Source organism: Pleurodeles waltl, chromosome 3_2 (assembly GCF_031143425.1).
Source record: "Pleurodeles waltl isolate 20211129_DDA chromosome 3_2, aPleWal1.hap1.20221129, whole genome shotgun sequence".
NCBI lineage: Eukaryota > Metazoa > Chordata > Amphibia > Caudata > Salamandridae > Pleurodeles > Pleurodeles waltl.
Genome location: NC_090441.1, coordinates 209,456,281 through 209,528,369, shown reverse-complemented (window position 1 = coordinate 209,528,369; position 72,089 = coordinate 209,456,281).

Sequence of the window (72,089 nt, the reverse complement as noted above, 5' to 3'; positions counted from 1 at the left end):
TTTTCATTCGGCTCACAAAAAAGCTTCTGTTGTTTGCCCCAAGGCTACAAAAACAGCCCAGGGCTGTTCTCAGCCAGTGTAACATCAATATTGCATAATATTGACCCGAGGCTTTGTCCTATGTGGATGACATCTATCTCACAGATAACGATCTCAACTTTCATCTTGCCAGGGTCGATCAGATCGTTCTACGATTAGCAGCCCTTGGCTACAAATTCAATTTCAAGAAAACTAAAATAGCCTTTCTCAGTATATTGTTCCTGGGTTAGGAGCTATCAAATGAGGGCAAGGGCCTGGCCCGCACTTTCTAGAAAAATGTGATCAACTCCAGCTACCAAATACTATCAAGAAACTGCTGTCTTAACTCGGTTTCTTTAACTTTGGCAGAACTTACATTCCTGACTGTGCACAACGCATCAAGCCACTCTATGATTTAATATGTCCAGATTTCTCAAGCAGACTCTGGACAGTAGACACACACGCATCCTTAGGGGATTGCAACAGGACATGCTAGAAGCAAAACACACACCTGTGACAACAAAACAGATTTGGTCATCAGAATAGTTTCTGGTGCCATTGGGTTTCACTTATTTCACCTTTAATGAGGACGGCACAGTGCTCACAGCATATAAATCACATTTATATTCCAATGCAGAACAATGCTTTGCACCCACAGAAAAAATTCTAACTGCAGTACAGAGGGCTGTCATCAAGAAGAGAGTACTTGCCCAAGGGAAACGCATTATTGTCGTTACCTCGGTGCCAGCCTTAGAGGCTGTCACCAAAGCAAGCGTTCCTAACGCTAAAGCATTACATCCATGCTGGATCCACTGGGCAACCTCCCTGACTGCCGACGATGTTGATTACATCTTTGACCCAAAACTTCAAACACAAGAATTCCTCCAATACAAACAGGTTTAGCACAACCAGCAGTAGGTACAAAACATCAATATTCAGCCGCTTGCGCAGCAGTGAGCGGCGTGATGAAGGATGGTGTATTCCACTCTCACAATACCTACACGCAGAACCTAGGGGACTGCACAGCACAACTGTCTGAAATCAAAGCCCTCAACCTGGCACAGGAACATACGAATCCAAGACACCTTACATTGATAGTGTGTGATTCGTACTACTGTGTCCAGTCCTACAATGATTATCTCAATCATTAGCAGTTGAATGGGTTCAGAGACTCCAAGGGGAGCACCATAAAACACAGAACTGATGCTCATGTAGTCCATACATTGGGGCACCAACGTGTAGGAGTACACGTTATTGGCAACAACTTGGCTAATGAAGCAGTCAAATCTGTAGTAGCTACGGCTTCTGTTGCTGCAGTGACTCGTTCCCAGACGAGATAGGATAATGACATTTTGGCTGCCGTGAAAGCTTTGGCTAAAGGCAACCCTCTCCCAAAAGCATACCCTACAAAATATTCATAACATATCAGTGCACAGAATGTTGCCTTTGCAACAATTCCTGGGGTTGCAGATTGAGTGATCCCCAACAAAGACCAGAGATTAGATCTCATCAAAGCAGCACATGAGGATGTTGCATCTGCTCATGCCGGTGTTGCAGCCACAATATCACTCTTACAGAAACACTTTTGGTGGCCAGTTCTATACAAACAGACCAAGCAATATGTCCTTTGTTGTGACATTTGCCAGCAAATTAAGGGCTCAAACATCAAACGCCCTCAGCGGACATTCCTCTTAGTGTCCAATAGGCCACTTCAATGTGTGTACCTGGACCATTGAGGTCCCCTTCAACCTGATGGTGCATACAAATACATTTTAGTCGCTGTAAATTCTTGTTATAGATTCCTGTGGGTATGGCCACAGTGGTCGGCTGATACTCAAACGGTTATAAAAGACTTGCTGATCTTTATCGGTACATATGAGGTTGCAACATTACATTTGGACCAGAGCCCTACTTTTGCCTCTAAGGCAATCAGGGACATGATGAGGATGATGGGTGTTGAGCTCCATTTCTCCTCATCCTACCATCCCGAGGGTAATTCAGTTGTGGAGAGGAGGAATCGAGATGTAAAGTAGTCCTTAACAGTTAGATTCTTAGGTTAAGGCTGCAGTTGGCTTCATCACTGAATAATCTGCCAAGAGTGTCCTTGGGAGGACGCACTCTTTATGAGGTCCTCCTTGGGATACCTATGTGTGTCCCAGATCTAGATGGCTCTGGTTTGGTGGCAGCAAACACACCTTTTGACATGAATGAACGTCTCACTGTCTTACAGGAGCTTAGCAATTTTGTGATAATTCATCTGCCAGTGCTGCCACCTTAGTAATAAGGGATTTGCCAACAATTTCTACGGGCTGGATTCCTAAAGTAGGGGATCTGGTTTGGGACAAGATTGATGTGAAGAAGGAATTAAGCCCATCCTACAGACCACCTGTCCCAGTCCTGGGAATACAAGGCACCAGAACAGTCATTCTACCACAGCTGCCAGGCTCTAAAGCAAACAGATTTGTCTCTATCGACAACATCAACTTCACCATGTGACCGATCCTGTACAGTAGACCCAGAAGTCCCTTGGGTAGTCCCCAGTTCCCTCTCACTACCCAACAGGATATTCCTCCCAAGGAAGAAGCAACAACTCTTCTGAATACATCAGCACACACAAAGCTGCTACATATGCCTCCTCAAAGATGGGGAGGGCAGAAAATAAACTTCTGCTAATTCCTATCACCACCTCACTGACCAGAACAGTCCAAGATGTGGCTGTCCTCTACTCCAATTCAACTCCAACAGGCAACAACACCGTCTACTATGAGCCTCCACGTGAAATGGATCCATCCACCAGTAATGCACCGGCTCCTGTGTTTGCAGAGACTGCTTCTGGTTACTTCATCAACCTTGATGAGTTTTCTTCATCTTCATCTACACCTACAACTGAAACAGTTTTAAAGACAAGTAAGCTGTACATACGGTTTAAAAATAACTATTTCATTTATCCATGGAATTATCTCAGGATATCTCTGACATTGCTAGTTTTTCTATTATGAATTGGTTTTCTGACTGTTTTCTTTCTCCTTATAAATGGTCATTCTCTTCCTGAACGCTCTTCTGTTGAGCGAGTGGATGAAGTTCTAACTCCCTATCTTTCTTCACATAAGGTCCAAAGAGACTTGTTCCTTGTGTGCATTTCACCGTTACCAATTCCAGATGGGATTGTTTGGGATAAAGTTCCATTTGATATATATGGGCCTACGGAGATCATTCAAATTCCATATGTGTTTAGAATTTCAGTGACTGATGTAATTACACCTGGTGTTGTTTCTGATAACTGGGATGTTCAAACAGTTGATTCAATGCTTGCTGAGTTGCAAGACTATTCTGTATTTGAAAGCGATGATGTGTATATTAACACAGTGAACTGTGGGGAAAAGGTTCTGCTATCATCATTGGGGACATTGCTACCTGCACTGAGCAACTAGATGTATATCACTATTTAATTACACACAGTGGGAACACTGTTCTACACCTCGAGTGGGGAGTCCCAAAACATACACAGACAAATTTGCATATTTTTCTGAGCATGACACTACAAATGCATTCCTATTATTTCAAATTACCCCCTTCAAAAACAAGAAAGATTTTGCTAACTGACACTAAACTGATCTATTCAGATTTACCGACTTGCAGTTGAAGGATACGAATACTGGAAGAACACTATTGATGTAAAAAGTTTATGGGGAACTCAAGATTGGCAAATTAAAGGTAGGGAAGCTTTGTTCGGAGCATGCCTTATTCCTGTCCAAATTATATTTTTAAATGATACAATTCAACAAACATCCTGTCTAGGCTTAGCAAAAATAAAAGAAATCAATGACGCCAGTATCCCCACACCAGCCAAATTCAGTGATTGGCAATACTTACTTAATATCACCAAGGAGGAATTAGATGGTATGGTTCAGGAGGGCACCTATAATTCTTCACTTTCCAGTCCCGGCGAGTGGTTATTGTGGCCAATAGACACAAATGGGTGTCAAGTCCATTTTGTTAATTCCTCGGGTGGGATCATGTCTGTAGGAAGCTGGCTCTGTATGTACTATATCAAAATGAGATATAGGCCCATATTTATACTTTTTAGCCCTGCATTTGACTCATTTTTTGACGCAAAATCGGCGCAAACTTACAAAATACAATTGTATTTTGTAAGTTTGCGCTGTTTTGCGTAAAAAAACTACGCAAATGCGGCGCAAAAAAAAAAGTATACATATGGGCCATAGTGTGCACAGAGTCCTAACAGAGGCTTAACAGAGGCTAAAGTAGATAATACTAATGCTTTCATTTGTGGTAGTGTGGTCGAGCAGTTAGGCTTATCAGAGGGTAATGCAAAGCATTGGTTGCACACACAGAGGCAGTAAATGAAGCACACATTCTGTGACTAACTCCAGGCCAATGGTTTTTATATAGCAAAAGTATATTTTCTTACTTTATTTCTAGAACCACAAGATTCAAGTTGCAGGTAAGTACATTTGCAAGTAAGTATCCAACATATGTATCAATACCACTTTGTTTCAAATTGGCAAGTTATATATTTTTTGAATAAATAGCAATAGTCTGTTTCAAAAGTTGACAGTGCAATTTTCAGGAAACAGTTCTAGGGGGGAAGAAAAGTTAGCACAGTTACAAGGTAAGTACAAGACTGACAGCTCTAGTCTCCAGGGGTTAAGATGTCCACAGGTTGGGGTTCAAGTTAACCCCAAACACCCACCACCAGCAACACGGTGCCGGCCAGGTGCAGAGGTCAAAGTTGAGGGTGATTTAACATAGGCTCCTATGGAGACTGGGGGCATTTGGAATCAGGCCTGCTCGCAAGTAAGCACCTGCGTCTACGGAGAGCATACCTGGGGGGTTTAGAGGAGCACTGGGGCACAGGTCAGCACCAAATACACATCCTCAGCGGCGAGGGGCGGCTGGGTGCAGGGTGCAAACACAGCATTGGGCTGCCACTGTTTTCCTAAAGAGGGACCCCGGGGTCACAAAGATGTTGCAGGTGAAGTCCAGGGGGTCAGTTCCCGGAAACCAAGATCTGGACAAGGAGGGGGGCCATCTGCTAGCCGTTGCTGCACTGAAGGTCGGATTTCCTTAGGCCAGGGGGCTACGGTTGTACCTTTTGGCATCGAGAATCTTCGTCTGGTTCTGTCGTGGGCAGGTGGGTCCTCCGGATTCAGGTTCCATGTGTCGTTGTATTGGACAGGAGGGGTCAACCCAGGGTGGGCACTTGCTTAGAATCACCTGGGGACCAGCTCTAGTCGGTTGGGCCACCTGGACGCAGGCCGTGGGAGTTGGGTGCAGAGAGGGCAGGATTCGCAGATCCAGGAAGGTTCTGGAGACCTTGGATGGAGTTTCTTCTTGGACCAGGCCCTTGTACACAGGAGTTCTTGGTCCTCTGTGATGCAGGCAGTCCTCTGGAGGCTTTACTGAGGTCACTGGTCCTGCACGATGCGTCACCTTCTTTTTGCAGGGCTTTAGGAGATGGAGACAGGCCGGTAGGGCTGGGGCCAAGTTAGTTTGCATCTTCAGTCTTCAGCTTAGCAGTCTTCTTTCTTCTTGTGAGGTTGCAGGGAATCTGGCGAGCTAGGTTCAGGGGAGCCCTTAAATCCTTGTTTAGGGGCATTACAGGGACAGAGGGCAGTAACCAATGTATACTGTCCCTGAGAGTGGCTTCACCCTTCCTCTGTCCACTCCGTTTTGGGAGGAGGACACAGACCTAACCTTATTGGTCCCTGTCCTCCAAACTAAGATGGAGGATTTTGCAAGGAGGGGATGTAGGAGGCTGGACTGGCTTGTAGTGAGTACCAAGGGGTACTTGCACCTTGCACCAGGCCCAGTTATCCCTTATTAGTGTATAGGGTGTCTAGCAGCTTAGGCTGATAGATAATGGTAGCTTAGCAGAGCAGCTTAGGCTGAACTAGGAGAAGGGCAGTTTGGCAGTACCAGGGTCTGTGCTACAGACCACTGGGATCATGGAATTGTGCCAACAATGCCAGGATGGCATAGAGGGGGCAATTCCATGATCTTAGACATGTTACATGGCCATATTCGGAGTTACCATTGTGAAGCTACATATAGGTAGTGACCTATATGTAGTGCACGCGTGTAATGGTGTCCCCGCACTCACAAAGTCCGGGGAATTGGCCCTGAACAATGTGGGGGCACCTTGGCTAGTGCCAGGGTGCCCTCACACTAAGTAACTTTGCACCTAACCTTTACCAGGTAAAGGTTAGACATATAGGTGACTTATAAGTTACTTAAGTGCAGTGTAAAATGGCTGTGAAATAACGTGGACGTTATTTCACTCAGGCTGCAGTGGCAGGCCTGTGTAAGAATTGTCAGAGCTCCCTATGGGTGGCAAAAGAAATGCTGCAGCCCATAGGGATCTCCTGGAACCCCAATACCCTGGGTACCTTAGTAACATATACTAGGGAATTATAAGGGTGTTCCAGTAAGCCAATGTAAATTGGTAAAAATGGTCACTAGCCTGTCAGTGACAATTTGGAAAGAAATGAGAGAGCATAACCACTGAGGTTCTGATTAGCAGAGCCTCAGTGAGACAGTTAGGCACCACACAGGGAACATATACATGCACACCTATGAGCACTGGGGCCCTGTGTGACAGGGTCCCAGTGACACATACATATAGGCCACAAACCTATGAGCACTGGGGTCCTGACCAGCAGGATCCCAGTGACACATAACAAACATACTGAAAACATAGTGTTTTCACTATGAGCACTGGGGCCTGGCTATCAGGATCCCCGTGAGACAGTGAAAACAGTGACAAACACCCTGACATACACTCACAAACAGGCCAAAAGTGGGGGTAACAAGGCTAGAAAGAGGCTACCTTCTCACACAACCCCCCCCCCAAACGAAGGACAATAAGGCTAACCTTGGCCAGTTGAGACTTTATTGTCTAAGTGGTGATAAGTAGAGAGTAGCTCTGCAATAGACTGGTTACTCCCTTTATCATCCACTATATGGTTACTTCCCTGTGGGGATGTAAACCACCCTGTTTGAAGTTTTTTAGCTAAGCAACAATGTGAAGATGTATTTTCAGAGTTTCTATCAGTAAGTTTTAGTTTAGAGCAGTGGGAATTGTCCACTGAACCTATTTGTAGTGATGGAAATGCCAGACAGGGATGCTGTCTCAGAAAAGCCATAGCTGGGCAAAAACTTTGTCCATCTGGCTGGAAGAGAGAACAGGGATGCTGTTTCTCTTGAGTTGGAGCAGGGCAGGGATGCTGTCCTATGAGCTCCACACTAGGGCAGGGATGCTGTCCTAAGTGTTGTGAGGTAGTGCAGGGTTTCTGCACTAAAGTTTCTCTGGGAGGGTTGGAGGGATGCTCCATGTTAACTAAAATGGTGCTGTTTTTCTCACCAATGTTAGTTATCCCACAGAGAGGTACTTCCACCTCAGGGAGTCCAGCTTTGCCAGCTGATGATTCCCTTGGAACAGGTGCCACCCCAGGAGAGGTTTCTCCCACCACAGGAATAGTATCCTGAATGGTAGGGTGGTTAGGGGATACTGTGATACCCTTTTTACCTGTTGATGGAGAGGGATCCTGAGTTTTCAGGCCTTCTCTCCTTTGCTTTTTCATTTCACTTGAAATGAGAGGGAACAATTCCTCAGGGATGCCCAGCATGGCTGCATGGGCATAAAACTCTACATCAGCCCAACCTGAGGCCTCTAGGTCATTACCTAAGAGACAGTCTACAGGTAAGCTAGGTGATACCACCACCTGCTTAGGGCCAGTAACTCCACCCCAACTAAACTGAATTATAGCTAAGGGAAGAAACTTAGTGGAGTTATGGACATCAATAATCTTATACTGTTGTCCAATGATGTGTTGTTCAGGAGGCACTAGGTTTTCAGTCACCAAAGTGAAACTGGCACCTGTGTCCCTGTAGGCCAAGGCCTCAACACCATTTATTGAAACTGTCTGCCTGTACTTATCCATTGTAAGGGGACAAGCAGCCAGTGTGGCAAGGCCAGTGCCACTAGGTGTGACAGAAACTGTCTTGGGACTGATTACATCAGTTTCCACTATGGACCCATAAGTGAACCCAACTACACCCTTTGCTTGACTGTTGCCAGCAGTCCCACCACTAGTACCACTACTGCTAGGGGCACTAGAGCTTGATGTATTAGTGGTGGTAGGCTCAGGGGGTTTACCTGGACAGGACTTATCCCCTGGCCTATGGCCTCTATTTTTACACACAAAGCACCAAGGCTTTTTAATGTGTGCAGGTTGGGAAGAAGAGGAAGAATTTGTTTTATCCCCACCCTCTGAAGAGTGTTTAAGATTTGAAGTGGGATCTTTGGTTTTACCCTTATCCCCATGCTTATCTTGAGATTTTTCACCATCTTTCTTCTTATTGCCATCTTTGTCACCCCCTGTATGAACTTTTCTGTTCACCCTTGTTCTGACCCATTTGTCTGCCTTCTTTCCCAATTCTTGGGGAGAGGTCAGATCAGAGTCTACTAGGTACTGGTGCAACAAATCAGACACACAATTATTAAGTATATGCTCTCTCAGGATTGTGTTATACAGGCTTTCATAATCAGTAACTTTACTGCCATGTAACCACCCCTCCAAGGCCTTCACTGAATGGTCAATGAAATCAACCCAGTCTTGTGAAGACTCCTTTTTGGTCTCTCTGAACTTTATCCTGTACTGTTCAGTGGTTAAGCCATAACCATCCAGGAGTGCATTCTTAAGAACTGTAAAATTATTGGCATCATTTTCTTTCACAGTAAGGAGCCTATCCCTACCTTTTCCACTAAATGATAGCCATAGGATAGCAGCCCACTGCCTTTGAGGGACATCCTGTACAACACATGCCCTCTCAAGTGCAGCAAACCACTTGTTAATGTCATCCCCCTCCTTATAAGGGGGAACTATCTTGTGCAGATTCCTGGAATCATGCTCTTTTGCAGGATGACTATGGGGAATACTGCTGCTGCCACCATGGGTATCTAAACCCAACTTCTGTCTTTCCTTCTCTAATTCTAAAGACTGTCTATCCAAATCCAGCTGTTGCTTCTTGAGCTTCAGTCTGGTTTGTTCCACTCTCAATCTATTGAGCTCCCTTTCTAACAATCTGTCATCAGGGTGGGTGGGAGGGACATTTCTAGATACAGAGGTATGATGGGAATGAACAGAAGGAGACCTGTCCCTTACAGAGGGCACCCTAACAGCTTGGCTACCAGCATAATGTGAGAGCACACCATCAGTATGGTGTGATTCAATTTCTGTACCAACTATGCTAGACTGTCTAGTAATGGGCAGGCTGAGAAGTTTCTTTCCTGAACCTTTTCCTGGGGGAGTCCCTGGATCAGATTGAGAACCATTAGCTACTTTTTCACCAGATTGGGCACTTATGGCCTTATCCTGTACTCTAAGCATATTAATTAACAGTTCTAAGGAAGGATTCTTCCCTACACTCAAACCTCTCTCTATGCAGAGACTCCTTGCTCCTTTCCAGCTAAGGTGATCATATGCAATTTTGGACAGTTCAACATTTTGGCCTGTACCAGACATTTTTTAGAGAGAGTTAAAGTGATAGAAAAAGAGAAAAAAGTTTTCAGAACTTTTTGGAAAGACAGAAAAAAACTTTTTAAACTTTTAAGAACTTTTTGAAAGTTTAGGAGTACTTTTCAGCACTTACAAAAGAGTGAAAAGAGGAAATGCAAAACTTTTTGGCTATGTGTATATACACTGACCTTGTTTTGTATATTTTTCTCTTATGAAAAGTACAATGACAAGAGTGGTAAGTAGTCTCAAGCACTTATCCCACCACTGCACAACCAATGTAGGAGGCTGGACTGGCTTGTAGTGAGTACCAAGGGGTACTTGCACCTTGCACCAGGCCCAGTTATCCCTTATTAGTGTATAGGGTGTCTAGCAGCTTAGGCTGATAGATAATGGTAGCTTAGCAGAGCAACTTAGGCTGAACTAGGAGACGTGTGAAGCTACTACAGTACCACTTAGTGTCATATGCACAATATCATAAGAAAACACAATACACAGTTATACTAAAAATAAAGGTACTTTATTTTTATGACAATATGCCAAAGTATCTTAGAGTGTACCCTCAGTGAGAGGATAGGAAATATACACAAGATATATATACACAATAGCAAAAATATGCAGTATAGTCTTAGAAAACAGTGCAAACAATGTATAATTACAATAGGATGCAATGGGGAAACATAGGGATAGGGGCAACACAAACCATATACTCCAAAAGTGGAATGTGAACCACGAATGGACCCCAAACCTATGTGACCTTGTAGAGGGTCGCTGGGACTATTAGAAAATAGTGAGAGTTAGAAAAATAACCCTCCCCAAGACCCTGAAAAGTGAGTGCAAAGTGCACCAAAGTTCCCCTAAGGACAAAATAGTCGTGTTAGAGGGAGAATGCAAGGAAAACACAAATCAGCAATGCAACAACGATGGATTCCTGTCTGAAGGTACCTGTGGAACAAGGGGACCAAGTCCAAAAGTCACAAGCAGCTCGGAGATGGGCAGATGCCCAAGAAATGCCAGCGGTTGGTGCAAAGAAGCTCTTACTAGGCTGAAGAACTGTGAATACTGCAGGAACGACAAGGGCTAGAGACTTCCCCTTTGGAGGATGGATCCCCCACGCCTTGGAGAGTCGTGCAGAAGTATTTTCCCGCCGGATGGACGCCAACAAGCCTTGCTACACGCAAATCGTGCGTTTGGCGTTTTTGGACGCTGCTGGGGCCCAGGAGGGACCAGGAGGTCGCAAATTGGACCTGCAGAGAGAGGGGACGTTGAGCAAGACAAAGAGCTCTCACTGAAGCAGGTAGCACCCGGAGAAGTGCCAGAAACAGGCACTACGAGGATGCGTGAAACGGTGCTCGCCGAAGTTGCACAAAGGAGTCCCACGTCGCCGGAGACCAACTTAGAAAGTCGTGCAATGCAGGTTAGAGTGCCGTGGACCCAGGCTTGGCTGTGCACACAGGATTTCCGCCGGAAGTGCACAGGGGCCGGAGAAGCTTGCAAAGTCGTGGTTCCCAGCAATGCAGCCCAGCGAGGTGAGGCAAGGACTTACCTCCACCAAACTTGGGCTGAAGAGTCACTGGACTGTGCGGGTCACTTGGACGGTGTCGCTGGATTCAAGGGACCTCGCTCGTCGTGCTGAGAGGAGACCCAAGGGACCGGTAATGCAGCTTTTTGGTGCCTGCGGTTGCAGGGGGAAGATTCCGTCGACCCACGGGAGATTTCTTCGGAGCTTCTGGTGCAGAGAGGAGGCAGACTACCCCCACAGCATGCACAAGCAGGAAAACAGTCGAGAAGGCGGCAGGATCAGCGTTACAGAGTTTCAGTAGTCGTCTTTGCTACTATGTTGCAGGTTTGCAGGCTTCCAGCGCGGTCAGCGGTCGATTCCTTATCAGAAGGTGAAGAGGGAGATGCAGAGGAACTCGGCTGAGCTCATGCATTCGTTATCTAAAGTTTCCCCAGAGACAGAGACCCTAAATAGCCAGAAAAGAGGGTTTGGCTACCTAGGAGAGAGGAAAGGCTACTAACACCTGAAGGAGCCTATCACAAGGAGTCTCTGACGTCACCTGGTGGCACTGGCCACTCAGAGCAGTCCAGTGTGCCAGCAGCACCTCTGTTTCCAAGATGGCAGAGGTCTGGAGCACACTGGAGGAGCTCTGGACACCTCCCAGGGGAGGTGCAGGTCAGGGGAGTGGTCACTCCCCTTTCCTTTGTCCAGTTTCGCGCCAGAGCAGGGGCTAAGGGGTCCCTGAACCGGTGTAGACTGGCTTATGCAGAATTGGGCACATCTGTGCCCAACAAAGCATTTCCAGAGGCTGGGGGAGGCTACTCCTCCCCTGCCTTCACACCATTTTCCAAAGGGAGAGGGTGTCACACCCTCTCTCAGAGGAAGTTCTTTGTTCTGCCATCCTGGGCCAGGCCTGGCTGGACCCCAGGAGGGCAGCTGCCTGTCTGAGGGGTTGGCAGCAGCAGCAGCTGCAGAGAAACCCCAGGAAGGGCAGTCTGGCAGTACCAGGGTCTGTGCTACAGACCACTGGGATCATGGAATTGTACCAACAATGCCAGGATGGCATAGAGGGGGCAATTCCATGATCATAGACATGTTACATGGCCATATTCGGAGTTACCATGGTGAAGCTACATATAGGTAGTGACCTATATGTAGTGCACGCGTGTAATGGTGTCCCCGCACTCACAAAGTTCAGTGAATTGGCTCTGAACAATGTGGGGGCACCTTGGCTAGTGCCAGGGTGCCCTCACACTAAGTAACTTTGCACCTAACCTTTACCAGGTAAAGGTTAGACATATAGGTGACTTATAAGTTACTTAAGTGCAGTGTAATATGGCTGTGAAATAACGTGGACGTTATTTCACTCAGGCTGCAGTGGCAGGCCTGTGTAAGAATTGTCAGAGCTCCCTATGGGTGGCAAAAGAAATGCTGCAGCCCATAGGGATCTCCTGGAACCCCAATACCCTGGGTACCTCAGTACCATATACTATGGAATTATAAGGGTGTTCCAGTAAGCCAATGTAAATTGGTAAAAATGGTCACTAGCCTGTCAGTGACAATTTGGAAAGAAATGAGAGAGCATAACCACTGAGGTTCTGATTAGCAGAGCCTCAGTGAGACAGTTAGGCACCACACAGGGAACATATACATGCACACCTATGAGCACTGGGGCCCTGTGTGACAGGGTCCCAGTGACACATACATATAGGCCACAAACCTATGAGCACTGGGGTCCTGACCAGCAGGATCCCAGTGACACATAACAAACATACTGAAAACATAGTGTTTTCACTATGAGCACTGGGGCCTGGCTATCAGGATCCCCGTGAGACAGTGAAAACAGTGACAAACACCCTGACATACACTCACAAACAGGCCAAAAGTGGGGGTAACAAGGCTAGAAAGAGGCTACCTTCTCACACCTGGGTATAGGGTGAGCATCAGTTTTGGTTACCAGGTTGAGACCTCTATAGTCTACACAAAACCGCATTTCCTTCTTTCCATCTTTGGAATGGGGTTTTGGTACAAGTACCACAGGAGAAGCCCATGGACTTTCAGAGTGCTCAACCACTCCTAGTTCTAACATTTTCTGTACCTCTTGCTTTATACAGTCCCTGACATGGTCAGGCTGCCTATAGATCTTACTTTTGACAGGTAAACTGTCTCCAGTATCTATAGTGTGCTCACACCAAGAAGTGGTACCTGGCACAGTAGAGAAGAGTTCAGAGAATTGATCTAGGAGATTTATGCAATGGTCTTTCTGCTCAGCAGTAAGACAATCAGCCAAAACTACACCTTCCACAAGAGCATCTTGTTCTGTGGAAGAGAAGAGATCAGGTAGAGGATCACTGTCTTCTTCCTGTCCCTCATCAGTTGCCATGAGCAGGGTGAGATCAGCCCTGTCATAGTAGGGTTTCAGGTGGTTTACATGGAGTACCCTAAGGGGACTCCTTGCAGTGCCTAAGTCAACTAAATAGGTGACTTCACCCTTTTTCTCAACAATTGTGTGGGGTCCACTCCATTTATCTTGGAGTGCTCTTGGGGCCACAGGCTCCAAGACCCACACTTTCTGCCCTGGTTGGTACTGAACCAAAACAGCCTTCTGATCATGCCATTGCTTCTGGAGCTCTTGGCTGGCCTGAAGGTTTTTACTGGCCTTTTTCATATACTCAGCCATCCTTGATCTGAGGCCAAGTACATAGTCCACAATATCTTGCTTAGGAGCTTTTAAAGGTTGTTCCCAACCCTCCTTTTCAAGTGTGAGTGGACCCCTAACAGGGTGTCCAAAAAGAAGTTCAAAGGGGCTGAAGCCCACTCCTTTCTGGGGTACCTCCCTGTAGGCAAAAAGGAGGCATGGTAACAGGATATCCCATCTCCTGCGGAGTTTTTCAGGGAGACCCATAATCATGCCTTTGAGAGTTTTGTTAAATCTCTCCACCAGTCCATTTGTTTGTGGATGATAGGGTGTTGTGAACTTATAAGTTACACCACACTCCTTCCACATGGCCTTTAAGTATGCAAACATGAAATTGCTTCCCCTGTCTGATACTACTTCCTTTGGGAAGCCCACCCTGGAAAATATTCCCAGGAGGGCCTTTGCCACTGCAGGAGCTGTAGTGGTCCTTAAAGGAATAGCTTCAGGATATTTAGTGGCATGGTCCACTACCACCAAGATAAACCTATTGCCTGAAGCAGTAGGAGGGTCAAGGGGGCCAACTATGTCAACCCCTACCCTTTCAAAGGGAACCCCAACCACAGGCAGTGGAATAAGGGGTGCCTTTGGGGTGCCACCTGTCTTGCCACTGGCTTGACAGGTTTCACAGGACTTACAAAAATCTTTTGTGTCCTCAGACATCCTAGGCCAATGAAACAAGGGAACAAGCCTGTCCCAAGTTTTCATTTGTCCTAGATGCCCAGCTAGGGGAATGTCGTGGGCAAGAGTTAGGAGGAACTTTCTGTACTCCTGAGGAATCACTAATCTCCTGGCAGCTCCAGGTTTAGGATCCCTTGCCTCAGTGTACAAGAGATTGTCCTCCCAGTAAACTCTGTGAGAGTCACTGACATCCCCATTAGCCTGTTTGACAGCTTGCTGTCTTAGACCCTCTAATGTGGGACAGGTTTGCTGTGCCACACTCAGCTCCTCCCTGGCAGGCCCCCCTTCACCCAAAAGCTCAGCAGTATCTCCTTCAAGCTCCTCTGGTGTAGGTTCTGCACATGGAGGGAATTCTTCTTCCTCAGAAGTAGAATCCACTGTAGAGGGAGGGATAATAGGAAGTGGTTTGCTTCTACTAGCCCTAGCTTTAGGGAGCACTTGGTCCATTGTTCCAGGATCCAAGCTTCCCTGTCCTTTTTGCTTTTTGGCCTGAGCCCTGGTTAAAGCAAAAATATGCCCTGGGATGCCCAGCATTGCTGCATGGGCCTCCAACTCCACATCTGACCAAGCTGATGTCTCCAAATCATTTCCTAGTAGACAGTCTACAGGTAAATCTGTGGCTACCACAACTTTCTTTGGACCAGTAACCCCCCCCAGTTGAGATTAACAACAGCCATGGGGTGGCTAAGTGTGTTGTTGTGAGCATTGGTTACTTGGTACTGGTGACCAAGTAGGTGTTGTTCAGGGTGGACCAGTTTCTCTATGACCATAGTCACACTGGCACCAGTGTCCCTGTAGGCCTGAACCTCAACACCATTTATTAGGGGTAGCTGCTTGTACTTATCCATGTTAAGGGGACAAGCAACTAAGGTGGCTAAATCAATAGCCCCCTCAGAGACTAACACAGCCTCTGTGGCCTCCCTAACAAGGCCAACCCCAACTAAGTTACCAATAGTGAGCCCAGCTACTCCCTTGGATTGGCTATTAGTAGGTTTGCTCCCACCACCACTGCTATTAGTAGGGACACTAGGTGTAGCAGTAGGGGTTGTAGTGGTAGGAGGCTTGGTGCTTTTCTTTGGACAACTGGGATCTGTTGTCCAATGGCCTTTTATTTTACATAAATAGCACCATGGTTTCTTTTCCTTGTTTTGATTAAAGGAGGATTTGGACCCACCACCCCCACCAGAGTGTTTTTGTGGGCCTGATGAAGACTCATTTTTAGATTTGTCCCCACCCTTGTCTGAAGACTTACCATCCTTCTTTTTGTTGCCATCTTTGTCACCCCCTGTATGAACTTTTCTGTTCACCCTTGTTCTGACCCATTTGACTGCCTTCTTTCCCAATTCTTGGGGAGAGGTCAGTTCAGAGTCCACCAAGTACTGGTGCAACAAATCAGACACACAATTATTAAGAATATGCTCTCTCAGGATCAAGTTATACAGGCTTTCGAAGTCAGTAACCTTACTGCCATTTAACCACCCCTCCAAGGCCTTCACTGAATGGTCAATGAAATCAACCCAGTCTTGTGAAGACTCCTTTTTGGTTTCTCTGACCTTTATCCTGTATTGTTCAGTGGTTAAGCCATAACCATCCAGGAGTGCATTCTTAAGAACTGTAAAATTATTGGCATCACTTTCTTTCACAGTAAGGAGCCTATCCCTACCTTTTCCACTAAATGATAGCCATAGGATAGCAGCCACTGCCTTTGAGGGACATCCTGTACAACACAGGCCCTCTCAAGTGCAGCAAACCACTTGTTAATGTCATCCCCCTCCTTATAAGGGGGAACTATCTTATGCAGATTCCTGGAATCATGCTCTTTTGCAGGATGACTATGGGGAATACTGCTGCTGCCACCATGGGTTTCTAAACCCAACTTGTGTCTTTCCTTCTCTATTTCGAAAGACTGTCTATCCAAATCCAGCTGTTGCTTTTTAAGCTTCAGTCTGGTTTGTTCCACCCTCAACTTATTGAGTTCCCTTTCTAACAATCTGTCATCAGGGTTGGTGGGAGGGACATTTCTAGATACAGAGGTATGATGGGAATGAACAGAAGGAGACCTGTCCCTTACAGAGGGCACCCTAACAGCTTGGCTGACAGTGTAATGTGAGAGCACATCATCTGTATGATGTGACTCCACCTCAGTAACAACTATGCTAGACTGTCTTGTAATGGGCAGGCTATGAAGTTTCTTTCCTGAACCTTTTCCTGGGGGAGTCCCTGGATCAGATTGAGAACCATTAGCTACTTTTTCAACAGATGGGGCACTTTTAGCCTTATCTTGTTCTCTAAGCATGTTAAGTAACAGTTCCAAGGAAGGATTCTTCCCTACACTCAAACCTCTCTCTATGCATAGACTCCTTGCTCCTTTCCAGCTAAGGTGATCATATGCAATCTTAGACAGGTCAACATTTTGGCCTGTGCCAGACATTTTTAGAGAGAGTTAAAGTGATAGAAAAAGAGAAAAAGTTTGTCAGAGCTTTTAGAAAGACAGAGAAAAAAACTTTTTAAACTTTTAAGAACTTTTTGAAAGTTTAGAAGTACTTTTCAGCACTTTAGAAAAGAGTGAAAAGAGGAAATGCAAAACTTTTTAGCTATGTGTTAACACACTGAACTTGTTTTGTATATTTTTCTCTTATGAAAAGTACAATGACAAGAGTGGTAAGTAATCTCAAAGCACTTATCCCACCGCTGCACAACCAATGTAGGAGGCTGGACTGGCTTGTAGTGAGTACCAAGGGGTACTTGCACCTTGCACCAGGCCCAGTTATCCCTTATTAGTGTATAGGGTGTCTAGCAGCTTAGGCTGATAGATAATGGTAGCTTAGCAGAGCAGCTTAGGCTGAACTAGGAGACGTGTGAAGCTACTACAGTACCACAAGTGTCACTTGCACAATATCATAAGAAAACACAATACACAGTTATACTAAAAATAAAGGTACTTTATTTTTATGACAATATGCCAAAGTATCTTAGAGTGTACCCTCAGTGAGAGGATAGGAAATATACACAAGATATATGTACACAATACCAAAAATATGCAGTATAGTCTTAGAAAACAGTGCAAACAATGTATAGTTACAATAGGATGCGATGGGGACACATAGGGATAGGGGCAACACAAACCATATACTCCAAAAGTGGAATGCAAACCACGAATGGACCCCAAACCTATGTGACCTTGTAGAGGGTCGCTGGGACTATTTAGAAAATAGTGAGAGTTAGAAAATTAGCCCTCCCCAAGACCCTGAAAAGTGAGTGCAAAGTGCACTAAAGTTCCCCTAAGGACAAAGAAGTTGTGTTAGAGGAATAATGCAGGAAAGACACAAACCAATAATGCAACAACGATGGATTTCCAATCTAGGGTACCTGTGGAACAAGGGGACCAAGTCCAAAAGTCACAAGCAAGTCGGAGATGGGCATATGCCCAGGAAATGCCAGCTGTGGATGCAAAGAAGCTTCTACTGGACAGAAGAAGCTGAGGTTTCTGCAAGAACGAAAAGGGCTAGAGACTTCCTCTTTGGTGGACGGATCCCTCTCGCCGTGGAGAGTCGTGCTGACGTGTTTTCCCGCCGAAAGAACGCCAACAAGCCTTGCTAGCTGCAAAACGTGTGGTAAGCGTTTTTCGATGCTGCTAGGGACCAGGAGGGACCAGGAGGTCGCAAATTGGACTAGGAGGTAGAGGGGACGGCGAGCAAGACAAGGAGCCCTCTTAGCAGCAGGTAGCACCCGGAGAAGTGCCAGAAACAGGCACTACGAGGATGCGTGAAACGGTGCTCACCCGAAGTTACACAAAGGAGTCCCACGTCGCCGGAGACCAACTTAGAAAGTCGTGCAATGCAGGTTAGAGTGCCGTGGACCCAGGCTTGGCTGTGCACAAAGGATTTCCGCCGAAAGTGCACAGGGGCCGGAGTAGCTGCAAAAGTCTCGGTTCCCAGCAATGCAGTCTAGCGAGGTGAGGCAAGGACTTACCTCCACCAAACTTGGACTGAAGAGTCATGGGACTGTGGGAGTCACTTGGACAGAGTTGCTGGATTCGAGGGACCTCGCTCGTCATGCTGAGAGGAGACCCAAGGGACCGGTAATGCAGCTTTTTGGTGCCTGCGGTTGCAGGGGGAAGATTCCATCGACCCACGGGAGATTTCTTCGGAGCTTATAGTGCAGAGAGGAGGCAGACTCCCCCCACAGCATGCACCACCAGGAAAACAGTCGAGAAGGCGGCAGGATCAGCGTTACAGAGTTGCAGTAGTCGTCTTTGCTACTTTGTTGCAGTGTTGCAGGCTTCCAGCGCGGTCAGCAGTCGATTCCTTGGCAGAAGGTGAAGAGAGAGATGCAGATTGCATTCGTTATCTAAAGTTTCCCCAGAGACAGAGACCCTAAATAGCCAGAAAAGAGGGTTTGGCTACTTAGGAGAGAGGATAGGCTACTAACACCTGAAGGAGCCTATCAGAAGGAGTCTCTGACGTCACCAGGTGGCACTGGCCACTCAGAGCAGTCCAGTGTGCCAGCAGCACCTCTGTTTCCAAGATGGCAGAGGTCTGGAGCACACTGGAGGAGCTCTGGACACCTCCCAAGGGAGGTGCAGGTCAGGGGAGTGCTCACTCCCCTTTCCTTTGTCCAGTTTCGCGCCAGAGCAGGGCTAAGGGGTCCCTGAACCGGTGTAGACTGGCTTATGCAGAATTGGGCACATCTGTGCCCAAGAAAGCATTTCCAGAGGCTGGGGGAGGCTACTCCTCCCCTGCCTCCACACCATTTTCCAAAGGGAGAGGGTGTAACACCCTCTCTCAGAGGAAGTCCTTTGTTCTGCCATCCTGGGACAAGCCTGGCTTGACCCCAGTGGGGCAGAAACCTGTCTGAGGGGTTGGCAGCAGCAGCAGCAGCTGCAGTGAAACCCCAGGAAAGGCAGTTTGGCAGTACGAGGGTCTGTGCTACAGACCACTGGGATCATGGAATTGTGCCAACAATGCCAGGATGACATAGAGGGGGCAATTCCATGATCTTAGACATGTTACATGGCCATATTCGGAGTTACCATTGTGAAGCTACATATAGGTAGTGACCTATGTGTAGTGCACGCGTGTAATGGTGTCCCCGCACTCACAAAGTCCGGGGAATTGGCCCTGAACAATGTGGGGGCACCTTGGCTAGTGCCAGGGTGCCCTCACACTAAGTAACTTTGCACCTAACCTTTACCAGGTAAAGGTTAGTCATATAGGTGACTTATAAGTTACTTAAGTGCAGTGTAAAATGGCTGTGAAATAACGTGGACGTTATTTCACTCAGGCTGCAGTGGCAGGCCTGTGTAAGAATTGTCAGAGCTCCCTATGGGTGGCAAAAGAAATGCTGCAGCCCATATGGATCTCCTGGAACCCCAATACCCTGGGTACCTCAGTACCATATACTAGGGAATTATAAGGGTGTTCCAGTAAGCCAATGTAAATTGGTAAAATTGGTCACTAGCCTGTTAGTGACAATTTAGAAAGAAATGAGAGAGCATAACCACTGAGGTTCTGATTAGCAGAGCCTCAGTGAGACAGTTAGTCACTACACAGGTAACACATTCAGGCACACTTATGAGCACTGGGGCCCTGGTGAACAGGGTCCCAGTGACACATACAACTAAAACAACATATATACAGTGAAAAATGGGGGTAACATGCCAGGCAAGATGGTACTTTCCTACACAACCCCCCCCCCCAAACGAAGGACAATAAGACTAGCCATGACCTGATGAGTCTTCATTGTCTAAGTGGAAATATCTGGAGAGTCCATCTGCATTGGAGTGGCTACTCCCAGGTCTATGTTCCACTGTATAGTCCATTCCCTGTAGGGATATGGACCACCTCAACAATTTAGGATTTTCACCTTTCATTTGTTTTAGCCAAAGTAGAGGTTTGTGGTCTGTCTGAACAATGAAGTGAGTGCCAAACAAGTATGGCCTCAACTTCTTCAGAGCCCAGACCACAGCAAAGGCCTCCCTCTCAATGGCAGACCAACGCTTTTCTCTAGGGGTCAACCTTCTACTAATAAAAGCAACAGGTTGATCCTGGCCCTCAGAATTAAGTTGTGATAGGACTGCCCCTACTCCTAATTCAGATGCATCAGTTTGGACATAGAATTTTTTAGAGTAACAAGGGCTTTTCAGGACAGGTGCAGAGCACATGGCCTGCTTCAGCTCCTCAAAAGCTTTCTGACAGTTTGCTGTCCATAATACCTTTTTAGGCATTTTTTGGGAAGTGAGGTCATTAAGAGGGGCTGCAATGGAGCCATAGTTCTTAATGAACCTCCTGTAATACCCAGTGAGGCCTAGGAAGGCTCTCACCTGGGTCTGAGTGGTAGGGGGAATCCAATCAATAATTGTTTGGATTTTCCCCTGTAGTGGTGCAATCTGTTCCCCACCAACAAGGTGTCCCAGATAAACCACCTTACCCTGCCCTATCTGGCACTTTGAAGCCTTGATAGTGAGGCCTGCCTTTTGCAGGGCCTTTAAAACTTTCCATACGTGGACCAGGTGATCATCCCAGCTGGAGCTAAAGACAGCTATATCGTCCAAATATGCTGCACTGAAAGCTTCCAGCCCTTGCAGGAATGTGTTCACCAACCTTTGAAAAGTGGCAGGTGCATTTTTCAAACCAAAAGGCATTACAGTAAACTGGTAATGGCCTCCAATGGTAGAAAATGCAGTCTTAGGTTTAGCATCTTCTGACAATTTGATCTGCCAATACCCTGCAGTCAAGTCAAAAGTGCTTAGATACTTGGCAGATGCCAGTGTATCTATGAGCTCATCTGCTCTGGGTATAGGGTGAGCATCAGTTTTGGTTACCAAGTTGAGACCTCTATAATCTACACAAAACCGCATTTCCTTCTTTCCATCTTTGGAATTGGGTTTTGGTACCAGTACCACAGGAGAAGCCCATGGACTGTCAGAGTGCTCAACCACTCCTAGTTCTAACATTTTCTGGACCTCTTGCTTTATGCAGTCCCTGACATGGTCAGGCTGCCAATAGATCTTACTTTTGACAGGTAAACTGTCTCCAGTATCTATAGTGTGCTCACACCAAGAATTGGTACCTGGCACAGTAGAGAAGAGTTCAGAGAATTGATCTAGGAGGTTTATGCAATTGTCTTTCTGCTCAGCAGTAAGACAATCAGCCAAAACTACACCTTCCACAAGAGCATCTTGTTCTGTGGAAGAGAAGAGATCAGGTAGAGGATCACTGTATTCTTCCTGTCCCTCATCTGTTGCCATGAGCAGGGTGAGATCAGCCCTGTCATAGTAGGGTTTCAGGCGGTTTACATGGAGCACCCTAAGGGGACTCCTTGCAGTGCCTAAGTCAACCAAATAGGTGACTTCACCCTTTTTCTCAACAATTGTGTGGGGACCACTCCATTTATCTTGGAGTGCTCTTGGGGCCACAGGCTCCAAGACCCACACTTTCTGCCCTGGTTGGTACTGAACCAAAACAGCCTTCTGATCATGCCATTGCTTCTGGAGCTCCTGGCTGGCCTGAAGGTTTTTGCTGGCCTTTTTCATGTACTCAGCCATCCTTGATCTGAGGCCAAGTACATAATCCACAATATCCTGCTTAGGAGCTTTTAAAGGTTGTTCCCAACCCTCCTTTACAAGTGTGAGTGGACCCCTAACAGGGTGTCCAAAAAGAAGTTCAAAGGGGCTGAAGCCCACTCCTTTCTGGGGTACCTCCCTGTAGGCAAAAAGGAGGCATGGTAGAAGGATATCCCATCTCCTGCGGAGTTTTTCAGGGAGACCCATAATCATGCCTTTGAGAGTTTTATTAAATCTCTCCACCAGTCCATTTGTTTGTGGATGATAGGGTGTAGTGAACTTGTAAGTTACACCACACTCCTTTCACATGGCCTTTAAGTATGCAGACATGAAATTGCTTCCCCTGTCTGATACCACTTCCTTTGGGAAGCCCACCCTGGAAAATATTCCCAGGAGGGCCTTTGCCACTGCAGGTGCTGTAGTGGTCCTTAAAGGAATTGCTTCAGGATATCTTGTGGCATGGTCCACTACCACCAAGATAAACCTATTGCCTGAAGCAGTAGGAGGGTCAAGGGGGCCAACTATGTCAAGCCCTACCCTCTCAAAGGGAACCCCAACCACAGGCAGTGGAATAAGGGGTGCCTTTGGGGTGCCACCTGTCTTGCCACTGGCTTGACAGGTTTCACAGGACTTATAAAACTCTTTTGTGTCCTCAGACATCCTAGGCCAATGAAACAAGGGGACAAGCCTGTCCCAAGTTTTCATTTGTCCTAGATGCCCAGCTAGGGGAATGTCGTGGGCAAGAGTTAGGAGGAACTTTCTGTACTCCTGAGGAATCACTAATCTCCTGGCAGCCCCAGGTTTAGGATCCCTATGCTCAGTGTACAAGAGGTTGTCCTCCCAGTAAACTCTGTGAGAGTCACTGACATCCCCATTAGCCTGTTTGACAGCTTGCTGTCTGAGACCCTCTAATGTGGGACAGGTTTGCTGTGCCACACTCAGCTCCTCTCTGGCAGGCCCCCCTTCACCCAAAAGCTCAGCAGTGTCTGCTTGAAGCTCCTCTGGTGTAGGTTCTGCACAGGGAGGGAATTCTTCTTCCTCAGAAGTAGAATCCACTGTAGAGGGAGGGATAGTAGGAAGTGGTTTGCTTCTACTAGCCCTAGCTTTAGGGAGCACTTGGTCCATTGTTCCAGGATCCAAGCTTCCCTGTCCTTTTTGCTTCTTGGCCTGAGCCCTTGTCAAAGCAAAAATATGCCCTGGAATGCCCAGCATTGCTGCATGGGCCTCCAACTCCACATCTGACCAAGCTGATGTCTCCAAATCGTTCCCTAATAGACAGTCTACAGGTAAATCTGAAGCTACCACAACTTTCTTTGGACCAGTAACCCCCCCCCAGTTGAGATTTACAACAGCCATGGGGTGGCTAAGTGTGTTGTTGTGAGCATCGGTTACTTGGTACTGGTGACCAAGTAGGTGTTGTTCAGGGTGGACCAGTTTCTCTATGACCATAGTCACACTGTCACCAGTGTCCCTGTAGGCCTGAACCTCAACACCATTTATTAGGGGTAGCTGCTTGTACTTATCCATATTAAGGGGACAAGCAGCTAAGGTGGCTAAATCAATAGCCCCCTTAGAGACTAACACAGCCTCTGTGGCCTCCCTAACAAGGCCAACCCCAACTAAGTTACCAATAGTGAGCCCAGCTACTCCCTTGGATTGGCTATTAGTAGGTTTGCTCCCACCACCACTGCTATTAGTAGGTACACTAGGGGTAGCAGTAGGGGTTGTAGTGGTAGGAGCTTTGGTGCCTTTCTTTGGACAACTGGGATCTGTTGTCCAATGGCCTTTTATTTTACATAAATAGCACCATGGTTTCTTTTCCTTGTTCTGATTAAAAGAGGATTTGGGCCCACCACCCCCACCAGAGTGTTTTTGTGGGCCTGATGAAGACTCATTTTTAGATTTGTCCCCACCCTTGTCAGAAGACTTACCATCCTTCTTTTTGTTGCCATCTTTGTCACCCCCTGTATGAACTTTTCTGTTCACTCTTGAATCTGACCCATTTGTCTGCCTTCTTTCCCAATTCTTGGGGAGAGGTCAGATCAGAGTCCACCAAGTACTGGTGCAACAAATCAGACACACAATTATTAAGAATATGCTCTCTCAGGATCAAGTTATACAGGCTGTCATAATCAGTAACTTTACTGCCATGTAACCACCCCTCCAAGGCCTTCACTGAATGGTCAATGAAATCAACCCAGTCTTGTGAAGACTCCTTTTTGGTCTCTCTGAACTTTATCCTGTACTGTTCAGTGGTTAAGCCATAACCATCCAGGAGTGCATTCTTAAGAACTTGGAAATTATTAGCATCATTTTCGTTCACAGTAAGGAGCCTATCCCTACCTTTTCCACGAAATGATAGCCATAGGATAGCAGCCCACTGCCTTTGAGGGACATCCTGTACAACACAGGCCCTCTCAAGTGCAGCAAACCACTTGTTAATGTCATCCCCCTCCTTATAAGGGGGAACTATCTTGTGCAGATTCCTGGAATCATGCTCTTTTGCAGGATGACTATGGGGAATACTGCTGCTGCCACCATGGGTATCTAAACCCAACTTCTGTCTTTCTTTCTCTAGTTCAAAAGACTGTCTATCCAAATCCAGCTGTTGCTTTTTAAGCTTCAGTCTGGTTTGTTCCACTCTCAACTTATTGAGTTCCCTCTCTAACATTCTGTCATCAGGGTTGGTGGGAGGGACATTCTTAGACACAGAAGAATGAGCAGAAGGAGACCTGTCCCTTACAGAAGCCACCCTAACAGCTTGGCTAACAGAAACATCACTACCAGTATGGTGAGAATAAATGCTTTTGCTATGATGTGAGACAACACTATTTCTATGGTGAGGCTCTCCATCATTACCAACTATGCTAGACTGTCTAGTAATGGGCAGGCTAGGAAGTTTCTTTCCTGAATCTTTTCCTGGGGGAGTCCCTGGATCAGATTGGGAACCATTTGCTACTTTTTCAACAGATGTGGCCCCTATGGCCTTATCTTGTTCTCTAAGCATGTTAAGCAATAATTCCAAAGAAGGATTCTTCCCTACACTCAAACCTCTCTCTATGCAGAGACTCCTTGCTCCTTTCCAGCTAAGGTGATCATATGCAAGTTTGGACAGATCAACATTTTGGCCTGTGCCAGACATTTTTAGAGAGAGTTAAAGTGATAGAAAAAGAGAAAAAAGTTTTCAGAATTTTTTAGAAAGACAGAAAAAAACTTTTTAAACTTTTAAGAACTTTTTGAAAGTTTAGAAGTACTTTTCAGCACTTAGAAAAGAGTGAAAAGAGGAAATGCAAAACTTTTTGGCTATGTGTATATACACTGACCTTGTTTTGTATATTTTTCTCTTATGAAAAGTACAATGACAAGAGTGGTAAGTAGTCTCAAAGCACTTATCCCACCACTGCACAACCAATGTAGGAGGCTGGACTGGCTTGTAGTGAGCACCTAGGGGTACTTGCACCTTGCACCAGGCCCAGTTATCCCTTATTAGTGTATAGGGTGTCTAGCAGCTTAGGCTGATAGATAATGGTAGCTTAGCCGAGCAGCTTAGGCTGAACTAGGAGACGTGTGAAGCTACTACAGTACCACAAGTGTCACTTGCACAATATCATAAGAAAACACAATACACAGTTATACTAAAAATAAAGGTACTTTATTTTTATGACAATATGCCAAAGTATCTTAGAGTGTACCCTCAGTGAGAGGATAGGAAATATACACAAGATATATATACACAATAGCAAAAATATGCAGTATAGTCTTAGAAAACAGTGCAAACAATGTATAGTTACAATAGGATGCAATGGGGAAACATAGGGATAGGGGCAACACAAACCATATACTCCAAAAGTGGAATGCGAACCACGAATGGACCCCAAACCTATGTGACCTTGTAGAGGGTCGCTGGGACTATTAGAAAATAGTGAGAGTTAGAAAAATAACCCTCCCCAAGACCCTGAAAAGTGAGTGCAAAGTGCACTAAAGTTCCCCTAAGGACAAAGAAGTCGTGTTAGAGGAATAATGCAGGAAAAACACAAACCAACAATGCAACAACTGTGGATTTCCAATCTAGGGTACCTGTGGAACAAGGGGACCAAGTCCAAAAGTCACAAGCAAGTCGGAGATGGGCATATGCCCAGGAAATGCCAGCTGTGGGTGCAAAGAAGCTTCTACTGGACAGAAGAAGCTGAGGTTTCTGCAGGAACGAAAAGGGCTAGAGACTTCCCCTTTGGTGGACGGATCTCTCTCGCCGTGGAGAGTCGTGCAGAAGTGTTTTCCCGCCAAAAGAACGCCAACAAGCCTTGCTAGCTGCAAATCGTGCGGTTAGCATTTTTGGATGCTGCTGTGGCCCTGGAGGGACCAGGAGGTCGCAAATTGGACCAGGAGAGAGAGGGGACGTCGAGCAAGACAAAGAGCCCTCTCAGCTGCAGGTAGCACCCGGAGAAGTGCCAGAAACAGGCACTACGAGGATGCGTGAAACGGTGCTCACCCGAAGTTACACAAAGGAGTCCCACGTCGCCGGAGACCAACTTAGGAAGTCGTGCAATGCAGGTTAGAGTGCTGTGGACCCAGACTTGGCTGTGCACGAAGGATTTCCGCCGGAAGTGCACAGGGGCCGGAGTACCTGCAAAAGTCGCGGTTCCCAGCAATGCAGCCCAGCGAGGTGAGGCAAGGACTTACCTCCACCAAACTTGGACTGAAGAGTCACTGGACCGTGGGGGCCACTTGGACAGAGTTGCTGGATTCGAGGGACCTCGCTCGTCGTGCTGAGAGGAGACCCAAAGGACCGGTAATGCAGCTTTTTGGTGCCTGCGGTTGCAGGGGGAAGATTCCGTCGACCCACTGGAGATTTCTTCGGAGCTTCTGGTGCAGAGAGGAGGCAGACTACCCCCACAGCATGCACAGACAGGAAAACAGTCGAGAAGGCAGCAGGATCAGCGTTACAGAGTTGCAGTAGTCGTCTTTGCTACTATGTTGCAGGTTTGCAGGCTTCCAGCGCGGTCAGCAGTCGATTCCTTATCAGAAGGTGAAGAGAGAGATGCAGAGGAACTCGGCTGAGCTCTTGCATTCGTTATCTAAAGTTTCCCCAGAGACAGAGATCCTAAATAGCCAGAAAAGAGGGTTTGGCTACTTAGGAGAGAGGATAGGCTAGCAACACCTGAAGGAGCCTATCACAAGGAGTCTCTGACGTCACCTGGTGGCACTGGCCACTCAGAGCAGTCCAGTGTGCCAGCAGCACCTCTGTTTCCAAGATGGCAGAGGTCTGGAGCACACTGGAGGAGCTCTGGACACCTCCCAGGGGAGGTGCAGGTCAGGGGAGTGGTCACTCCCCTTTCCTTTGTCCAGTTTCGCGCCAGAGCAGGGGCTAAGGGGTCCCTGAACCGGTGTAGACTGGCTTATGCAGAATTGGGCACATCTGTGCCCAAGAAAGCATTTCCAGAGGCTGGGGGAGGCTACCCCTCCCCTGCCTTCACACCATTTTCCAAAGGGAGAGGGTGTAACACCCTCTCTCAGAGGAAGTCCTTTGTTCTGCCATCCTGGGACAAGCCTGGCTTGACCCCAGGAGGGCAGATGCCTGTCTGAGGGGCTGGCAGCAGCAGCAGCTGCAGTGAAACCCCAGGAAGGGCAGTTTGGCAGTACCAGGGTCTGTGCTACAGACCACTGGGATCATCGAATTGTGCCAACAATGCCAGGATGGCATAGAGGGGGCAATTCCATGATCTTAGACATGTTACATGGCCATATTCGGAGTTACCATTGTGAAGCTACATATAGGTAGTGACCTATATGTAGTGCACGCGTGTAATGGTGTCCCCGCACTCACAAAGTTCAGGGAATTGGCTCTGAACAATGTGGGCGCACCTTGGCTAGTGCCAGGGTGCCCTCACACTAAGTAACTTTGCACCTAACCTTTACCAGGTAAAGGTTAGACATATAGGTGACTTATAAGTTACTTAAGTGCAGTCTAAAATGGCTGTGAAATAACGTGGACGTTATTTCACTCAGGCTGCAGTGGCAGCCCTGTGTAAGAATTGTCAGAGCTCCCTATGGGTGGCAAAAGAAATGCTGCAGCCCATATGGATCTCCTGGAACCCCAATACCCTGGGTACCTTAGTACCATATACTAGGGAATTATAAGGGTGTTCCAGTAAGCCAATGTAAATTGGTAAAATTGGTCACTAGCCTGTTAGTGACAATTTAGAAAGAAATGAGAGAGCATAACCACTGAGGTTCTGATTAGCAGAGCCTCAGTGAGACAGTTAGTCACTACACAGGTAACACATTCAGGCACACTTATGAGCACTGGGGCCCTGGTGAACAGGGTCCCAGTGACACATACAACTAAAACAACATATATACAGTGAAAAATGGGGGTAACATGCCAGGCAAGATGGTACTTTCCTACACATCTCCACTAGCTGGAGTGCCCTGGGGGTTTGTAACAAGAGGTCTGAGCCTTTGAGGCTCACTGTCAGGTGTTACAGTTCCTGCAGGGGGGAGGTGTGAAGCACCTCCTCCCAGTAGTGCAGGCTTTGTTTCTGGCCACAGAGAGCACAAAGGCTCTCACCTCATGTGGTCAGAAACTCGTCTGGAAGTGACAGGCTGGCCCAGACTGGTCAGTCCTGCACTAGCAGTTTGGCTAACATACAGGCAGCATCCCTAAGATGCCCTTTGGGTGCATTTCTCAATAAATCCAACACTGGCATCAGTGTGGGTTTATTGTGCTGTGAAGTTTGATACCAAACTTCCCAGTATTCAGTGAAGCCATTATGGAGCTGTGGTGTTCGTAATGACAAACTCCCAGCCCATATACTCATTATGGCCACACTGCACTTACAATGTCTAAGAATGGACTTTAGACACTGTAGGGGCATATTGGTCATGCAGCTATGCCCTCACCTGTGGTATAGTGCACCCTGCCTAAGGGCTGTAAGGCCTGCTAGAGGGGTGACCTACCTATGTCACAGGCAGTGGTTTGTGGGCATGGCACCCTGGGAGGGGTGCCATGTCAACTTTGTCTTTTTCTCCCCACCAGCACACACAAGCTGCAATAGCAGTGTGAATGTGCCTGGTGAGGTGTCCCCCAGGGTGGTATAATACATGCTGCGTCCCTTGGGGACCTTCCCTGGCCACAGAGCTCTTGGTACCATGGGTACCTTTTACAAGGGACTTAACTGTTTGCCAGGGGAGTGCCAATTGTGGGAACAATGGTACAGTTTTTGGGAAAGAACACTGGTGCTGGGGCCTGGTTAGCAGGATCCCAGCACACTCACAGTCAAGTTGGCATCAATATCAGGCAAAAAGTGGGGGTGGTAACCATGCCAACAAGGGCACTTTCCTACACAACCCCCTTCAAAAAGAAAGAGAATGAGACTAACCATTCCCAAGAGAGTCTTCATTGTCTAAGTAGAAGAACCTAGAAAGGCCATCTTCATTGGCATGGACGGTCCCAGGTCTGTGTTCCACTGAAAAGTCCATTCCCTTTAGGGAGATGGGCCACTTCAAAAGTTTAGCGTTCTCACTTTTCATTTGCATTAGCCATCTGAGAGATCTGTGGTCAGTTTGAACAATAAAGTGAGTACCAAACAAGTATGGTCTCAGCTTTTTCAGTGAACAAACCACAGCAAAGGCCTCCCTCTCAATTGCACTCCAACGCTACTCCCTGGGGAGTAACCTTCTGCTAATGAAAGCAACAGTCTGGTAATGGCCATCATTGGTTTGGGACAGGACTGTTCCTATCCCATGTTCAGAGGTATATATCTGCACAATGAACTGCTTAGAATAATCTGGAGCTTTAGGAACTGGTGCTGAGCACATTGCCTCCTTCAAGTTGTCAAAGGCCTTTTGACAGTCAACAGTCCAGCTTACTTTTCTGGGCATTTTCTTTGCGTCAGTTCTGTGAGGGGAGTCACAATGGATCCACACCCCTTCACAAACCTCCTATAGTGAGTCTGGGTTTTTGGAGCTTCCCAGTCCAAGAATCATCTGGATCTTGGGCTGTAAAGGTTACACTTGGCCTCCACCTAAAAGGTGGTCCAAGTATACAACAGTGCCCTGCCCTATCTGGCACTTAGATACCTTAATAGTGAGGCCTGCAAAACATTCCCCAGGTGGACCAGGTGATCCTGCCAGGAGGACCTAAAGACAGCAATATCATCTAGATATGCTGCACTAAATAACTCCAAGTCAGCAAGGACTTGATTCACCAACCTTTGGAAGGTGGCAGGGGCATTCTTTAAACCAAAAGGCATAACAGTAAATAGCTAATACCCATCAGGTGTAGAGAATGCTGTCTTCTCTTTTGCTTCAGGTGCCATCCTAATTTGCCAGTACCCTGTAGCTAAGTCAAAGGTACTAAGGAATTTGGCTGCACCTAATTTGTCAATCAATTCATCTGCTCTTGGTATAGGGTGAGCATCTGTCTTGGTGACAGAGTTGAGACCCCTATAGTCCACACAGAACCTCATTTCTTTCTTGCCATCTTTGCAATGAGGTTTGGGGACTAAGATTACTGGGCTTGCCCAAGGTCTGTCAGAGGGCTCAATAACTCCTACATCCAGCATTTTGTGGACTTCCACTTTGATGCTACCCTTTGATTTGGTCAGACTGTCTGTATACTTTGGTTTTGACAGGTAAACTGTCTCCCATTTCCACATCATGGGTACACAGGTGAGTCTGTCCAGGGGTCATAGAGAAGAGCCCAGCATACTGTTGTAGGACTTGCCTACAGTCAGCTTGCTGTTGGGCAGTCAGGATGTCTGTATAGACAACTCCATCAACTGACACATCCTTAGGGTCATTTGAGAGGAGGTCAGAGAGAGGTTCACCCTCTGCTTCCTGCTCCTTACCACTAACCATCAGCATGGTTACATCTGCCCTGTCATAACAGAGCTTAAGATGGTTTACCTGGATCACACTTTTGGGTATCCTGTTGGTGCTCAGGTCTACCAAGTAGGTGACCTCACTCTTTTTTTCCAGGATAGGGTAAGGGCCACTCCATCTGTCCTGAAGTGCCCCGGGAGCCACAGGCTCCAGAGCCCAAACCTTCTGCCCTGATTGGAATTCAACCATTGCAGCCTTTTTTTGGTCACACCACTGCTTCTGGAGCTGTTGGCTAGCCTCAAGGATTTTGGATGCCTTTTCAATGTACTCAGCCATCCCTGAGCGGAGGCCAAGCACATACTCCACCACATCTTGTTTAGGCTCATGGAGAGGTCTCTCCCAGCCTTCCTTTACATGTGCTAGTGGTCCCCTTACAGGGTGGCCAAACAGAAGTTCAAAGAGGGAAAATCCTACTCCCTTCTGAGGCACCTCTTTATAAGCGAAAAGCAAGCATGGCAGGAGGACATCCCATCTCCTTTTGAGTTTGTCAGGGAGCCCCATGATTATGCCCTTCAATGTCTTGTTGAATCTCTCAAGGAGTCCATTGGTTTGTGGATGATATGGTGTGGTGAACTTATAAGTCACCCCACACTCATTCCACATGTGCTTCAGGTAAGCTGACATGAAGTTTGTACCTCTGCTAGAAACCACCTCCTTAGGAAACCCCACTCTGGTAAAAATACCAATCAGGGCCTTAGCTACTGCAGGAGCTGTAGTGGACCTAAAGGGAATTGCTTCAGGGTATCTGGTGGCATGATCCACTACTACCAGTGTATACTGGTTCCCAAAGGCTGTGGGTGGCTCAAGTGGACCCACAATGTCCACACCAACCATTTTAAAGGGATCCCCCACCACAGGAAGCAGAATGAGGGGGGCCTTTGGGTGGCCACCTGCTTTACCACTGGCTTGGCAGGTGACACAGGAGTTACAAACCTCCTTCACCTTCTGGGACATATTGGGCCAATAGAAGTAGCTGACAAGCCTACTCCATGTTCCTGTTTGTCCCAGATGCCCAGCTAGGGGGATGTCATGGGCCAAAGTTAGGATAAACTCCCTAAACTCCTGAGGCACTACCACTCTCCTGGTTGCACCAGGTTTGGCATCTCTGGCCTCAGTGTAAAGGAGTCCATCTTCCCAAATAACCCCTGTGGGAGCCACTGACCTCTCCCTTCCTTCTCCTGTGCAGCTGCTTGCTGCCTCAGGCCTTCAAGAGTAGGACAAGTCTTTTGTCCCTGGCACTGCTGTTCCCCTGAGGGTCCCCCTGGGCCCAAGAGATCTACCTGGTAAGGATCCATCTCCATGGACCCAGTTCCCTCACGGGATAAGACATCTTCCTGAGAAGAGAGGTCTTGCTTCTTGTGCTGCTCAGAAGCTGGTTCCCCCGTTTTCTTGCCTTTTCTCTTAGAATGTCAGGCCATTATTCCAGGCTCCAACACGTCTTTTTCACCCTGTGCTCTGCTCTGTGCTCTTGTTTTCACAAACACCAGTTCAGGGAATCCCAGCATGTGTGCACAGGTTTTGAGCTCTACCTTAGCCCAAGCTTTGGTACCCACTACAAACCAGGCCAACCTCCTACAAACATCCTCAGCACAAACCTCAAGAAGAAGGTTGCAGCACTTTCGGCTAAGTATACCTCACATATTGAGAACACTACTGAAGAACAGGACGTGTTCAGCGACTTGCTGGACAGCGCAGGAGAGGTCACAATAGTTCAGCAGAATCTTCAAGAGCTTCTGGAGGTGACAGCAACTAAAGACTACCTTGGAGTCCAAACCCCAGACAGGTGCATCGCCTCACCTGACAGGGTCTACAAATTAAAAATTCAAATTGAGGGGGGCATTAAGCACACAATTAAAGTGATTTTCTGGGAAAGATTACCGCTAAGCTATGACATTCTTCTGGCAGAAAAAGATTTTCCGCCAGAGTTTGTCTGAATGCTCTCACAAGGGGAAGATATAATTTTGCCTTCTTTCTCAGTCCTAGTTCCAGAACCAGTAAAGGCAGCCTATGCTGAAGCTTGGGCTCTGGCACAGGCTCCTGTGCTGTACGACAACCACATGGGCTGGGATAGGGACTCTCCTTATCACGTCATATCTATACGGTCCAGTCCACAAATATAACCTCAATATCCAATAAAACATGATGCTAAAGCTCCTGTGAGGGAAATTCGCTCACAACTTGAGTACCAAAGAGTAATTGAACCCTGTGTATCAGCTATACATAACCCCTTGTTTGCCCTAGTTAAGCTGGACCGTTCTTATAATTAGACTTAGATTACAGACATTTAAACAGTTTAAACAGTCACACATTCACATTTGTAATTCAAAACTCACATAGCACAGCTTTTAAGAACAACATTGTACGTAAAACAACCCTGGATATGTCCAATGGGTTTTCTGCCAAAATCTTGCTCCTGAAATTTGGTATCTAAGCACATTTTCTACGTTAGGCTCTCAGCGTCGCTTTTGTTGCCTTCCCCAAGAGTATAAGAACAGTTCAGGACTGTTCTCAGCCTGTGTGACATTAATATTACATGATATTAATCCTGAGGCATTGTCCTACATAGATGACATTTATCTGATGGATGGTGACCTCAACACACATTTGGCCTGGGTAGATCACATTGTACTAGGATTATCTGACCCTAGCTACAAATTCAATTTTAAGAAAACTAAAATTGCTTTTCTCTATGTTCTGTTTCTGGGATAGAAGCTATCAAATGAGAGGAAAAGTCTGGCACCACACGTCTTAGAAAAGTGTACACAACTACAAACCCCACACAATATCCAAAAACTCCAATCCTTGTTTGGATTCTTTAATTTTGGCAGAACATACATTCCAGATTATGCACAGCGCATAAAACCACTTTATGACCTGACTTCTCAAGCAAACTTTGGACACCAGAACATACACAAATTCTGAGATCACTACAGACTGACATGCTTAAGCAAAACATTCACACACATGTGAAAACACAACAAATTTGGTAATCCAGGTAATTCCGGGTGTCATAGGATTCACATGTCTCATTTAATGAAGGTGACACAGTACCCATAGCATACAAATCACACTTATACTCCAATGCTGAAACGTGTTTTGCACCAAAAAAAAAAAAAAAAAAAGACTGCAGTTCCGATGGCGGTCATCAAGGAGAGACCACTAGCCCAGGGTAAGCACATTATTGATGTTACCCAAATACCAGCACTTGAGGCTGTTACCAAAGTCAGCATTCCAAATGAAAAGCATTACATCCACATTGGATACAGTGGGCTACCTCCTTGTCTGCCACTGATGTTGATTATGTTTTTGATCCAAAACCTCAGGTCCAAGAGTTTCTCCAATTTGAACTTGAGCACCCCATTCCCACTAATGTCATGCTCCCCATTCCCACTAATGTCATGCTCCTTGACCATTACAGAATGACCGTTTATACTGATGGTTCAGCTCAACCAGCTGTAGGAACCAAACATCAATACTCAGGACCCTGGTTTTGCCTTTAGGGCATACAGGGACGCCATGAGAACGATGGGTGTTACAGTGCTTTATTCTAGCCCCTATCATCCAGAGGAAAATTTGGAAGTGGAAAGAAAAAAACGGACTTGAAATAATCTTTAACAGCTAGAGTACTAGCTCAGGTATGGTTAGATCCATCACTTATATGGAGTCCAGACAGCATTAAATAATCTACCTTGAAGATCTTTGGGAGGCTGTAACGCCTATTAAGTTCTGTTTGGCATCCCTATGTATGTCCCAGGTCTTGATGCTCCTGGTGCCGTGGCGGCAAAAACACCTTTTGACGTAAATGAACTTGTCAAAGTCTTGCAGGAATTACAACAATTCGGTAATGAACATTTATCAGCACACGCCACCACCTTGGGAATGAGGGATTCATCAACATCCACAGTTTGCGTTTCAAAAAGTAGGAACCTAGTCCGAGAAAAGATACCTGTTAAAAAGGAATTTGGCCCATCCTACCTGGCAGCGGTGCCGGTTTTTGGAATACAAGGTACAAGAACTCCCAAAATAATTTTTAATTGCACACAATGGGAACATTGTCCGACTCCACCAGTGGGGAGTTCCAAAACATATGTAGAGAAATTCACCTATTTTTCAGGCCATGGTGTCACAAATGCTACTTCATATTATTTCAAATTATCAACATCAATAGTTAGGAAAATATTGCTATCCGACTCTAAATTAATTTATTCGGACTCGTTTGTTTCCCAGTTAGCCATCCAAGGATAGGAATATTGGAAAAAGGCTATTGACTTAAAAACGGTTTGGGAAACAAGAATCTGGCAGATACAAGGCATGGAAGCTTTATTTAGAGTGTGTTTAATTCCATTGCAAATGATTGTCTTGAATGATACTGTTCAGCAAACAACTTGCCTTGGAATAGCAAAAGTAAAAGACATGAATGTGCCCAGTATTTCCTCCATAGCAAAATTTGACAATTGGCAAAGAATTGTGAATGTTTCAGAAGAACAGCTCATGGTATGATTCAGAACGGTACCTTTAATTCATCACTTTCAGATGGTGGACAGTGGACACAAATGGTTGTCATGCGCATTTTATCAACTCCACGTGGGTTTTTAGAGCAAGCAGACTGGACCTTCGTTACGTCATCAGACAGCATTCAGGTATCATCAGCACATATAGCGTGGGTAAATTATGTCTACAATGGTTGCAAACATCCACGTTAACAGCTGTAAAAGAACACCTCTTTATCCTCTCTGAAGACATAGACTTACAAGATTTCTAGTTGGGTCTGAGAAAACTACACTCCATAAGATTTCTATAGTCAATATATAATGAAATTTGGAAGCCTTTGCAATTGGAAGCTGCTGCTCATTTAGAGCAAAGGGATAAGAAAAATTGGATGACAGCTTTAGCCGTTGACAATAATAGCTAGAACACACTGTCCACTCATATATACACATTAAACAACATTGTGTCCTCTACTATAGACATTATTCATTATACAACATGGACAAAGTCAGCTTAGGTCCATTATGCAGTTGAGTTGGACTTTACAAGTTCTGAAATCTGGTTGTGTGCCTTGTTCGCCTGTTAACTCCAAAACATTATTTGCCGCATTTAACCTTACACGTAAACAACGGATAATGGCTAAGAAGGAAGCTGATTACATCATGCTTAATGTAGCTAGAAAAGTTTCCTTTTACAGTAGCTGAAACACCATCATCTTTGTGGTTAATAAATTAGGTGATATCCCTACCGATATCAACATTCCAATTCCCCTCATGCTTGAAACATTTTCCAGTTGGCAGATTTAAACAGTTAAGAGATAGTTATATTGATGAGGTGTGGGAGGTACCCTTGGATTTCAAATAAGTGAGTGGTGAAAAGGAGGTTTTTCTCAGTGGAAGCGAGTATGAAACTTCAGTAAGCCGTTCTATGATTTGCAAACAGGTGGCGTTGCACGGTGCTTACAATGCGGCAGTAGGTAACTACCTGAAAGGGATTCCCGTCTCTGTGATTCGCCCCCAGTATTTCAGTTACTCTTGAATGGGAGTTACTTGATGCTGAGTGATCAAGGCTGTTGTAGGATGAGAGCAGGTGTCACCAATGTGATTTATGTTTCTCAAATAGTGACCTGTTATGGAAATTGACTTTCCCCTCCCGAGTAAGAGATAAAAGTAGCAGATGTGTGGCCTCACATTACTACTTATAATGTAAATGTAGACAACCTGAACAGACTGAAAGCACTATTGTTTCAGAAACACGTGGCACTCACAATTGCTCGCGAGACGTATGACCTGCAAGTGGCAAGGCTGTGGCTTAGATACAGACCCTTTTAAATACGAGCTTTCCAAGACACTTTGGTGATTTGGTGAGTTGCATTTTTAAACACTGCAGGGATTGTACAATTTTTTAAGGTTGTTGAGTCTGGCTTGTAAGTACATTCCAGACTGTCTTTGGAGTAATACCTTCAGCCATTCACTCACCTTTTTCAAGAGTTTTTGGAGGTTTCCTGATTGCTTTGGCATTAATTGGCGGTATTCTGCTGTTGCTATTTTTATTTTGCAATGGCTGACCCATCTCAACCAAGAAGACTAATAGAACTCCCACCTGCCCAACTGTGTCATGAACGCATGATGCAGTACTTTGGAGTTGCACCATTAGAAGAACTTGATAAAGACTGGTGATTGTAATTTCAACCGGTATTATGCTGTGTGCAGCCTGTCTTCCATTGCTTATGGTACCCCTTCAAACATGCACTGGAAGTGTCTCTTGCTTTGCAACAAGTACTTTCTATGGACATAAATCTGATGATGTTCTCGATGAGGGTTCATTGCGGGAGTTGTCCTATGAGATTGCGATTGCTATGTGATGCCTTCTATGAGCCAGCCCTTACATCTGGCACAGGACGGATCTCGGCTATAGTTATGGCTAAGACTACAGATCATATATGCTCTTTTAACCTTTTAAAAAAGGCTCTGGTTGTTTTACCGTCTCCCGAAGTGGGGTCTATCCTGAATTCCATCGCTACTACTATGTATGATGACCTCATGTGGGATTCCAATGACTTTTAATTGGCAATATTTTCTCCAAATAATGAACTATTACGATTCGGCCTTATGCTTTGGCTTGCTCTGCTTGTTGACATGGACATCTTTTTATATTTCAGTTTTAGATTTATAGTTCATATGTCTTTTATTAGCTGGAAGTTTTACCTATTTTACAGATTTTATGAGTGTTAATACTAGTTTTAGGAACTAGACTCTGCACTTCTGTTTCGGCAAGGGGGAGAGTGTTGTAGGTCCCTTTAGCACCTAGGTTGGGCACCCTTATTTTAGCATTAGGCCCGTAGCCTTTTACTAATTTCATATTTTTTAGCACAACCAGCTTTTAGCTTGTTGTTTTTATATTTTAATCAGCTGCTTCTTTCCAAGAAAACACAGGCTGCACATTTTATCAGCCATTTGTATACAATGCACTTTGTGCCCTGTTCAAGTCTCTCAAGTATGGTACAAAATATACTGATTCGTATTACCACTCCGGGGAGCTCAGGAATCAGTCCCCATTTTCTAGAAACATCAGTACTTCAGGCCTATTCTTAGCACATTGTATGGGTTATTATATAAAGAACATGTAGGTTTAAGTGGGGCAGAGGGCATTCCAGTTGTGGCCGTCCTTAAACGCACACCATTCCAAAGACAGCTTCGCTGATCCTGATGCTGACTCTCCAGCTTCCCGAGAGGATTGCCATCCAGAAAACAGCCAGACCCTTGGCATCCTACTCAGGTATGGGGTTGGGGTTACTCCCTTAGATCGAAACAGGCAGAAGGGTTATCCCCACTATGCTTTCAGACCTAGACATAGGATGTAGAAAGGAATCTCCAGGCTTTCTAGAATGATACAAAATGGTGGGGTTGTTTATCTTGTTTGTAATGATGATCACTGTGCTATGTTTCTTCTGCCTTATCATCGAAGCTCGTGCTTTTTATATGAGGATGCATTTGCTTTAATAAATGCATTGAAATCCAGTTCACATCTTGTGTCCTGCCTTGGCATGTGTGAGTCACTGAGTAACAAGCAAAAAGGAAATGGTCTCTTTCCACGACTTCCCTGAGAAGTCAGTGTGTCAGGTTTAGGTTTCCACAAATCACCTCTTTCTTTCTAGGATTGGGTGAGGCACTGTGGGCTAGCCAGGTGGTAGGCCGACACCTTCCAAATGGTGTGGAGTTGACTCAGTCTCCCTAAACACACAGTCTTATTACTATAATAGGAACCCCACAACACTTCCTGAAGCACTTTGTTGGGGGAGGACGGCAGCGACTCCTCTAACAGTCTTCACTCCAAGTGAACATAAACATTCTACTTTGCCTAGCTACAGCCTACATTCCATGTCTGGAATACCACACACCTCCCCTTCATTAAACAAACGTACATTTTCTCCCTTTTTTACAGAAAATAGAGATAAAACAAATGACATTATACAGGAACTTAAACATAATCATGCAGACATGTTTCTTTCTTTACATTACGACCACTTTTTTCTCACAGACGCCTGTGTGTCTTTACTGTGAGTTTAAGTACTCCCTGGTGATTTTGATACAAAATTAAGTTTTACCACCCTTCCCAGGTTTCCAAATTCTGTGATCTTCAGTTTTCAGTGCATTCTTAAACAATTTTATAACCTTGGGTTGTTGACTGAACTTGGATAATCCTGCACTTCTTAGATTTTTTATTTTATTTAAACCCAATCACCTATACTTCTTTAACTGATTTGCATCTGTCGCAATATTCTTTCATCTTTAACTATTTCTCCCTCTCTTTCTCCATTTTTGTTTCTTCTGCAGTTACTGTGCTACCACCATCCACACGTTTCTCATTCACCCAGGTGGGACACACCCTACAATGGGAATCCTTTTGTTAAACAACACAAAAGCAGACACTCCAGTGGTGGAATAAATGGGGAGTTGATCAGTAGATGCTCACTTTACTTTTCAATTCATCCATCCAATTTAGCCCATTAACCTGGGAATGTTAAATGGTTCAGCACTTTGATAAAGCGCTCAATCATTCTGTTGGCCTCAGAATGATATAAAGCTGTTTTCTTGTGCTTGATCCCTCTAGATTGCAAAAATCCATCCACAGCCTTAGACGTGAGCTGTACCCCATTATCTGTTAACAGAGTGGAAGGGAAACCCTCCCTTCCAAAAAGCTCATCAGGGAATTCAATGACATCTAGAGTCTCTACTGAATTTACTGTTTTTATTTCCGGCCATCTGGAATACATATCTATACAAACAATAATAAACTTGTCCACTGCAGAAATTCTCATAGGATCAACAATATACACAGCAATATCAATCCAAAGTCCAGATACATCTGCATTTCACACCCTTGTCACTACTGGTGCATTGCATGCAGTCACGTCTCTTTCTCCCATCATGTCCATACCCGGCCAACAATATGCTTCTCTGATTCTTCCTTTGGTTTTCAATATCTCAAGATGACTCTCATTCAAAGTGTTGATGAGTTTTATTCTCAGATAACTGGACTAACCTGCTACCCCTCATTACAATCCCATCCATAAGACAGAGTTCATCCTTTGCATGCCAATATCCCTTTACACATTCGTCCTTGGCATCCTTTGCCCCTCCAACCATCATTCAACCTACAAATCACATTGTGCAAGATTTCATCCCCCACCAATTCCTCTCTCCACTCTTCCTTAAGCATTCACTTCTATCTCCTTATTTTCAAAGAAGAACTCACTGTTCAAGTCGTCACCCTCTGAGCCAACCACACACAAACATGAGAAACAATCCGCCACCGCATTCCCCGCACCAGAGACATATGTTACACCAAAATCAAATTCATGCAGAGCCACAACCCACCTACGAATTCTGCTTGAGATAGAGGCAAAGCCTTTCTTGTCAAAAACGTCTTTCAAGGGTTTGTGGTCTGTCTCGAACTCAAAATGACTCCCTCACAACACTTTTCTTAGTTTTTTTCTCTGCCCAATATACAGCCAATGCTTCCTTTCTATAAAAGAATAGTTCATTTTTGCTCCTTTCAATCTGTGAGAAATGAATAATATGGTTAACTCCTGGTCATCTGCTTTCTGTAAAAGAACTAACATCAGAACTTTTAAGCTGGCATCAGCCATTAAAACTGTCTCAGCACCTGCCTCAAAGCTACGCAGACCAGATGCTTTGCACAAGCATAGTTTAATGTTGTTAACTGTAGTCTCCAGCCCTGCGGTTGTTACCGCCCTGGCGGTCGGTGTGGTGACTTTGCGTTTTGGCTCAGGCCTAACCGCCAATGTCATAATTTGGCGGTAGTTACCGCCAGCCTGTTTTTACCGTATTACCACCACTTTCACACCGAACGCCAGGGTTGTAATGAGGGCCATAGATTTTTCCTGGAATTATTCTCCCATCAAATTTTATGGTATCCCAAATGTAGCTTAACAACTTGGTTGGTTCTCCACCTTAAACTTTTGGTCTAATATCGGGCTTGAATAAATTTGTAGTCCCTTTCAATTTCTCCTCAGAATTTTTTTTTGCCACCAATGTTATCCAGAGTTGAACAACATTCTGAGAGCAAAAACATCAACTCGCACTTCTTCAAAAGGCCCATTATCAATCTTATCCGAAACTTGCAAAACTATTTCCTCACATTCTGGATCAAAGGTATAATTTACTTCTCTTACCCTTTTCTTTTTTGCTTTGGATTTGCAGCAACTTGTAAAATGCCGCTTCTTCCCAATGCTTTGCAAATTGCTTTCCAACTGGAGTAATCTTTACAACTAGCCATGTGGCCAGCATTACCTTATTTTTCAACATGAATCATTTCATTATCACCTCTGTCATAGTGTACTGTATTTTTTCAGAAAACATCTACACAGGTCTGAGAGTGCTCACACGGTTTAGCAATGATGATTACATCATGCAACTGCTCCAAAACAGTACTAACTTTAGGAAGGTATTGCATGTGTAATTTCTTTAGAAAAATGTCATATTCATTAAGATTGTTTTCTTCATTTAGCAGTAGATCGGGGAGGTGTTCCAAAACATCTTGACCTTCACCACCCAAACAATGCATAAGTAATATCATTTTTCGTTCTGCATTTAAAAAGGTTCCACAAACCCTTGCACAGTGTTTGAAAACTTACTTCCATTTTTTTCCAAGGAAGAGGATCATCACCAGGAAGGACAAAAAGAACAGCGGTGCAGTTACATTCTACATCCCACCAATTTTCAGAAATAAAACACCAGGAGAGAAGGAAAAAATCAAATACAAGAATAAGACACACCAATATTCGATGACAATGGTGCTTGACTGTAAATTTACCTTAAAAAAGAAAAGACAAGAGGCGCCTGGCAAAACAGGAATGGTTCATGTTATTAATCATTAGGGCCGGGAGAGCAGTTACAGAACCTGGGTCTGAGGACTGTCTCTCATTGTACTTCTGATTGAAGCAAGTTTTTATACATTTCTCTGAGTTCAATAAAACCATAAAAGACATTCTTTTATTGGTTAAAAAATGCAAAAGGTTGTCAAGGACACTTCCAGATAGTGGACGCAGGTGGGACTCGACATGGTATGGACACAATGTGGGCCAGCGAGTACGTGTCCAGATGTCCGGCCTGAGGGGCGTGTGGTCACTGCATGTGGTGTGTCCTGATTGGCTAAGTGTACCCAACTACATGTGACATCTAACTTTATGGTGTTTTTGGGAATGCATGCATCCCTCTGGCCATGTGTGTTTTATTGTGGCTATTCTTCGGGGACCACTGTAGTGCTGCTGCCTATCTGTGGGATCTGATTTAAGTTTTCCTGTTTGTGCGTTTGGCTGCTGGCTAATTGATACTCCACCTGTGATCTGTCAGTCATTAACCTCAGGCCTAGGTCTCAGAGCTTACTTGACCACGTATCCCCAAGTCAACCAGGATTACTTTAGAAGGCACCCCAGAGTCTTTGGCTGAACATCTAACTACTTTAGAAGTCATTTTCCCATCATCCTGCATCATCAAGCCCTTGAAGTCATCAGCAGCCTTTAGAAACTTGAGCCTGATGATTTCAGGATGACTTGAAAACGACCATCTGATTACTTTAGAAACTGGGACCTTCCTGATCATTTCAGGATGACTTTGCAATGAGTATCTGATGACTTCACTTGACTAGACTATTTCTGATGATTTGGGAATTATTTGAAAATGAGTACCTGATTACTTCTCAAGCACTTAATTGCAATGTGGTTTGAAGAAGTGGGGCTCCCTCTCCTTGCACTCATTTTTTAATTGTTTCAGAAGCCCCTGCATGATGTGCAATATGCACTATGATGTATGTGGAGAACCGAACAACAGAAAAGTTTATTTAAGGTCTCAACAAAAAAATGGTAATATTGTTTTCAGACTTAGGTCCTGATTAGGAGTTCGGCGGACGGTTTTCAATGTCCGCCAAAATTCCAACGGGGAGGTTGCCGTCTCACTGGCTACCTCCCCGCAGGACCCATTAAGAGTTTCCAGCTAGGTCAGCGGGCGGAAACCTGAGTTTCTGCCCGCTGGTTTGGCGGGAAGCAGCCTACAGCATTGTCTCTGGCTCGTAATCGAGGCGGCGGCAATGCTGTGGAGCGCAGGATGCACCACCTTGCAGTGTTCACTGTCTGCTTTGCAGACAGTGAACACTGCGATGGTGCTGGCCAGGGGGAGCCCTGCACTGCCCATGGCAAGCGCATGGGCAGTGCAGGCCCCCCCTGGAGCCCCCTGCACCCGTTCTCCTTCAGCATTTTCATGACGGTGGTACCACCATGAAACCGCTGGCAGAGAAGGGGGTTGTAATCCCCAGAGCAGCGATGTTTGCAGCGCTGCCCTGGTAGATTAGGACCGCTACCACCTCCAGACCGCCAGGATTTCCGATCCTGGCAGAGCTGGCGGTCCCCTGGTGGCCCGACCACAAGGGTTGAAATATGGTGCGCAGACCGCTGCATTGGCAGTGTTCCTACTGCCATCCGCGAACCTGGCGGTCTTGTGACTGCCAGGTTCGTAATGAGGCCCTTAATCTTCCCTATTCAAGATATGCTGAATGCTTGTTGCAGTCTGGGGGTTTGTGTCCATTACAGTAAAACTGCAAGTCCCGGAATACAATGTGTTGGAGGTAAAATATCGGGCACAAACACTTATCACATCATATTTCTGCGTCACTCTCCATTCAATCAGATTTCCTGTTTTGACTCAATTTCCCCATTCTTGTGTACCCCACGCACGACACAACACAATGGAAATAGTGCAGACATTTACAAAAAATAATTGAGAGAAATTAATTAGCATCTTAACCTGATTTAAGTAAGGACATTTTAGGTCGAACACAAAAAAGTAAGGGAATGTTAGAGGATGTGGTGTTAGGGTCAGAGCTGCTGACTTTGGTTGGAGTCTTGGCGTCAGCTCTGCAGTTTGTGATTTCAGCTTCTCTGTCCTTGCATGCGCTCACCTGCACCCACAACAAGGGGGGCATATGAGAAGTTGTGCCAGTAAAATGCAAATGGTTTTAAAGCATGCCTCTAAAGACCTTTGAACGCACGTCCGGCGGTGCCGGAAGTAATGTCATCTGGTTGTGCCGGTCAACGTTTGTGGGAGCACGCCATATATATACTTGCTCCGGCACCATTTTCTTCCTCTTTCTTTCCTGCTACCATGAAAAAGATAAGTACCTTCATTTTCTCCTAATATTACTGTTTTCTATTGGTGGTATTGCCTTCATTGTGCTGAGCGCTACGCTCGTGAAGTCGCTACCGGCATCCAACGTGGGTGCATAGGAGCAGGAGACGAGGCGCGCCAGAGGGAGACGACATGCACCAGCGCGAGGACTGTTCAGTCCTATGGTTAGCTCACTCTGCACGTTTCTCTTACACGGCAGGCGTGTCCTCAGTAGATGTCGGGACGCGAGCTTCACGCTTCAGCTCAGCAAGTCAGAGCCTGCTGCACTCGGCTAAAGCCTCCTCTGTGGCAGTTTTGAAACGTCTCCCATATGCCCTACGCCAGGGGCAAGTTCAGGCTATTACAGGTTTATGCTGAGGGGCCTATATCCTTGCAGCTAGGATCAATATACTTCCTCTTTTGCCTCCAAAAGTGACCTATTCATCTGGGCTGCCCCACCTTGACTGTTTTTCATGCTCATTAGCCAGTCAGTTACTGAGATTGTGGCCCAAAAGGACTTGCCGGAAATTCTGCCGATGAAGACCTTCTTCTGGCGGGCGACATTGTCCAAACCTTGGAAGCGTCTGTTTCACAATCAGTAAATAGAGCATTGGCAGTCACACTACAACCTATAGTGCACCAATTAAAAAGATACACTCTTTCTGTACCTCCCTATGACTCTGGCCTCCACCCCCCCCTTCCTCAACAAGGAGACAAAGTCCCTCAATCCTCTAACTGGCCCCACGCCACGTCCATAGTACGTATATCCCACGCCTTTGCCTCAGATCACGCTTACTCCACGCCCAAAGCATCAAGACAGCAACACGGAGGCTTCAGGCTCCAACAATTCAGATTCTGACAACGCTGACTCATACCCAGCTTCCAAACATCGTAGGGACGATACGTACGGACAAACCTCGCCTCCTTCAGACACCTCACATCCTCAAGTCCTCTCTTGACTTTGATCCATACAGCATTGTCCATCCCCGCTTCCCCCTGTATCTGACTATGCCCATGATAGATTATGCAAGTCCTTTGACAAAGAGGTACGAAATAGGCTTAGATCTGATTGTCCACGCCTTGACATCCCACACAAAGTCGCTGAAACCCCAGAGCTGGACTAGAATCTTGTCACTTTCCTCAAACGCTCTTCCAAAAATCCCAAGAAAGGGATTGACAGATCCTGGAAGGCCTGCCAGGATAAACTTCTAGATATTTCTGGGCCCTTATGTAAAATTCTTGACATGGCTGTGACAGCCAAACAATCTGACACTACTGTTGACCCTGACATGTTAGCAGGCTAGGCGCAATGTGCTTTATGCCTTTTAGGCAACACAAACTCCGGGTTATCTGTGGAGCGCAGAAGATCTGTACTCATGCGCATAGACCCCAAATTGACCGAACTGGCCAACGCGGAACCCGGACCCTTGGCTAATGGTATGCTCTTCGGTGACAAGTTTGTGAAAGATCTCAGAAAATTCATCCACACGTTTACAACTTTGGACAAAGCTCAGAGCTCCATACAAAAAGTACTCGACCCTCACCTTTTTGCCAAGGTTGGTTGTTTCAGAGGGCGAATGCCTGGCCACTTTGCCTTCCGCAGCCCACACCCTTCCACCTCTTCTGGAGGTCGTGGTTATTAAACCCAGGGCAGAGACAGCTTCTATCCCACCAGAAATCGAGGTGAACAACCTTGTTACAACAGAGGCTCCTTCCGAGCCCACTCAGGCTATAACTCCGGAGTGAACACTCAATGTAAGCTTAATTTCGCCAACATCTGTGATTTTGGGGAGCAGGACACAGTTCTTCCTGAACAACTGGTCTCTCTTGACATCAGACCTGTGGGTCTTAGAGACAGTGGTGGGTTTCAAACTGCAATTCTTTCGGGGTTCCCCAACAAACTCCCACCCCCTCCTCCATTTTTCCCAAACAGATCAAGCCTTTATCCAACAGGAAATAGAACAACTTCTTATGAAAGATGCAATATGCCCCTGCCTTCTGGAAGCCTCTGGTTTCTGTAGCAATATTTTGGTAGTAATGAAAAAAGGAGGAGGCTCTCGCCTTGTCATAAACCTGAAGGACTTCAACAATTGGATTCTCTACCATCATTTCAAAATGGAGGGAATCCACCTTTTGAGGGATATCCTTCGGGAAGGCGATTGGATGGTTCATCTGGACCTGAAAAACGCGTATCTCTTGTTTCCAATTTGGCAACCTCATCGGATATTTCCATAATTTCTATGGCAGGACCAGTGGTTTCATTTCAAAGTCTTCCCTTTCAGCCTATCTCCCACCCTATGGTGTTTCACCAAAATAATGCGCCCAGCAGTAGAGACCCTCCGCTCCAAGGGCGTCCGTCTCATAATTTACTTAGACAACTTTCTCATAATGGCTCAACAGTTTCATACTCTCATGACTCATCTAAATTGGACAGTCCAACTGTTACAAGATTTAGGCTTCATTATCAACTAAAAGAAATTGGTCCTTTCTCCCTCCCACTTCATAGAGTTTCTAGGTTTCCAGATCAACTCTCTGTCCTCCCATCTGACACAAAAACTGAAGACAGTTCGAAAAGAAATCAAGTCTTTCCTACACAAGGACCAGTTTTCCCTCAGGACTTAAGCCAGGATTGTGGGCCTCCTGGCATCCTCGATCCAAGCAATCTTCCCCGCCCCTCTATATTACAGGGAGCTCCAACGCTTAAAAATACAACATCTACAGAAAGGGGTAGGGTACTCAGAGCTCATTTCTCTCAATCCCGAGACAAGAGCCGAACTTCAGTGATGGCTAGAACACATGTCAGCATGGAACGGGGGGGCTATCTTTAGTTCCCATCCGGATGTCGTTCTGGAATCAGACGCCAGTCGTTGGGGCCACCGGAGGTCGATGGTCCCAAGAGGAATCCCAGTTGCACATCACAAGCTTAGAGCTCTTGGCCGGTTCCTTCGCAATCCAGACATTAGCACCCCTCTCCAAGTGCTGCGTTTTGCTGAGGATGGACAACATCTCAGCAGTCCACTACATCAACAAACTGGGGGGAACACGTTCCCGAGTCTTGACAGAGATTGCAAAGAACTTTTGGCAATACTGACTCCAACATCACATTTCAGTGACTGCAGAATATCTCCCAGGCCATTGCAATGTGGTGGCGAATTAGAACTCAGGATATCTCAGAGATTCCAGCAAATGGAAGATACTCCACTCGGTATTTCGAGGTCTTCAGGATCGATGGGGACCATACACACAGATCTGTTTGCATCTCGCCTGTCACATCATCTGCCCTGGTTCTTCTTGAGGAGACAGGACCCACTAGCCAGCACCACAAATTCCTTCCTTCAACAATGAAACAGTCATCTACACTACGCCTTTCCCCATTCTTCATGATTGAGTGGGTGACAGCTCACGCCCTCTGTCAACAAGCAGAATTGATATTGATCACACCGCTTTGGAGAGCACAACCTTGGTTCCCTATTCTGTTAGAAATGTCCCTAGATTGTCTGGTGTTGATACCCTTGGTACCGGATCTATTGACGGACCCGATGGGTCGCACAGACCCTCTTCTTCGACAGGGCAACCTTCAACTTATGGCTTGGCGTATTTCCGGACAAGTTGGCTAATGCCAAACCTTTCGGAACAACCTATTAATTTCATCTCCACATCTTGGTCCAAATCCACTTACAAGAGGTATGTCTTGGCGTGGCGAAAGTGGCTGGGTTGATGCGACTCACAAGGTGTGGATCCCCCGTTACTTTTGCCATCAATTTCTTAGCAGAAATGGCTTCCAGCAGACTTAGGCCCTCATTCTGACCCTGGCGGTCTTTGACCGCCAGGGCGGAGGACCGCGGGAGCACCGCCGACAAGCCGGCGGTGCTTCAATGGGGATTCCGACCGCGGCGGTAAAGCCGCGGTCGGACCGGCACCACTGGCGGGGTCCCGCCAGTGTACCGCGGCCCCATTGAATCCTCCGCGGCGGCGCAGCTTGCTGCACCGCCGCGGGGATTCTGACCCCCCCTACCGCCATCCAGATCCCGGCGGTCGGACCGCCGAGATCCGGATGGCGGTAGGGGGGGTCGCGGGGCCCCTGGGGGCCCCTGCAGTGCCCATGCCACTGGCATGGGCATTGCAGGGGCCCCCGTAAGAGGGCCCCTAAATGTATTTCACTGTCTGCTGCGCAGACAGTGAAATACGCGACGGGTGCAACTGCACCCGTCGCACAGCTTCCACTCCGCCGGCTCGATTCCGAGCCGGCTTCATCGTGGAAGCCTCTTTCCCGCTGGGCTGGCTGGCGGTCTGAAGGCGACCGCCAGCCAGCCCAGCGGGAAAGTCAGAATTACCGCCGCGGTCTTTCGACCGCGGAACGGTAACTTGACGGCGGGACTTTGGCGGGCGGCCTCCGCCGCCCGCCAAGGTCAGAATGAGGGCCTTAGTCATTGTTCAGTCAACAATTACCGTTCTGCCATTTCAGCAGGTCATGTTTCTTTAGAATGTAAACCTATCAGAGAACATCCTCTGGTAAGTAGAGTCAAGAGAGGAATCCGCCTCTCTAATCCCCCTCTTCCAAGATATTCAAATTTGTGGGACGTCAACATCGTTCTAAAATTCTTGCAACATTGGCCATGTAACGCTGATCTGTCTAGAAAGCAGCTTTCAGCTAAATTAACACTCCTATTATGTTTGGTATCCTGTAGGAGACTGTCAGACGTCAAGGCCTTTTGGGTTGAGTATTTTCCCCGGATGGGGTAACGTTTTCCATCTCGAGGCGCACAAAGACGTTTTCTGAGCAAGTCACCTATCCTAGTTTCCAAGAAAATCAGAAACTTTGTGTTCTTCATTGCCTAAAGGAATATGAAGACCGCACAAGAGAATTTCGACTGTCTGATGGCGGTCAACTCCTGATTGCCCTTCATAAACCCTTTCATCCAGTGTCTTCCGCTACATTAGCTCGCTGGGTGAAATGGATCCTTGCAGAAGCGGGCATAGACACGTCCATATTTAGCGCACACTCAGTAAGAGGAGCCACAGCTTCTAAGTCATTCAACTTAGGTTCACAGTTACAAGATATTATGAAAGCAGCAGACTGGTCGACTGATTCTACATTTAAAATATTTTATTATAAACCATTTCTAGATGTTGCTTCTTTAGTTTTACAACAGCTTTAAACAAGCATAGTCTGAAGCCTCAGGTCCTGACATAGAATAAAACATTTTCTAGCTAATGCATCAAGAATTTTAAATTCTATTAAGGACACAGAGGAGAGGATTATCCTACCCAATCATTCATCATTGTCATTATACAGTCATATTTATATAAAATATATATATGTTAAGTGTATTGATGATTTTTTCCCTCCTGAATTGTGTAAATTAATTTGGATGAATTATATGTCAGTCTAGATATTACTAGGTCCTCTTTAATTTTTTCCCAGATTCTGAACAAAAGAATGGATGAAGAGATGCGCTTTTCTCTCCCTATTTGGCATTTCCAGACTCTGTTGGTCGTCCTTTGAGTTCGTAGCTGCTCACGTTCCAAGAAGTGGATCCAATTAAAGCCTATGCACGTGTGTGGAAACTCAGGTTTAAGTCACGCCGTTTTGCAAAGAAAGAGGAAGAAAATTGCGCCGGAGCAAGTATATATATATATATGGGAGGACCGTCATTGGCGCAGTGGACATGACGTTATGTCATTGGGAAATGTAGTTTCTATTAAAAGCTTGTTTTGATTGGCTGCTATGCATTTTCACAATAAACAGCAAAGAAGGAAATTGGTATAATCCGAAGCCTCCGGTCCTGACATAGAATGAGCGAGGACCATGAAAAGGAGAATAACGGTATTAATTTACACTTTCTACAGGTTGCAAACTACTTCAGGATCTAGTCTCACCAGTCCTTGTTGCGTAAGTGTTTCTGGGAGGTAAAATCATCAGTGCCAAATTGTTTCCCAGTTGAGCATATGCGGTAATGTAATTGTGCGGCACTGTAGTTTTCTTTGTTTTCGGCATTGCATGCTATCACAAAATACTGTTTAAAATCTCAATCATTCTTGTTCGTGGTTTATATTGGCTACAAAGTAATTAAAGGCTAACTTGGGAGCGTGCTTTTGGTGAATAAATGCTTAACTTCATGAAAACCCAGCGGCTGTGTTTGGTTCTTTAAAAATTACCCATTCCAGATCCATGCAGCATGAGCTGTTCATAATTACTCGGTTGCACACGATTTATAAGATTAAACATTTATATGAATGTTCCAGTGGTTTTAAAAAAGTGTTGGAATATTTTTAGACTTGTACACAATTTACTGGTCTCAACTTGCTTTTTCACATTTGCCATATAATCCATCATTTGCAGCACAATTTGTAGATTTTTACCAAAAAGATTTCTTTTAGCTCAAACAGTTCAAATGTTCCTAAGAACATAGGCCCTCATTACAACATTGACGGTAAATGCAACTAACCGCCACGGTGACTGCGGCCAACAAACCGCGGCGGCAGCGGTAATCCGCTGACCGTATTATGACACACACACACCAATCCGACAGAATAGCGCCACATACACAAATCCGCCAGCCCAAAGGTCAGTGTTAAAGTGTCGGTAGCAAAACCCATACCGTTACGCCAACACAACAACGCCCACCATATTATGACCCTCGAATCACCACAGTGGTCATTCAATGGCGCTATACCATTGGTGGTACATACCGCTGCGCTCAAAATACACACCCATATACAAAACAACATGACAATGGCCATCCAAAATCCACACACCTGACATCCATACACACACCACACCCACACCATTATAAAACGCACACCCACATTACCCACAACCCCTTACAAACAACCATTGCCATGACGAGACTGACACAAACTGCACAGAGCCAACTAGACACACACACTACTCACACGTATACACCACTCACACACTCCACATCACACACCCCAAGACATTACCCAACACACCCTCACCATCACACCTCACATCACATCCATGGCACCACAAAGACACCCTCATTTCACTGAAGAGGAGTTAAGGGTCGTGGTGGAGGAAATTGGCAGGGTAGAGCCACAGCTGTTTGGAGCACAGGTCCAGCAGATTTCAATAGCCAGGAAGATGGAGCTATGGCGGAGAATCGTGGACAGGGTGAACGCCGTGGGACAGCACCCAAGAACAAGGGACGACTTCAGGAAGAGGTGGAACGACCTAGGGGGGAAGGTGCATTCCATAGCATCAAGGCACCGGCTCGCCATCCAGAGGACTGGCGTGGACAACCACCTCCTCCCCGCCAACTCACAGCATGGGAGGTGCAAGTCTTGGCCTTACTGCATCCTGAAGGACTCGCTGGAGTAGCCAGAGCAATGGACAGTGGTAAGTCAATTCATGCTACTAATCACCCCCATACCTGTAGGCCATCACACCCCTCACCCTCACTCCCATCACTCCACTCCATCCCCCACACTGCACCTGCACATCTCACTAAGCCCAATGCCAAGCCCTGTATGTCATACCAATGCATGGACACCCCTCACAGCTCTGCATGGACACCCATCACCAAAGCATGCACAGCATAGGGGAAATACCAATCCCACAATACATCACCATACACAAACAAAGGTGACAGGGCAACAGCAACGATTGAGGGGAAGGTAGGGATGTACAATACAGCACAGACATGAAGCATAATACATCTATTACAACCCCAGCCAATGTCACTGCAGAGGAGGTGCCACCAACATCCAGTCCCCCACCAGAAGATGTCCCCAGTGATGACAGTAACTCTGGTCTTCAAGATCTGGATGACCTACCTGGCCCATCAGGGACCACTGGACAGTCAGATACCCCAGCCCACACTCAGTCCACCACAGAGCCTCCCCCATCAGGATCCAGCACCATAGCACCCACCCGGCGTCCCCCCACCTCTGTCCACAGGACACGTCAATCACAATTAGGAGTATGCCCACCTGTACAGGGACCCCAGTCCACCCCTCGCCCCCAAGACAATCAGGGACCTGGAGCCTTGGCAGTGGGCACACCGTTCAGGGGACAGGGGCACAGGCCAACAGGGAAACCGGGAGGACTGCTGTGCACCAGTGGGAGGACAGGAGCAGGGAACCGACTCTCCAAGATCCTGGGAGCATACCAACATTATCAGGACACGATGGGCCAGATATTGGACAATGTGCAGGAGAACAGGCGGCTGCAGGAGGGACAGTATGAGGGGATCAGGGAGGACTTGCAGGCCATCAACAACACCCTGATCTCCATAGCAGGGGTGCTGGCAGACATGGCCAACATCATGAGGGAGGCAACAGCACTACAGCGGGCCCCTGCCACTAGCCAGTCATCTGAACAGCCCTCCACTTCCGCTGCCGCTATTGGCCAGGTGGCCCAGCCACAGGACCAACAGGCCACTAGCACCCCTCCCCCAGCAGAAGGTGAACCACCCCACAAACATTCCCAGCGACCCAGACAGAAGCCAGAGACACTTGCCAAGACCACCGCCAGGAAATGAGACTCTCCTGATTGTCACCCTTGTGTTCCACCCTCTCACCTTGTCCACTTTGAACTGCCATTGCTCCCCTTCCTATGGCCCCATGGACTTTGCCACAAACAGACTGGAACTATACCATCGACTTTCCTCCATCATCACCCCATTCCATAGCACTGTCCCCTCTATATTTTAGCACAACAATAAACACCCTTGGATGAAATTCGTTGACTATTATTCTTAATAGTTTTTAATTTGTAATGATTGGAACAGTAACAATCATTGAAAAGGAACTGAAAATTGCATGAGCATAGAATACATGACCTGTAGCTGGCTGCTGTGTGCATGTCAGGGAAATGTTACCAAATCACCAACACCTGTAACATGAGTATCCATAGGTAACAGTAAGTAGGGGAAGGAAGTGGATAATGCCAGAATGCCAATGCTACACAGAATAGAACAATAGTCATAGAAATGTGAAGTAGCAATTTCTCACCTGTGTGCCATTGGAAGTACTGCCGGATCACCAATGTTCTGTTGTCCACATCCGCATCCTCTGCCTCCTCATCCTCACTGTCCTCAGGGTCCACTGCTGCCACAGGGGCATCTCCAGTCTCCTCCTCCTGCAGAAAAGGGATATGCCGTCTGAGGGCCAGGTTGTGCAACATGCAGCATGCCACTACTATCTGGCACACCTTCCCGGGTAAGTAGCACAGGGATCCACCTGTCTGATGGAGGCACCTGAACCTGGCCTTCAGGAGCCCAAAGGTACATTCTATAATTCTTCTTGTTCGCCCATGTGGCTCATTTTAACGTTCTTCTGCCCTAGTCCTGGCATTCCTCACAGGGGTCAGCAGCCATGATAGGTCTGAGTAACCAGAGTCACCTGCAAACATTGAGGGACAACAGTTAGCCACACCCTATCCCATTTGTCTAAAACCATAGGCATACACCGACATGTACTGGGTGGGAACCAGGGCCCACCTATTAGCCACACCCTGTGCCTCTGTAGTTGGCCCATTACATTTGGGATGCTGCTATTCCTTAGAACAAAGGCATCATGCACCGACCCAGGATACTTAGCATTGACGTGGGAGATGTACTGGTCCGCCAAACATGCCATCTGTACATTCATGGAGTGGTAACTCTTCCGATTCCTGAACACCTGTTAATTCTGGGGAAGGAGGTGGGGGGACAAATGCAATATGTGTACCATCAATCGGCCCAATTATGTTGGGGATATGTCCCATTGCAAAAAACTCGGCCTTCACTGTAGCCAAATCCTCAACCTGGGGGAAAGCAATGTAGCTGCACATGTGTTTTAGCAGGGCAGACAACACTCTCGTCAGCACGATTGAGAACATTGGCTGTGACATTCCTGCTGCCAAGCCCACCGTCACTTGGAAAGAACCAGTTGCCAGGAAGTGGTGGACAGATAGCACTTGCACAAGAGGGGGGATCCCAGTGGGGTGACGGATGGCAGATATCAGGTCAGGCTCCAATTGAGCACACAGATCTGTGACTGAGGCCCTGTCAAGTCTATGGGTGAGGATAATGTGCCTGTCCTCCTATGTAGCTAAGTCCACCAGGGCTCTGTACACAGGGGTATGTCTCCTTCTCCTATTCATCCGCAGCGGTAGGTATCTAAGGGACAAAAGAGTGGGGAGGCTGTCACAGACTGAACATTGGAGCTATAACAGTACTTTGCATTCTGTACACAGATAATGGGTCAGTGTAATTTGTCCAGTATGTGCCTATTTCACTGGTGACGCAGCATGATTCCACAGGGCTGCCCCCCCCACCCCATTAAATGGCGTCCACCTGTCCTGTGTGGAGGGACAGGTGGAAGTTAGCTAACTCCGCTGACGTTGTGCGCCGTGGCGGGAGGCGGTCGAGAACCGCCGTGCAATTCCTCATTGGATTGTATTGGTCCCCATGGGGTACAGTAGCCAATGGGGATGTACGCCTGCAGTGACGGTATGCACCGCCGCGGATGTGACCGCCATTTTCTATCTGATTCCTCACTTGTTACCTGATCTTCAAGAGGAGAGGACCTACACTGCATGTGCTGCCGTGACCTGTGTCTGGAACCTACCATGGCCTGTGTGACAGGGGAAAGGGCCCCAGCCTTCACTTCTGAGGAGTTGGAGAGACTAGTGGATGGGGTCCTACCCCAGTACGGACTGCTGTATGAGCCTCCAGACCAACAGGTGAGTACACTGTGGCCACGATGCATGTGGCAAGGTTCCATGGAGATGTGTGTGCAAGCATCGTGTTTTGGGGGGGTGTCTGGTGGAAGTGTAGATGGTGGGCGCCGGCTGGTGTGTGCCAATGGTGATATAAACGGGTATGGTGGGCCATGTGTGTGACAGGCTGGATTGTCAGTTTAAAGGTGTTCTCCTGTCTTCATTGCCTCTGCAGGTTAGCACCCATCAAAAGAAGGGGATTTGGCGTGCCATCGCCAAGGATGTGGGGACCCTGGGGGTCTATGGCAGGCGGTGCACCCACTGTCGGAAACGGTGGGAGGACCTGAGACGCTGGGCCCGGAAGACAGTGGAGGCCCAGCTGGAGACGGCCTCCCAACGAGGAAGGGGTGCCCGTCGGACCCTGACCACCATGATGGCCTGCATACTGGCGGTGGCCAATCCAGAGCTAGATGGGAGCTTGGGGCCATCACACCAGCCACAAGGGGGTGAGTACAGTACCTATCATCATAACGTATAGCTGGTGGGGTGGTATCCGGGTGGTGGTTGTGTGTTTGTGGGTGCCCCTAGGCCAGGCCTGACATAGCTGCATAGGTCCTCTGCTGGCTATGGGTCTGATGGGACAATCCTGGCCACCTAGCTTGTCAGTATCAACTCCTGGGCATGGCTGTGTGGGTCCCAGGTGTGCTGCAGTTGGCAGTGTGTGCCCCTCCTCATTCCTTAGTGAGTAGCCATTTCACTGGCAGTGCAATGCATAGTGCCTAGGCCTGTTCCCTGTGTGTGAGGGTGGTGTGTACGCCAACGGTGGTGTTGGTGCAGTCATTGACCCAGTCTATCCTTTGTCTCTCTCCGCCCCTTTCTTTTTTTGTCATCCTGTCCTGTGTGCATTAACATCATATGGCGGAGGAGCAGTGGCACCAGTGACGGAGGGAGCTGCATCCCACAGGACCCAGGAGGCAGAGTCCAACGACGCTGAGGGCACCAGTGGGACGGAGGACGAGGGGAGCACCACGGCGGAGACTGAAGGGGACAGTTCTGACACAGATATCTCCTCCGATAGAAGCTCCCTGGTGGTGGAGGACACCTCTGTGACCACCCCAGCTACAGGTACAGCCGCCACCCCCGTACCAGCACCGCCCTCCCAGCAGCCCCTCATCTTGTTGCCCTTGCCCACTCACCCAGGAGGGTGGGCATCTCCTTTGCTCCAGGCATGTCAGGCCCTGCCCCAGTTAGCCCTTCTGCCCTGAGTAAGGAGGCTATTGACCTCCTGAGATCCATCTCTGTAGGGCAGTCAACCATTGTGAATGCCATCCAGGGGCTGGCAGCCCAGATGCAACAGACTGATGCATTCCTGGAGGGCATTCACACTGGATTTGCGGCCCAACAGAGATCAATCCAGGCTCTGGCCTCCTCTCTGATGGCAGCCATTGTCCCTGTTTCTACCCTCCCCACTCCAACTTCCTCTTCCCAGTCCCATTCTCCTCAACCCCAAGCCACCCCAAGCACACTGCCAGACGAGCATGCACACAAGACAACACACAAGAGTGGTACAGGCAAACACAAGCACCACACTTCATCCCACAGGCACTCACACAAACACCACCCAGATGCAGACACACCAACATCCACTATTTCCACTGTCTCCCCCCCTCCTCCTCCTCCTCATCCTCCTCCTTCTCCATCTCCCTCCCAGTTCCATCTACACTCACACCTGCATGCACTACATCATCATCCACTACCAGCATCATCACCACACCAAGCAGAATTCACACCTCACTGGCAGACACCTCCACAACAGCCATGCACACGTCCCCTGTGTCCTCTCCCACTGTGTCTGTCCCCTCCCCTCCTAAGGTACACAAGCGAAAGAACTCAGACACCCAACAGCCATCCACCTCACAACAGCATCCAGCCCATGCACCTGTACCCAAAATCAGCAGACAGACACCTCCAACAACCACTCCCTCTTCCTCCACTCCCATTCCTTGTCCCACTTCCCGCCCCAATGTCCCTAAAAAACTGTTCCTAGCCACCTTTGACCTCTTCCCTACACCTCCCCCCTGTCCTGCACATATGGCCAGGGTAGGGAGAACCCAGCCAAGCACCTCACAGTCCATGGGCTCAGTCGTCACCACACCCACTCATGGTGGAAAAGGATCCAGACCACATGTCCTGAAGGTGAAGGAGCCTGCACCAGGCAGCCTCAAGACAAAGGAGCCTGCCCCAGCTGCCAGGAGAAGCAAGGAGCCTGCCCCATCAGCTGCTAAGAAGGTGAAGGAGCCTGCCCCAGCAGGCAGGAAGAGCAAGGGGTCTAGGCCAGGAACTGCGACTGAGCCCGACCACCAACCATGGTTGTGCAACCGTCTGAGGTTGCAGGGGATGGACAGGAGCCTCACCCCACCAGCAGCACCGCCACCTCCAGTGGGCAACCGTCCGAGGTTTCAGGGGATGGGGAGGAGCCTCCCCCCACCAGCAGCACCACCACCACTGAGCAGCCGTCACTGCCGGCGGACGGTATGTAATTCTGCCTCCATGAGCTGCTGTGCGGCCTGCCCCCTGCAAATCCAGTGGGTATTACACCCACCTGAGAGACTGTGACCTTGCACTCCCCAGGATCAAGAGCACAGGGCACGATGCCCCCTCCAGAACCAGTGGGTAAGACATCCACATAGCTAAGACTCCCCAGGATCAAGAGCACAGGGCACGATGCCCCCTCCAGAACCAGTGGGTGAGACAGTCACATAGTCAAGACTCCCCAGGATCAAGAGCACAGGGAACGATGCCCCCTCCAAAACCAGTGGGTAAGACATCCACATAGCCAAGACTCCACAGGATCAAGAGCACCGGGCACAATGCCCCCTCCAGAACCAGTGGGTAAGACATCCACATAGCCAAGACTCCCCAGGATCAAGAGCAGAGGGCACGATGCCCCCTCCAGAACCGGTGGGTAAGACACCCACATAGCCAAGACTCCCCAGGATCAAGAGCACAGGGCACGATGCCCCCTCCAGAAGCAGTGAGCAAGTCACCCACTCAAGAGACTGTAGCCTTGCACTCCCCAGGACCAAGCACATGGCATGTTGCCCCCTCCAGAAGCAGTGGGCAAGTCACCCACTCAAGAGACTGTAGCCTTGCACTCCCCAGGACCAGCCACAGGCCATGGAGCCCCCTCCAGGACCAGTTGTGTTGTTCCTTCTCCCAGCTGAGGTGCCCCTGCGTCCCCCATCCCCCTGAGGTGCCTGCCTATTTACCAACTGATACCCCTGCAGTGTTCTCTCTGTGTTGATGCAGGTGACATGTGTGGCCTTGAACTTTGGCCTGTGGCCATTTGGCCTACAAACATTGTGGACTGGGCTGTGCCCTTTATTGTTTATATGTACATTACAGATTCATTGCCACATCAAATTGATGATTTTGATATTGATCTGTTTACAATCATTTTAGTCCATTACTGTTGTCCTTGCATCATTCTGTGTATTTTCGGGGTAAAATGGTATATGTAATGCAGCTGGTTGTGTGTGTGGTGTGTGTATGTCAGGGGTGTGTTGTGCGTGTGTGTCACTCTCGTTTTCCTCCCCCTCCCTCCCTTATGTGTTAGGCGGCTGCACTCACCGTCATCGTCTTCGCCAGCGTTGGTGTTCGTAATGGAGCAGTATGAAGTATATCATCGGCAGGACTTGCAGTTCGGGTTCCATGGCGGCGTGGTCCTTCCCTGTTTCTCCAATGGTGAGTCCTTTCACTTCTGTGCAGTGTTACTACCAGGCTTTTGTAGGCGTTGGTACCGCACCGGACAAGGTGGCGGATTGTGTGGTGTTAATATGGTGGGTGTTACTTTCACTTCCGCCTGCCTGTAGGCGGCTTCTGCAGTGGTGGCTGCTGTTACCGCCCTGGAGGTTGGTGTGTTACATTGGCTGTCTATTGGAGTTATCATCGCCATGGTGATAATTTGGCGATAGTTACCGACAGCCTGTTGGAGTACAAACTTTCACACGTGCGCAGCTGAGTTCTGGACTTGTGTACACTGCTCTTCAACATTGAATAGGCACAACATCTACGCCTCCAAGGCAGCTACTATTTCTCCGCTGAGCTCTTGTCTCCAGCCCCACTCTTATATTCCACAAAGGTCACAGTTCGGATTACATTGATCTTTAGTCTATGTCAGCAGGCACTGAAAGCTGCTGCCCAGCGCTGGAACAGCGGCACGAAGAGTATTTATCAGTGGTGTTTTATAGCACATCTTGGACTGGTGACAAGAAAAGGATAACGGGAGAAACGGCATGGCAAGAATTACTTGCAGCAAATTGCATCTCTCTCATGGCCACCTTGCGCAGTGTTTGTTGATGAAAACGCTAACAGGTGAAGGTAAATAGCCGCAGGTGTTCTGGCCTCCTGAATGCATCAGGGATCAGCAGGGCTCACATCCGCATGAGGCAGGTGTTCTGGCCTCCTGAGTGCACCAGGGATCAGCAGGGCTCACATCCGCATGAGGCAGTTGTTCTGGCCTCCAGAATGCACCAGGGATCAGCAGGGCTCACACCCGCATGAGGCAGTTGTTCTGGCCTCCTGAGTGCACCAGGGATCAGCAGGGCTCACATCCGCATGAGGCAGGTGTTCTGGCCTCCTGAGTGCACCAGGGATCGGCAGGGCTCACATCCGCATGAGGCAGTTGTTCTGGCCTCCTAAGTGCACCAGAGATCGGCAGGGCTCACATCCGCATGAGGCAGGTGTTCTGGCCTTCTGAGTGCACCAGGGATCGGCAGGGCTCACATCCGCATGAGGCAGTTGTTCTGGCCTCCTGAATGCACCAGAGATCGGCAGGGCTCACATCCGCATGAGGCAGGTGTTCTGGCCAGAATGCACATGGAATCGACAGGGCTCACATCCGCATGAGGCAGGTGTTCTGGCCTCCTGAATGCACCAGGGACCAGCAGGACTCACATCCGCATGAGGCAGGTGTTCTGGCCTCCTGAATGCACCAGGGACCAGCAGGACTCACATCCGCATGAGGCAGTTGTTCTGGCCTCCTGAGTGCACCAGGGATCAGCAGGGCTCACATCCGCATGAGGCAGTTGTTCTGGCCTCCTGAGTGCACCAGGGATCAGCAGGGCTCACATCCGCATGAGGCAGTTGTTCTGGCCTCCTGAGTGCACCAGGGATCGGCAGGGCTCACATCCGCATGAGGCAGGTGTTCTGGCCAGAATGCACATGGGATCGACAGGGCTCACATCCGCATGAGGCAGGTGTTCTTGCCTCCTGAATGCACATGGGATCGGCAGGGCTCACATCCGCATGAGGCAGGTGTTCTGGCCTCCTGAATGCACCAGGGACCAGCAGGACTCACATCCGCATGAGGCAGTTGTGCTGGCCTCCTGAGTGCACCAGGGATCGGCAGGGCTCACATCCGCATGAGGCAGGTGTTCTGGCCAGAATGCACATGGGATCGACAGGGCTCACATCCGCATGAGGCAGGTGTTCTTGCCTCCTGAATGCACATGGGGTCGGCAGGGCTCACATCCGCATGAGGCAGGTGTTCTGGCCTCCTGAATGCACCAGGGACCAGCAGGACTCACATCCGCATGAGGCAGTTGTTCTGGCCTCCTGAATGCATCAGGGATCGGCAGGGCTCACATCCGCATGAGGCAGTTGTTCTGGCCTCCTGAGTGCACCAGGGATCGGCAGGGTTCACATCCGCATGAGGCAGGTGTTCTGGCCTCCTGAGTGCACCAGGGATCGGCAGGGGTCACATCCGCATGAGGCAGGTGTTCTGGCCTCCTGAGTGCACCAGGGATCGGCAGGGCTCACATCCGCATGAGGCAGTTGTTCTGGCCTCCTGAATGCACCAGAGATCGGCAGGGCTCCAATCCGCATGAGGCAGGTGTTCTGGCCAGAATGCACATGGGATCGACAGGGCTCACATCCGCATGAGGCAGGTGTTCTTGCCTCCTGAATGCACATGGGATCGGCAGGGCTCACATCCGCATGAGGCAGGTGTTCTGGCCTCCTGAATGCACCAAGGACCAGCAGGACTCACATCCGCATGAGGCAGTTGTTCTGGCCTTCTGAGTGCACCAGGGATCGGCAGGGCTCACATCCGCATGAGGCAGTTGTTCTGGCCTCCTGAATGCACCAGAGATCGGCAGGGCTCACATCCGCATGAGGCAGGTGTTCTGGCCAGAATGCACATGGAATCGACAGGGCTCACATCCGCATGAGGCAGGTGTTCTTGCCTCCTGAATGCACATGGGATCGGCAGGGCTCACATCCGCATGAGGCAGGTGTTCTGGCCAGAATGCACATGGAATCGACAGGGCTCACATCCGCATGAGGCAGGTGTTCTGGCCTCCTGAATGCACCAGGGACCAGCAGGACTCACATCCACATGAGGCAGTTGTTCTGGCCTCCTGAATGCACCAGGGACCAGCAGGACTCACATCCACATGAGGCAGTTGTTCTGGCCTCCTGAATGCATCAGGGATCGGCAGGGCTCACATCCGCATGAGGCAGGTGTTCTGGCCTCCTGAGTGCACCAGGGATCGGCAGGGCTCACATCCGCATGAGGCAGTTGTTCTGGCCTCCTGAATGCACCAGGGATCAGCAGGACTCACATCCGCATGAGGCAGGTGTTCTGGCCTCCTGAGTGCACCAGGGACCAGCAGGACTCACATCCGCATGAGGCAGGTGTTCTGGCCTCCTGAGTGCACCAGGGATCAGCAGGGCTCACATCCGCATGAGGCAGTTATTCTGGCCTCCTGAGTGCACATGGGATCGGCAGGGCTCACATCCGCATGAGGCAATTGTTCTGGCCTCCTGAGTGCACCAGGGATCGGCAGGGCTCACATCCGCATGAGGCAGGTGTTCTGGCCAGAATGCACATGGGATCGACAGGGCTCACATCCGCATGAGGCAGGTGTTCTTGCCTCCTGAATGCACATGGGATCGGCAGGGCTCACATCCGCATGAGGCAGGTGTCCTGGCCTCCTGAATGCACCAGGGACCAGCAGGACTCACATCCGCATGAGGCAGTTGTTCTGGCCTCCTGAATGCATCAGGGATCGGCAGGGCTCACATCCGCATGAGGCAGTTGTTCTGGCCTCCTGAGTGCACCAGGGATCGGCAGGGTTCACATCCGCATGAGGCAGGTGTTCTGGCCTCCTGAGTGCACCAGGGATTGGCAGGGGTCACATCCGCATGAGGCAGGTGTTCTGGCCTCCTGAGTGCACCAGGGATCGGCAGGGCTCACATCCGCATGAGGCAGTTGTTCTGGCCTCCTGAATGCACCAGAGATCGGCAGGGCTCCAATCCGCATGAGGCAGGTGTTCTGGCCAGAATGCACATGGGATCGACAGGGCTCACATCCGCATGAGGCAGGTGTTCTTGCCTCCTGAATGCACATGGGATCGGCAGGGCTCACATCCGCATGAGGCAGGTGTTCTGGCCTCCTGAATGCACCAGGGACCAGCAGGACTCACATCCGCATGAGGCAGTTGTTCTGGCCTCCTGAATGCATCAGGGATCGGCAGGGCTCACATCCGCATGAGGCAGTTGTTCTGGCCTCCTGAATGCATCAGGGATCGGCAGGGCTCACATCCGCATGAGGCAGGTGTTCTGGCCTCCTGAATGCACCAGGGATCGGTAGGGCTCACATCCGCATGAGGCAGGTGTTCTGGCCTCCTGAATGCACCAGGGATCGGCAGGGCTCACATCCGCATGAGGCAGTTGTTCTGGCCTCCTGAGTGCACCAGGGATCGGCAGGGTTCACATCCGCATGAGGCAGGTGTTCTGGCCTCCTGAGTGCACCTGGGATCGGCAGGGGTCACATCCGCATGAGGCAGGTGTTCTGGCCTCCTGAATGCACCAGGGATCGGCAGGGCTCACACCCGCATGAGGCAGTTGTTCTGGCCTCCTGAGTGCACCAGGAATCGGCAGGGCTCACATCCGCATGAGGCAGTTGTTCTGGCCTTCTGAGTGCACCAGGGATCGGCAGGGATCACATCCGCATGAGGCAGTTGTTCTGGCCTTCTGAGTGCACCCGCATGAGGCAGTTGTTCTGGCCTCCTGAGCGCACCAGGGATCGGCAGGGCTCACACCCGCATGAGGCAGTTCTTCTGGCTTCCTGAATGCACCAGGGATCGGCAGGGCTCACACCCGCATGAGGCAGGTGTTCTGGCTTCCTGAATGCACCAGGGATCGGCAGGGCTCACATCCACATGCAGCAGTTGTTCTGGCCTCCTGAGTGCACCAGGGATCCGCAGGGCTCACACCCGCATGAGGCAGTTTTTTTCAATTGTGAGAAATTGTAGTCATGTTTTTTTTACCTTTCGCCTGCACAGTCCTTGTGCTGTGCTTGTGAAATATCTTGTATGTTAAAAAAAAATCTTTACAGTGGTTTAGAGCCCGCCCATAACTTACCTTTACTTACTACTGGCTGGCTCCCATGTCACTCTTGTTACTCGCTTCCTGGTGGTCAGCGCCTCCTTCTTCTTCCTCCTGGGCTTTGAGTCTTCTTCCTGCTGTGGAGCCTGCAGGTACTGTCTAGATGTCATTTTTCTGTTTGCTAAATGCAGACCCCTAAGTATTTCATTCTGCCCAATTCACCTCGCAGGGAGTGCCATCATGCAACAGGTCTGGCCACCTCTCTGCATCCATGACACAAGGACTTCTTCCCGTTGACCCGTAGACCTGAGACTTCACAGAGCTGTTCCAAGGCTCTCAAAGCCCCATGAACATCTTCCATCATTAATCTACTTCCTCCTTCCTCCCCCCTACCTCCCCCAGCGCCTTGAGACCCTCACGGGTGAGTAGCCGCGCGTTACAAATCCCTGATTGATTGAATCCTATATATACCATCTTATCGCAATAGGTGGGGGATTGCCATTAATCAGAAGCCCTTGACAGTGGGCTTCCTAACTCAGGACATTGGCCAGTGGTTGTAGTGCTATCACCAATAACCCAGGTGAGAGATATCAGCTTCTACCAGCCGCATAACGGAATTGAAACGACCCGTTTTCACTCAGGCCATCAAGTTTGTTTACAGCAGCTTAGTTCATTTGATGAAGCCACTTTCCCAATTGGACATAACTGTTATTGTTTTTTTTCTCAATTTTTTTAACTGTTTATGATTCATCAATACATTTCTTCTTTACATTTGGGGAACCATTACATTATGACAGTTTTTGGTAATAATTTAGGTTCCCAGTAGCAGTCTATTCTCCTCTTCAAGGGAACACATACTTTTTATTTAAGACAAAGAGAAATGAGTGATGGTCCCTTGGTGTATCATGTTAGTACCCGGATTACAATATTGGTAATATCCAAAATCAGCATTTTTGTTATTGTTTTATTAATCATGCAGTTACTCTGGAACTTCAGCAAAATCAGTAATTGTGATAAAAACAGGGTTACAGTCATATAGATTCACTTCCTGGCAAGATTCAGGGTCAAAGGTCATAAGATATTTTTCTGAGATGTCACTGAGATCAAAAGGTGTTGAACAGTGGTGAGCGGGAGGCACAGTGATTACAGGTGTGCAAGGGAGGAAGGGAGAGACAAATAGTGAAAATGGGCTGTGAAGAAAGAGCAAGAGAGGCAGAGTCACAGGAGACATGAAGACATTAATTTACCTTCCTCATATAAATTGATGCAGCTGGGATCAATGTTGGGGTGATACAGAGCATGGGCTTGTGTTGTGTCTGCATGTTATGCTTCTAAACACAGCAGACTTCAGTGGTCTCTGCGTTGTGCAGCACCAGCTCTCATGCCAGAAGTGCACAGGAAAGGGCCTGTGAGCAGATGTGACACAGCACTGCATGCATTACCTTAGTTTCTTTTTTGCATGAGCTAGAAATCACCCACAGCAATATGCATCTACCTAGTATCACCTTAAGAGATCTGCCACTTGTAAAATGTGATAAAGTGCATTTACAAGACTTCAAAGGAACTTTGAAACAGCTGCATTATTTTGTAGACAGGGGAGCCATGCATGTGTGCACCAACAAAATGACTCGGTCGCTTTTTTTCAGTTACTGATCTGTGTTACAGTGTTAAAAAGAAAAAAACAATAAAAAATGTTTTTTTAAGTATTGGGGAGGGGAGAGGCCACAGACGGGGAACCAAAGCAGTGGAGGAAGGCGGAGGAGAAAGCAGAAGTAACACTGGGAGAATGAGTCAGGAGAGGAAGCTCCACAGGGCAGAGGAACACAGGGGGTGCAGGCAGAAGCAAAACAGGGGAGTTCATGAAATTAGTGTGGAAGTACGATCACTACATATGCACTACACCATTCACACTTGCTGTCCACTGTGTGCATCCGCTCTCTACCCTGTACAGATGTCGTCCACAGCCATTCTTCAAAATATACGTACACTCCCTGACTTTCACATGAATTGTCCACCCTTTGGCTGCTCTCCATCCACAAAGGGCACTCTGTACCCTATCCATGCACCCCTTGTATATCCACTCTGCACCCTGTATGTCCACACTCTTGTGTCCTTCACACCCCATACTACAAATGCAATGCAGGCTCTACCGTGTACATCCACTCTCAGTGGGCCACGTCCTCTATCTACTTTGCACATCCACTCTCCTAACCATCTCATCAGGCTGTATAGCTGCTTTTATCCTCATTATCTGCTTCACCTTGTACTCTTGGTGTCACCTCTATACCTGTGCTCTCTATGCTGAACATCCACTTTCTAAGCTTTCTCTTCACTTCCTTGTGTGATCTTCACATGCACTTTCAACAATACATCCGTGGTCCGCTCTATAAAAGTGTTCTCCACCCTTCACATCCATTCAAAGCCCTCTGCACCCACTCTCCAAGTCCCACCTCAACTCTCCATGTACATCTGGTATCTACACCCAATCCTTCCTCTCCTCGTGCACTACATTAACTCTCCACTCTATACATTTGTTTCTTACATTGGCCTCCACATTCTGTACTCTTCTCTCCAACATCTGCATGCCAACCTGTGTATATATTCACCATGTTCCTCAAGTTGACATTTGCTTTCTTGTCAACTGTGAGAACCTGGCCTGGCTGTACTTTCCTACATCAACGTTTGCTCTCTGCCCTGTACATCCACTCCCTGCCCTATACATGTACTCTAAACAATCTACGTGCACTCTACAACCAGCACTTGCCGCTTCCATCCTGACCATAGGATCTCCATTTATAAGACGCACTCTCCATCCTATAGATCCATTATGTTCCACATGTATTCTCCATAACCATTTTCCATGCAATATACGCTCTAACATCTCTCTCCACCCGATACATCTGCAGTCCGAGCCCTGTCTCTCAGTTCCAGCTCCACTTTCCAAACCCCTTTACCACGCTGTATATCAGCTCTCCACCATGATCATCTGTTTCACACTGCACATCTGCATAAGTGACTACTAACTGTGCTCTCCCTCTATATCAGATGTCCACCCTCTAAATAATCTAAATTGACGTACCATATGCAACCTGCACAATCCATGCCTGCTCCTTTCCCTCCAATGTGCATTCTCGATTTCCACACTCCAAATTTGTTCTCCATTCTACATACACACTGTAACCCCTCTCTTTCCATTCCCCATGCCCCGCCTGTGCTGTCCGTCATGTACATTGGCTCGCCATGCGCATAACCTATTTTCCCCATCCTCTCTCTGCACACATATCTTCTCTCAGAGCAATACACAAGCTCTTAGCCTCCTGCTTCCTACACCCACACAGTTTATCCTTCTCCTACATTGGCTCTCCAGCCTTGTCATACTTAAACACTCTGCCTGCCATATACACTTTCCACCCAGCACATTCACCTCCTACATCTGCTCTTGTATAGGACTGAGCACATGCTCTCTCCAACCTTTAACTGTGCTCACCACCCTGTACATACTCAACTTTTCAAATTCGTTTTATACTGTTTATAAGTGTTCTCTTTCCATCCATTACTTGCTAGTGTTCTCTTTCCATCCATTACTTGCTATTTTCACCATTCCCATTCTCTCCACCCAGTAGTTCCCTCTTCACCCTTCTCATGCAGTTTCTACTCTGCACTTGTACCTCTTCCTTGTATACCTACTGTCCATGGGCCATCCTTCTCTCTATATCCTCTGTACAAACTCTACATCCATTTTTCACCTGATACATCTGCACTCTACAAGCCACATCTATCATCTATGTTCCACTGCCACTCTTCATATCTGCACATCACACTCCCTTACTGTACACTGTATATCAGCTTTCACATCTGCTCATTCACACTCCATCAGGTACACCTGATCATCCACTCTTCATCTGATATCTCCACATATCTACCTTCCACATGCGTGTTACACTCTGTACAATCGCTCTCCACATTCAATCTTTGTTTGCGTGTTCTATCTCTGTGAGAAAGGGGCCTGTTTTGCATGGTTAGTCCCCATTTGTTGCCTAGAAAATGATGTGGTTTTGAACTAAGTTCCCAGGGCAAGATCTCTCCCCAAAAACTGTACTAGGTTTGACACTTCATCCACCCTTGTAAGTACCTAGTAAATGGTACCCCTGATACCTAGGGACCTAGGGCATGAGTGCTGGAGGATCCCTCCCCCAGAGCTGCAGTACCAATTGTGTCACTCTGAGAGGCCTCACGCCAGCCTCATGCAGTCTGCCATTGCAAGTGCATAACAAGGTATAGTTAAAAGTTGTAAACTCAGCATGGCAATCACCAAAAGTGCCATGCCCAATAACACTGCATGCAATATAGGCAGGTCATCCCTCTGGCAGGCCTTACAGCCCTAAGGTAGGGTGCACTATAATGCATGTGAGTGTATAAGTGTGCATGAGCAAATATGCCCCTTCAATTTCTTTGCAAAACTTTAAGACATAATAAGTATACAGGGATGCCATAGCAAATACATGTGCTGAACACTGCTCATTACGAGTTCCTGAGCTACATGATGGCCTCTCTGAATACTGGGTTGTTTGGTATCAAACAACTCTGAATAATGAACCCACGCTGATGCCAGTGCTGGATTTATTATAACATGTACCAGAGGGCACCTTAGAGGTGTCCCCTGCAAAACCTAACAGCCCTGGAAGGCTTGCTGAATGATCGTAGCCAGCCTGCCATCACCAGACAGAGTCTGGACTCCTGGGGTGAGAGCCTCTGCTCTCAGGAGCCAGAACACAAAGCCTTTCCTGGTTGGAGGTGTTACCCCTCTTCCCCAGGCAGTCCTTCTGCACCAGCGGTCGCTTCAAAGGCTTTACCACTTTTGAAATCTGACCTCTGCTGCTAGCAGCTGATGGCACCCCAATGGTTTTCCCCCACTGTGAGCGGGAAAACCTGTGTCAAAACTTAACCAGAGTAGGAGGAGTGCCCACCCTCAGCCTGCACCACCCCTCGGGTGTGGCAGGTGAGGTGACTCCATTTAATTTTCATCCATCTTGGATAGCAGGAAAATAGCCTATAGGAGTTAGGGGCGTGACCCCTTCCCACTGGAAGTGGCCACTTAGTGGGTGTAGCCACTCTAAGGTGGGTGGCCCATTGGCCACTACCAGGTCCTCCCCCTAGCACCCACTAAATGCAGTATTTAGTGGGTATCCCTCAATCATCAATCAATCAGTGCTTGTAAAGCGCAACTACTTACCCGTTAGGGTCTCGAGACACTGGGGGGGGGGAGAAGAGTAGCGTATACCAGTGAGGTGGTTATGGAAAAAGCCATATCTTCAGTTCCTTTGTGAAGCTGAGGAGGGAGGTGGTTTGTCTGATGTGGAGAGGAAGAACTTTCCAGGCGGTGGCTACGAGGTAGGAAAAGGAGCGTCCTCCTGTTCTGGTTTTCCTGATGGGGGGTACCTCTGAGAGGGAGAGCTGGGCTTAGCGTAGGGCCCTGTGGGGTGCGTGTAGGTTGTGTCACTGGTTCAGGTAGGCTGGTCCGGTGTTGTGGAGGGCTTTGTGTGCGTGGGTGAGGATTTTGAAGGTGATTCTTTTTTCTATGGGAAGCCAGTGCAGTATACGCAGGTGTTGCGAGATGTGGCAGTGTCGAGGTAGGTCGAGGACCAGTCTGGCGGTGGCGTTCTGGATGTTTTGTAGCTTTTGGGTGAGCAGAACTACAGATCAGGTTCGACGGACACAAGAAAGTCAGTGACAAAGAAGACCTGATCTACAGATCAGGTTCGATGGACACAAGAAGGCCAGTGACAAAGAAGGCTTGAGGCACAAGAACAGAAGCCCTGCTGGATTAAGAAAAAGGCGCCAAACCCTGCCTGCTGCACCCAGAACTCAACAATCACCACTGAGTGGTCGGCTAGACAACTGTAGGGTTCTAAGAAACCCCAGAGCACTTCCAGCCTTCTGCAAATTGGCAAGAACCTCCCTCTGAGTGAAGGCATCACTCACCAGCAACTTGCAAGTAAGAAACCATTGACCGCTGACCAATGAACCAATGAACCGGGCATAGCAGCCTGATTAAAATCTATCCGAAGGACAAAACCTATCCGGGTTTGCCAGGTTTGTTGGCACAGCGCCTTCCAGGACCCGAGATGTGCTAATACCTGGGGTATTGGACCCCCCACATCAGTCACCCAGAAGGAAAGTCCTCTCCGGACTCTCAAAAGCCCAGAAGCAAGTCCCAGTCGATGAATCTCAGGACACCCAAGAACCACCCCTCAGAGTGGCCCTGCTTACCTGCAAGCAACTATTCAAGTAACCTGCTCCTGGCTTCAAGGACTCCCTGATGCTGACCTATCTGCACTGTACCCGGCCTCCCTGGCCCCTGCATGGGAAAGCCAGCAGTGATATATGGGTCCCTAAACCCTTGCGACCTCTACACTCCAAGGAGAACCACCGGAATTACCTTTAAGTCCACCAGTGCAGTGTGTTTCCAAGTGGTCCCCTTCTCTGTTCTGCACCAGTTCTAAGACTTTCAACCGCTGCTCCCACCAAAACCAGGAACCGCCCAAACTTCTCCAGCTAGCCCACAGGACATCTTGAGGACCTCAACCTAAATATAGAATGAGACACTTGTGAGAGCATTGCCTGATTTTTATATGGAATTTAAAAAAAAATCCCATTCATTCGTATAGTGCGTAATTACACACAAAAAGCATATATTTTCTAAACTTTGAGGAATCATAACTTAAAAAGTACTTTTTAAGATCTTGGTCTTAAAAAATTTATAAAAATCTGAAGTATTTTTGTAAATTGGTCTCGCGTCATTTTTCTAGTGTGTGTTCACATTTATTGATACTGTGAATACAACAAATGCTAAGCACATCTCCAAGATAAGCCTACCTGCTCGCCCACATTACCACAAAAACAGAGCATTAAGTGGTCTGCTTTTTACCTCTAGAGACCAAAGTGGGGTTGCCTGGACTCTCTGCACAGTGCACATCATTTTTCTACACTATATAGAGAGACAGCCTCCTACAATCTTTACTTTCCACATGTGTATTCTACATAGCACTTGCACTGCTAGTGTATATACATTGTTCACCCACTGTATCCACCCCCTACATCTGTTGTCCACATCACACATCCGATCGAAGCCTTCTGCATCCACTTTCTAAGTTTCATATCCTCTCTGAACCCTGTACATCTGCTCTCGAAGAGCCACTCCAAACACCACTTCTGCTCTCAGTGCACTACATCCACCTCTCCATCCACCACCTTATCTGCTAAATGATATACTCACTGACTTTCAGCCCTTTTCATTCTCTCTCCCCATTACAACTGCTATTAATACAATTTAAGTTCCCTCTTTGCAAACTATTTAGCCTTTAAATTCATCATCTACATCCACTCTTTCCCACAGTATCAGCTTTCCCTTCCACTAAAGGTCCATTGACACTCCACCTCTGCTCATCTATAGCTTCCAAAATCACTCTCTCTTTAGCTCTTGAGATCTGATCTTCAGTTATGCTCTTCACAAAAGCTCTCCACATCCACTCTCAACATCCACTATGTCCTGGACTCTTTACATGCACTCTACACATCTCCTATCCAAATCTGTTCTGCACTACACATTTCACGCACCATATCCTCACTCTTCTCTCCTGTGCTGCACTGTTCTACCATCCACAACAGGACTCAAATCTTGACGTATTTGGTCTTAGCATGACACTTATACACCTACAGTCTCATGCTTTATTCCCCCACCACGTATGTTAATATCTCCTCTCCGCAGACAGCATTTGCTATCTACATATACTCTCCACATGAATATCCTCTTACACTGTATAGATGCATAGTTTAACACTCATTTACACTTAAAGGCCGTTCTTACTCAGTCACAACAAGAATTATACCATTTGCCAACTGTGATGTAGAACACTTCTCACTGCATGCCTTACTTAGTGCCACACATGTAACACTGTCACTACTGAGAACTCCACAATCCATCATCCACACTCACTTATAGTACCTAATCACCTAAAGCCACTGTTAACGCGACCCTTTATGACTAATTTATTCACTCTGGGACTCGTTTTAGGCCAATGAATCTTTAGACCCTGATTGAAGACACCTTAGGACAAGATAGCTAATCAACATGTCAATCAATATGTCAATAACATCATCAATATTTACCATAACAAAACAATTCAGATTAGTTGAAGACATTAATAAGACTCAGAAACCACCATGACCTTTCAGTCATGAATAACCACACCAGTTTAGTAGGATTTTGTGTAATTTATTTCCTATTGATTACAATTCTACTAGCAAGTTTATTAATCTCAAAACCAAGAAACACATTAGCATAGTCACAATATGGCAACTCTGATAAGACTTCATCAAAGCAAGAATCACGAATATTAGAACATAGCTCGACGTCAACATAGGTTATCCTTAACAGAGTAACATTAGCACATTATTTCAACAAAGCATAGATTCAGTCATTTGTCTATTTGCGTCTTTGTAATGAATCTCTCAACTAACCTCGAAATAGCATTGGCATGTTGGGCTTCATGCAAAACAATTTAGCAACAACAATTTGGAAAAACATCTAACTAAGGTCTCTGTCAAAAGAAGCAGTTGGTACCTAGAAAGGAAAAGCAAACAGACAATCACAATTTCATTGTCATATAGTTACCCTCCGTATTGGGTCAGTATACAGATTCAGGGGGTCATTCCAAGTTTGGCGGGCGGCGGTTGCCGCCTGCCAAACTTAACCCACCAATTGCCCGGACTGCGGAGGCCATTCTGACTTTCCCGCTGGGCCGGCGGGCGCCCGCCAAGGGAGCACCCACCGGCCCAGCGGGAAAGGCCCTGCAACACAGAAGCCGGCTCCGAATGGAGCCGGCGGTGTTGCAGGGGTGCAACGGGTGCAGTTGCACCCGTCGCGATTTTCACTGTCTGCTATGCAGACAGTGAAAACCATGCTGGGGCCCTGTTAGG